The sequence below is a fragment of the Muntiacus reevesi genome, chromosome 3 (assembly GCF_963930625.1).
Source record: "Muntiacus reevesi chromosome 3, mMunRee1.1, whole genome shotgun sequence".
In the NCBI taxonomy this organism is placed as follows: Eukaryota; Metazoa; Chordata; class Mammalia; order Artiodactyla; family Cervidae; genus Muntiacus; species Muntiacus reevesi.
Window position 1 is genome coordinate 217,229,050 of NC_089251.1, and position 72,089 is coordinate 217,301,138.

Consider the following 72,089-nt stretch of genomic DNA (forward strand, 5'->3'; position numbering starts at 1 on the left):
TTTACTCATTACTAAAAAGTCATCTTAAATTCAATTATTAGGCTTGTCCCACCATGGTCTGTCTCCTCCTGCTAAAGTTGCATGGAAATCAATAAACTATATCTGTCTCATAAATTCTAATTAATAGTAAATAAGAGGCCTTTGTCTAGAGTTGAGCCGTAAAACATATTTAGGAGTGAATAAATTCCAAAATAACGTTTCAGTCTGTTTTCTTCCATTCCTTGTCAATATGAATAGTTGCTAAGAGAGGGTGTGGTGCTGGGAAACCAGATTTTTCACATAGTTGTTTTCAAAAGATGTAGTATACCCAGGACCTACCACGGCCCTCCAGCAGTGGAGCAAACACGTGTCTGGCCGCTTCCACTCAGTAAGTGATGACAATGTGCCAACCCACGGGCCTGGCTGAGGCTTTCTTAGAATTGAATCGTTGTCTGATTCCTCCTCAGCCCCACTACTCACCGCTTAAGGGCCCAGTACTTTCACTGGTGTTAGATGTGCACTGTGATCCGAAGGCCCCACCTGTCTGCTGCCGCTCTGTTCTCTTTATCCTTGTAGGTGCTTCCTTTTGCAAATCTAGTTACTGTTTTGTGTCTAGTCATCTCTCATCTGCTACACAAGACTCAAACTGACCAATTAAAGACAGACTTAAATACAATAATTTAGAGAAATGCTAGGTGGTAACAGATGCAGTACATCCTAAATGAAAATGCTCCTGTGGTCTGCAGTCCTCAAAGGAAATTCCAAAAGGTTCTGGATCTTGGGGTGGAGCTTTAACAAATACTGACATTTGGTAAAAGAAAGCAGAAGGAAGAGGAAAGAACAAGTAGGAAAAAAGAGTGTCGAGGTAGTACCAGCAACAGGAAAAAAAAAAAAAAAGCGGAAAATAATAAGGAAAACAAAACAAAACAACAACAACAACAAAAATAGAGACAGAGAGAGATGTCAGGTGCCCAGGACCCTGAGTGCCAGGTGGAACAAACTATAAAGTTTGAAAGTTTTATCAGATTGAGGGGCTCTCAAGTTAGAAAAACAGATTTCTTGTAGTAGGTGAAAGAATAATTGTGGAGTTTACGACATACAACTATTGAAAGTAAAAATCAAGTGATGATTTAGATAGTATGTGAAGAATTATCTTTTACCTTTAATTGTTTATTTTATTTTAGTTTATATGTCATAGGTGTTAATATTACACCTAGAGATAAGACTAAAATAGAGTTTTTAAAACAGAAATCAACTAAAGGCAACATATATTAGTAGCATCATAACAATTTAAAGGTGGGAAGCACATTTATCGAGATTGGGAAATATTTCTAAAATCCAGAAGAAACAAAAATTGCTTCTTAGGCTGATAACCAGCAGAGAAACACTGAAACTTAAAATTTTTTGCCTCAGATTTGTATAGCAGGATTGCAGTGTGAAGTGTGCAAAGCAAAGCTGAGAGTCTAAAAATGGTAGTGGAATTAGTGGGAAACAAATGAGACAATCTATATAAGAATAACTTTTTTAAAAAAGTAAAGGGGAATGAGCTATGCCACAGTAATCTAATTTGTAATCAGTCCAGTTTAGTCACTCAGTCATGTCCAAATCTTTGCAATCCCATGGACTGTAGCATGCCAGGCTTCCCCGTCCACCACCAACTCCCAGAGTTTGCTCAAACTAATATCCATCGAGTCGGTGATACCATCCAACCATCTCATCCTCTGTCAACCCCATCTCCTCCTCCCCCCAATCTTTCCCAACATCAGGGTCTTTTCCAATGAGTCAGTTCTTTGCATCAGGTGGCCAAAATATTGGAGCTTCAATTTCAGCATCTGTCCTTTCAATGGCTGTCCAAGGGACCCTGAAGAGTCTTCTCCAACACCACAGTTAAAAAACTTCAATTCCTTGGCACTCAGCTTTCTTTATATTCCAACTCTCACATCCATACATGGCTACTGGGAAAACCATAGCTACATGACCTTTATCAGTAAAGAAATGTCTCTGCTTTTTAATAAGCTATCTAGGTTTGTCATAGCTTGTCTTCCAAGGAGCAAGTGTCTTTTAATTTTGTGGCTGCAGTCACCATCAACAGTAATTTTTGAGCCCAAGAAAATAAAGTCTATATCTGTTTCCATTTTCTCCCATCTCTTTGCCATGAAGTGATGGGACTGGATGCCATGATCTTAGGTTTTCGAATGTTGAGTTTTAAGCCATCTTTTTCACAGATTTGTAATACAGCAGCTATAACACAGACAGAATAGCATAGCAAAGGATACAAGACCATTTGAGAGAGACAAAGTGAGTTCCCTTCAGCATGTATATATATATATATATATATAAAGCTATTGAAACCAATAAATTTACATAATTAGTTCCCTATAATTATAGTCCCTTCACATTCCAGGCAAAAATTCAATAAAAATAGAGCAACATGGAGAAATAATCTGGTAAAATACTGACCTATTAAAAACATTTTAAATATTTATTTCTTAAAATGGGCTTCCCAGGTGGCACAGTGGTAAAGAATCCACCTGGCAATGCAGGAGATGGAGATGCAGGTTGGATCCCTGAGTCAGGAAGATGTCCTGGAATAGAAAACAACAACTCACTCTACTATTCTAACTTGGAAAATTCACTGTACAGAGGAGCCCAATGGTCCATGGGGTTGCAAAGTGTCAGACATGCCTGAGCACAGCACAGAAAACAGAAAATTTCTTAAAATACTATAAACATCTAGGTAGCCAAAAAAAGAAAAACAGTTAAAAGAAAAAGAACATTAAAAGGATGATTTCATTTTTCCTTGCCCCAAAACAGTGAAACTCACATCTATGGAGCTACCAGTTTGGAGAGGCAGAAAACATTGGTGACTGGGAGACCCAACTCGCTCATTTAGTTATGTGATACTTGTCAAGACATCTGAGCTCTCTAAGCCTCAATTTCTCACCTATAAAAAGTCATGATATTAAAGTTCCCCCATTTTGTAGAATATCTAGAATGAAGCTGCTAAAAATATGGTGTGTCTTATAATTCTGTGCCATTATAAAGCTAAATCTGCTTATCAGAACTATGATAGAAAAGTAAAAGAAGAGAAATGGATCTCTCCCCATTCTCCATTCTACACCTCCTTCTTCTATTTTCTCTTTCAGAACCTATAATAAGGATATGATTCAAGTTCCTTTTAATAGAGAATGAGGGATTTATTTTCAAACTCCATACAAAAAGAGATAATGTAATTATTATTCCTATGAATTAATCACTATATGCATTAATACTGAAACTCAACAAATTCCAGGTCTGTCAGCAAACTTAAATAAACTGATCATTAAAAGAAGAGCTAACAGACTCTGCTAACTACGTAGGCAAAAGGCATACCTGTAAGTTTAAATCTAGCCAGCAATTTACTCAGTTTGAATAGTGACTGGGTATTGTTATAATCTTTTAATTTGTCTATGTTTAAAAAATAAAATAAAAATAACATTTCAAAATAATTGCTTATAATTCCTTAGAATCAATGTGTTTTCTAAGTGGACTTTAGTGTTAAATTATTTATCTTATTTTCAAATTCTGAAAATATTTTAAAATATAATTCTTTCCCCATGTGATATGCCCAAAAATTTCCTCCAATTTTTAAACTGACATTTTTTGTAGATAGAGATTGATATTAAAGAGTTTTTACTTCCTAACAATTCACTTGGAATTTTATCAAATAAATGATTGTCAGGTAATGATACCTTCCATTGGATCTGAATAAAGTGAGTATTTTATGTTTATTAAGGAAGGCATGGATTACTTCTGCTGAAATAAAAAAATTAAACATATCTTCAATGATTTGAATTGTAGTTTTTGAGAATGAAGGCATTTCTTGTGCATTTTAATGAAAACTTCAGTAAGAGATGCTCAGACAGCAATGAGAATGTAATCTTGATGAATATTCATAGCACTTGGTATAACTTTGGATAAAAAAATAAATATTAACTATATGTTTCCCAGAAATATCATCCTTCTTGCATGTTAGTTTTGAACAACCATATCTTTTTCCATTTATTTTCTTTCCCTCTCTTTTTGAATCTAAAAATATCTACTTAACTTTAGGTAACTAGTATTTTTAAGAGAAGAAAACTAAAATCTTAAAGAAGTAATGAATGACATTATTAGGTGTTGTTATAATCTTCTAATTTGTCTATGCTTATAAGATAAAATTTTTGAGTTTGCTCATATAGAAATGCAATGGATGCCTCATTCTTCGACAAGCAAAGATGTGTGCCTTCTCACACTCACGACACTTATCTACTTGAAGTATTGAAGGATGAACTGAGTAAGGGACAAATGGGAGTGAGGTGCAAGAAGTCAGATATGTGAATTCAAGAACTCACTTCTGTATGGTAAAGTTTAAATAATGAGTATTGCTAAGACAACATGTCATCGTGTCTGGAAAAAGTTTGTTGTTGCCCCTTAAAAGCCCTGCAAAAACAACACTGCATTTTTCTTATTTCTAAACATTTTCCCCATAATTATTCCCTTGTATTACTTAACTCACTAACTTGTACACCAAATTAATATTAATTTCACATTATTAGGAAAACAATTAAATAAAAATGTAAAACCTAAAATAATACATTTAATTCTAGGTGGGCTTTTTCTTTGCTTTGCGCATTTGGTTAAGTACAGCAAAGCATTTTGCTGTGTTTAGTTGCTCAGTCATGTCTCTCTTTGCAACCCCATGGACTGTAGCTCACCAGGCTCCTCTGTCCACTGGATTCTCCAGGTAAGAAACTGGAGTGGGTTGCCATGCCCTCCTCCAGGGGATCTTCCCAACCCAGGGATTGAAGTCAGGTCTCCTGCATTACAGGCAGATTCTTTACCATCTGAGCCACCAGGCAAGCCTTAAGTAAAGCAAATAATTTTAGAATAAACCAAAAGATTCAAACCCCACTATGAAAAAAATTGCTAAGTAAATCAAATAGTTATCACTGTGTCTCAAGACAACAAAATAACAACAAAAAAAAACATGTTAACTAAATTAGGATCAGTTCACATTATTTATAGACAATAGGATTTTTGTTAATTTGTTATTGTACAGAAAATTAAGTATCTCTGAAACATGAGAGTTGGCATACACACCTAAAAATGAAATGAGTTTTCATTAGAAACAAATGATGTATTTACAGAAGAAAACATGTTCATTAAACAGATATGGCACATGCTTCTAAAGAAATACCCTGAGATAGAATTATAAGTTAATTTATAGTTTTGTTATAATACATAATGAAACATGGCTTTATTGTATCCATCACTTAGAATTTTAAAGGTAAGAACTGCTTCTGAAAACAGTGATGTGGAAATCATCTGGGATTGGAGACATCAGTTTCAAGAAAGGGGCTTTAGGAGAAATACTTTCAAATGACAGGTGATGAATGGATGTTCTGGATGAACAGAACATGAAATCTTGAAATGCATTTCCTAAGACCAGTAGGGATACATAAATAGTACTTTTAAAAAGTATCACTATTAGAACAATTAAACTATTGCTTATCTATATATGAGCCTATAGCCAAGACACATTTTCTTTCAATTTGGTCAATATGTCTTACTATTGAAAAAATACATTTATTATGAGTGGTTTATTTTAAGTTTCTCTGGATGTATCCATCCCATGGAGAAATACTCTGAAAGTACAGCCTATCCTCAGAGACTTAAGCTTTTTAAGTTGTGTGTGTGTGTGTGTGTGTGTGTGTGTGTGTGTGTGTGTGTGTGTGTGTTTTAACTCTGTGGTCTGATGAGCCTATTCACTTGGAAATATTTAAATGATACAAATTCACTAACTCTATAGGTTGACAATTTCATGGAAGGAAGTTCAGTTTTTTAATGTACTAGGGGAATTCAGTGGAAAATTTTGGTGGTAACATTTTCATTTTACACTCTGTTGAGGGTGACTGGGAGTTCTTGTCTGTATACAAATTATTAGATTGTTCTTCATGAATAAGCCTTTTGAGTGTGTGAAAAACACTTGAATGAGAATAAGATTGGTAACAGCGTAGAAAGAAATATGTGTTATCAATCATTCTAAAATATATACTTCACCATAATGCTGTCTGAGAACAGACTCACGAATGTTAATTCATTTTCTCTCCCTATTCATATAATTACATTTTTATTGAGTGAATTCAAATTCAACACATTGATCTGAAATGAATACCAATTGCCCACAGGTCCAAATGTATTTAAAACTCAACTAAAGTAACGCTACCAAACTATGGAAAAAGTGGGCCACCTCCACCCGTCCATGGCAGGGATCACACTGGTTAACAAACTCCACTGCTACAGATGACTATCAGAGTCCAAAGTTGTATCTTTTAATTATCTGCTTCTGGACGGGAGTTTTACTTTGTGGAAACTCAAGAAATGCATATTCCTTTTCACATCTCATAATGACAACATCACAAGGAACTCCAGGAATCATTTCGTATAAGAATCACAGACAGGATGCTAACAAAACAAAAAAGTCACAGCTGGGAAGTCTTCTGAATCTTTCAGATAGTTCTTGCATCATCAGTTCAATTCAGTTCAGTTGCTCAGTCGTGTCTGACTCTTTGTGACCCCATGAATCGCCGCATGCCAGACCTCCCTGTCCATCACCAACTCCCAGAGTTTACTCAAACTCATGTCCACCGAGTCAGTGATGCCATCCAGCCATCTCATCCTGTCATGCCCTTCTCCTCTTGCCCCCAATCCCTCCCAGCATCAGGGTCTTTTCCAATGAGCAAACTCTTTGCATATTGGAGTTTCAGCTTCAACATCAGTCCTTCCAATGAACACTCAGGACTGATCTCCTTTAGGATGGACTGGTTGGATCTCCTTGCAGTCCCAGGGACTCTCAAGAGTCTTCTCCAAAACCACAGTTCAAAAGCATCAATTCTTTGGTGCTCAGCTTTCTTCACAGTCCAGTTCTCACATCCATACATGACCACTGGAAAATCCATAGCCTTGACTAGATGGACCTTTGTGGGCAAAGTAATGTCTCTGCTTTTTAATACGCTATATATCTTGTATCATAACCTCTTCTAAATCCCCAAATAACATGCAGGCTTGATCATTAGTTTGGATTACACATACTACTCATTTCTTCACTTATTCATTCAAAATGCAATTATTGATTACCTGTCATATATGAATTTCAGTGTCTGTCACATGTAAGACCCTCTGGTACGTGTGGAAGCAAGACAACAATGAATTAAGGGCACAGTGAATCAAACATCAGTGATCAATGTATGGTAATATACTTGTCAGCTGAAACTCATATCACTTTCATATTAATCTTCAGGTTGCACAGATCTGATTATTTCATCCCCCTGTTCAAAGACTTCCAGTGGTCAGTGCTATAATCTTGCCACAAGCAATTACTGAGAGAACAAAATACCTTACCATTAGTATTCTCTAAATTAAACAACTTACTTGGTTCATTGGTTCTGGAGTCCTACAGGACTGATTTAAAATATCATTTCGACTATTATATAGCCAGTGGTTCTTGGGAGAGCTACTTTATTTCATCTTATAAATTTGGATGATACCTAACTCATAAGATTGTTGCAAGAACCAAATAAGAAAACATACAAAGCACTTGACATATAATTGCTAGCACAGTGCTTATGCACTGTATATCTTAAAGCTAGAAACAGTATTTACTATGGGTAAATGTGTAGCTGTAAGTGTGTATTGAACCCACACAACTGGGGCTCACACTTTGCCTCTGCCACTTACTAGATACGTGAAGTTGCATAAATTTCCTAGAATCTTTGAATCTCATTTTTAAAGTGGGAAAATTATGGTACTTACATGGAAGGAATTTTGAGACTATTAAGTGAAACATAACAAAAATCAAAATGTTGTCTGGCACAGTAGCACCCAAGAAATGCTATTTAAAATATTTATATTGTCCATTATTCTAATCACCATTATTATAATTACTGTTTTTTATTATACTCAATGTACATTATGCAGTCATGCCTTCATGACTTTTTTTTCATATAGTTCTTTTCACAAGAATACACTGACCTTTTCTCTGTCTTATTCATACCTCAAGATTTTGAGCCTCAGTATGTCAGCCCCTCCGCTGGATATGAGTTATTTCTCCTACATCCTAAAGCACTTTATTCAGAAGACCTTTCTTATGACATGTTTCAGTTCTTATTCTGTTCCATAGATATTTTCAGTATTGCTTATGGGATATTTCAGACACAGAAAGCTATAAAGAATAACAAAATGAACACCTGCATTCCCATTGCCCAACAAAACAAATATCGCTTCTGTCCATCAAGACACACCACATCAGAAAACACTGGAAAAGACAAGTCACAGACTGGGAAGAGATACTCACAACACATCTGATCATCTGAAGCTGTTATATACCCCTACCTGACTAAGGCTGCCATATGCAATGCAGGATACCCTGTTAAATTTGAATTTCAGATAACATAATATTGATTGTACGTCTATACCAAATACTGCATCCTTCCCTTCCGCAGAGGTTACCTCTCTCATAAATGTCATTCATTTACATCTCTGAATTTTTTTATGCTTTCACTATGTGTACTTTATCACCACGTAATATTTTTACATGTCTTAGATGATAAATGATAACATACCATATCTGTCTATTTTCTGCATCTGAGAGTTGGCGAATAAACAACAAATTGAAACCTCAGGCTCCCCCCTCCTATGTCACCTCACTTGGCTGCGTTCCCTCATGAACTACCTCTCCTGTTGAGTAATCTTGTCTTACAGCCCTATACTTCCTGGCGGCCCCAGTAACCCCTCTGCACTTTCCATCCTAGAGCTGGTTGACTCCTTGCTGACACTAGTCCTGGGATATTGCTATCCTTTGCTGATTCACCTTAAGGCTGCCCAAAACTTTGTTAGTAGTTCCTTTAGGACATTTTTTAAATGATCTAATTTCCAGATAGAATACCTATTTCTGGCAAGAATACCAATATAAATATAAGCCTAGGAATGATATTTTGTTTTTAGAATATCCCTCAACTGGGCTTCCCTGCTAGCACAGCTGGTAAAGCATCTGCCGGCAAAGTAAGAGACACCTGTTCAATTCCTGGGTTGGAAAGTTCCCCTGGAGAAGAGATAGATTACCCACTCCAGTATTCTTGAGTTTCCCTGGTGACTCAGATGGTAAAGAATCTGCCTGCAGTGAGGGAGACCTGGGTTCAATACCTTGGTTGGAAGATCCCCGGGAGGAGGGCGTGGTAACCCACACCAGTATTCTTGCCTGGAGAGTCCCCTTAGACAGAGGAGCCTGGTGGGCGACAGTCTCTGGGATCGCAAAGAGTGGGACTCGACAGTGCAGCCCAAGGCACAGCATGACCTCAGCTAGATTTTGCCAGAATGCTCTCCACAGATGTTGCACTTTTCTACATTTCCAACAGAAGCATATATGAATTCCTACAGTCCTAGTACTGATTTTAACAGTACTTCTGCAGAATTGATACAATTGCTGTATCTTATGGTTTTAATTTATATTTCCCTGATGATTACTGAGTTACAGTAACTTTTCATGTTTTACTGGCAATTGAGTTTTCATTCATTTCCTGATCATATTTGTACCTAGTTTTCTAATGTGTAGTTGGTCTCCTTATTAATTTTTGACAGTTCTTTACACATTCTAGATTTTATTCCTATGTCAGTTATATTCATTAACAATATTTTCTCAAATTCTGTGACTTACCTTTTAACATTAATAAAATGATACATTTGGATGCCCAGAATTTTAAAATATCAATGTAGTCAAATTGATCAGTCTTACGTTTTTTGTTGTATTATAGATCCTTATGTATATGACTTATCTCCCCTGAAAGACTACAAATTTTGTGTGGGCAAAATAAGTACATAAATTTCCTGATTTAACTTTGTGTCTCTTAAAGCATTTGACTTCCTCCCTTGACACAAGGGACAGAATGCACATAAATCTGTGCTCGGGCCTGGTGGACTGGGAAGACCCAGAGGAATTGGGTGGAGAGGGAGGTGGGATGGGGGACCGGGATGGGGAATATGTGTAACTCTATGGCTGATTCATATCAATGTATGACAAAACCCACTGAAAAATTAAAAAAATAAAAAAAAATAAAAATAATTTCCAAAAAAAAAAAAAAATACTATCTAAGAGTGAGTGAAGGAAATTTGTCCTATAGCATCTCCCCAGGTCTCCGTAAGAAATTAAAACCAGAATTCTATTTAGAATAGAATGATTTCTCAAAATGAGTAAAGTTTTTTTTTTTTAGTATCACAAAATACCCTGAAGATAATGAAGACTCAAAGGAAAGAATACATTAAAAGATATAATATTTCTTCCTCTCATCTATTTTTGATGGGAAGAAAAAATATATATAATAACATTTAGTGTAGCTGAAGTGCAGATTGTTTTGTGTATATATATTTATTTTTCTTTACCTTGAAAAGTAAGTTTAGCCCTCCAGATTCAGAAAATCTGGACCAATGAGACAGCTCATGGGTCTTTGCAGATAAATCACAGTTCTAGGACACTGGCCGGGAATCCCCCTAATCTGGCTGACTATCAGAATCATTCAAATAATTTTATTAATGAGGCGTAAATCCCCAAATCACAAGCTCAGAAAATAGCTAGCATGGTTCCCTGGTGTGTGTGTGTGTGTGTGTGTGTGTGTGTGTGTGTGTGTGTGTGTGTGTGTGTGTGTGTGTGTGTGTGTGTGAAGTTCCTCAACTTATTCTCATGGACAGCCATGCCAAGAAACAGCTTTACTATGTTCAAATATTTGCCTAGTCAAGAGATCTTAGTCACAGCTGAGAGATAGTCACTGGCCTGGTAAATAATATACTCAGCTGAATGCTTTGTCTTCTCTGCACTTGACAGACAAATCCCATGTTCTCTTCCTGTGGTTCCAAAGCTATGGATCTCTGAGGACATCAAGCATGACAGCTTCCAGCTCTCACCCTTCGCAGGTTATCTGCCTCTCAATCATAACTTTGGAATTAACCATATGGTATGGATCTGCAGGAGGAGGATATACCAGTGAGAATATTTTGAAGAAAGCACTTGTGAAAGTGTGGTGTGACGGTAGTAATAACCTATTAAGATTTCAGCAATGCAAATCATTCTTCATACACAACCACAATATAACCATGATGGTAGCTTTCATTTTAACAAGTTTTCAAGAGCAGAGCAGCTTTAAATAGATTGATGACGGTGGCCTGATGATGATAGCCTGTGAACTCTGCAATTCAATACCGGACACTTTCTCCCTGAGTACGTCAATCTCAAGTCTGACTCATTGAAAAGCTTGAAAGTTTTTCCACTCATGAGGTGGAGGGTTATAGCTCCTTCAGAGAGGCCAGTCATTAATTTGACACTTCAGGGTCAAATTAGCAATTGAGCTAAGTAGCTTTTTAATTGTGGGCAGAATATCTTCTTTTAACATTCCCCGTTGGACTAAACCACTTGCACACAAGTCTAACACTGGCACGCTGACTTTGTTCGGAAGGCAGCCCTGGAGAGTCAGAGGAGGCAGCTGGGTGGCACAGTAAATGTGTCATTTGCTATTTCACATCTCTGTGACCTGGATTTAAATTTGCAGTGGCACAAAATGCAACCTCAGTTCTCTCAAAAGGCTATTAAGTCCTTTGCAGTAAGCCCTGTTGAGATTCTAAAACACTAAAGGGTTCTTTGCATCCCAACACCCACTCTTGTTTGCAAAGATGCCAAAGTAGTTTATTTCTCTTAAAGGGATTGTTCAAAGGGAAAAGGATGGGCTTGACTAATCAGCTGATATGAATACATATTGTTGTTTATATATATATATTTTAAATCTATCTACTGTGCTTCAGCCAGGATCTCAGAAAGAATATAACTGTCCTGTGGGCGATTTTTAATCAAGTCGCTTTTCAAGAACGTAAGTTTTGTGTGTTTCATCTGTAGGGTGAAATCAGAATAAAGTGAAAAGCTTGAAAATAGATGTTTCTTTCCTTAAAATCTTCATTACCTACATTCTGCTGTATATCATTGTCCTTTCCATTATATCTGGATGTCAGAATGAATCGCAGCTGTACATTTATGCATTCAGACTAGTGTAAAACCCTGCTCTTCATTAAATTAATTCTAAATGTATTTTCACTGAAATATACTGTTTTATTATTTTCTCCATACAGGGGGGGAAAAAAACTGCATCGTGATTTTTCTTGAATTGAAAATTTACTGTCTCCTTTATTCTTATTCCCTGCTTTTCCAAGAATCCATTCAAATCTGTTCAATTTACATCAACAATGGATCAATAAGTAAATTAAACAGGCTTACTCACACCTAACTTTGACAGCCAAGTCTTCAGCACAGTTTTTATAGCTCTACCTTCTTCTACTTGTTATTTTACTAGTATACCAGCCTCTCATGTTAAAATGGTAAGAAGCATTATTTACTGAAAAAGAGCTCCTGTTTACTATAGCAGACAAGGTGCTAATTGTTTCTAATAACCTCAGATAAATTTATTATTCATTAACTGTGCCATTTAGAATGGTGGATATCTTTTCTTTTTGCCTGACTAGTATGTCAAGCCAGAACAGCCCAATGTCTGAACTTTCATTCATTGATAGAATTCACTCACATACTAAAGAGATAATGAGTTATCCCAACTACACCACCATCATTTGCTGTCTGCTATGTGTAGTTAGGAGAAGGAAATGGCAACCCATTCCAGTATTCTTGCCTGAAAAATCCCATGGACTGAGTATCCTGGTAGGCTACAGTTCATGGGGTCGCAAAGAGTCGGACATGACTGAGTGACTTCACTTCACTTCACTTCATGTGTAGTTAAGTAGCAACCTGGTTATTTTCAAATTTTGTATACACTGGCACCACTCAAGGGCCTTTTAAGAAAATATGGATTGCTGTACTGCACAGAATTCTATGGAATAAAAATCTCTAAACAAGTGCTTTCTAACAGAAATGCAATGTGAAACATGTAGGTAATTTTAAATATCCTGAAAGCCATACTAAGAAAAGAAAGAAATATGAGTAAACTTAATTTTTTAAATATTTTAATTAATACAATATATTAAAATATTATCATTGCAACATAAAAGCAATGTTTAAATATTATTAATGGGAAAAGTCACTATTTTTGTATTAAATGGCCTAGTCTTTACCATGGGAGCCACCAGCAAAGCCAAGCCTACCTACAGATTACCTTAAGTAGGAATAGGTGTATGTCAAGTGCTCCATGGATACATGTGGCTAGGAAGATGTTTTGTACAATTTCATAGAAGAGAAAGACAGAACTTTAGCTGTGGGAATAAAATAATGTTAATGGGGGAGAAAACTTGTAATTTGTATATGAGAAAACTAATGGGATTCAAAGGTGCTAATTGATTTTTCTAAAGTTCTGAAGCTAATTGGTAGCAAAATTGAGTCTCTGCAAGTTCTTCTGAAACTTCCTGATCCCAAACATCAATCTAGAAACCAACTGATAATCAGATCTCAAGATAAGACACAGGTTCTCATTCCATTGTACTTGCTCTTAGCTATTCCTATTTACTTTACTTCCCAACTCAAATACATTTTAACTCTCAGAAAAATTATTTTCAAAATAATATATTATCAACAATTTGCAAAATATAGTTATTGATGTTCCTCATTATTTCTTTAGTACAGAGATTTTCTTCAAAGTTTCTTTTTTTCCCCAAACTGTTCATCTCTGGCATCTTTGACAATGCTTCCAAATGCTTCTTAAATTTTAGACACCAGAAATGTTTAATCCTTTCTCTCTTCCTATTTATTTGGTAAAATGGTAACACTGTTAGGTGAAATTATAATATTATCATTACATATCATCATTAGGGATTACAGCTTTCCATTTAATTTGTTAAATCTACGTTAATACTATGTAGATCTGGACAAAAAAAGAATCTTTAAAATAGTATATTTCTATATATTATATAAAAAGGTGAAGAATCTTGACAATAATCTAAAGACCATAGGTCACATAAAACTTATTAAGGCTCAAATTTAATTAATAGTTAAATTGTAGAGATCTTTCAACAATAAGTTGAATCAGCTCAGTTTTATATTATTAAATTTAAGCTCAAATTCGCAATTAAAAGCTGTTCATGAAGTGAAAATATGATTAACTATAAATACTAAAGCAGCATAATTTAAATTCTTAATTTAGTTACTTCATGATGTATAGCAAAATGCAGTATTTGAAATAATTATTTTAAAAAATTACTTGGAGATAACTGTGAGCCAACCAAGAGGTAATGTGGTCAAATTAAATTAATTTTTAAAACTTATAATCATGTTTTTAATGGGTCATTAGAACAAAGAATTTCTGTGAAAATATACACTCTTAGCACATTGTATTAGATCCTATTCTTTGACACTTTATGTTTTTGATATAGAGAAAATAGTCCACAGCCTTCAACTTCTTTTTTTTTCAATTTTGACTCTTACAAGAGAGACGGGACAAAAGGTTGCCTAATGGGTTCAAAAACTAAACATACATAATAGTATTTTTCCTTTTAAAAATATCTAATAAGGTGGTTTTGTTTTGTTTCAAGCAATCTTATCTCTTGTGTGTCTTACTGGCTTTTGATATCTTTAATTTACCTGGGTCAATAGCTCAATAAAATACATTTTAAATTAAAATTTAATTGTTTATTATAATAGACAGAAAACAAAATGCATGTTATCCTGTTTTTCTTGAATTTCCATTAACTTGAGAGTGACATCACCTATCCATCTATGGGGACAGTGGTGGGGAATAGTCAGGAGAAAAGAATGGGAAAAACTGGAAATTATCCAGCTCTTCTTAATTTATCTTCTTAATAATGAGATTTGAAATGGTAAGATTTCCATAAATCTGAAAATGCCAATATTTTCAAGGAACTGTAATATTTATTCTTTAAAATCACAATATTTGATGCTTTCATCTGTCTTTTAAAAGCAGTAATTTAGATCTCCCTTTAAAGTGAAAGTGAAAGTTGCTCAGTCATGTCCGACTCTTTCTGGTTTCATGGATTATACAGTCCATGGAATTCTTCAGGCCAGAATACTGGAGTGGGTAGACTATCCCTTCTCCAGGGGATCTTCCCTACCCAGGAATCGAACTGGGGTCTCCTGCATTGCAGGTGGATTCTTTACCAGCTGAGCTACCAGGGAAACTGACATCATAAACGCCCTCTCAGGAGTCAATTAAGGTGGCCAAGGTGATCACATGTTTTGTTATTTACTTGCTAGGGCTTCCTTGGTGTCTCAGATGGTAAAAAATCTGCCTGCAATGCAAGAAACCTGAGTTCCATCCCTGTGTCAAGAAGATCCCCTGGAGGAGGGAATGGCAACCCACTCCAGTATTCTTGCCTAGAGAATTCACTTTAGTCGCTGGGTCCTGTCTGACTCTTTGCGACTCCATGGACTATAGCCCACCAGGCTCATCTGTCCTCGGGATTTCCCAGGCAAAAGTACTGGAGTGGGTTGCCATGCCCTCCCTCAGGGGGTCTTCCCGACCCAGAGATCAAATCTGTATCTCTTGCATCTCTTGCTTGGTAGGTGGATTCTTTACCACTGTGCCACCTAGGAAGGTTAGCTTCCTTAGAAGAATGAAAAAAAAAAATAATTTCACTGATGCAGATTAAATTGCTCATGTACAACAACTTTTAACCTACTAAAATCACAACTCTATGTGATTCACACTAACAGTTAACTGTGTATAAAGGCACAGCTCACTTGTTAAGTAGAACATAGTTCACTCTGAAAAAATAAGAACAGCTACTTCCACATTTAACAACACTTGGCATAGATGATAACATTATGTAATAATCATATTATTCAAAATATTTGAATATTTTCATAAAAGCACTCATGGGTGTAGAAATAAGACAGAGTTTCACTTAAACATGGGTATCTTTCATTCGGAAGGTAAAAGCTGTTAATATACCCTCTCCCACCATAGTTTTATAATTAGCTAGAAAATACTTGATGTTGTCAATATAGACATATTCACATTACACTGAAGATGTTTTAGGATTAGATTGTGCATCTTCAGCCAACAATGGTGACCCTCTATTAAAGGATGTAAAGACAGTCCACAGGAAGTTACTAAGAGTGCTGTGCTGGACTTAGCTGCTCAGTCATGTCCAACTCTTTGCAAGTCCATGGACTCAGCCTGCCAGGCTCCTCTGTTCAAGCAATTCTCCAGGCAAGAATACTGGAGTGGGTTGCCAGGCCCTCCTCCAGGGGTCTCCCAACCCGGGGATCAAATCTGTATCTCCTGTGGCTCTAGCATTGCAAGTAGACTCTCTACCACTACCAGGAAGCCCTTTACTAACACAGGAAAATGTTTCTATCTAAATATATAGACTAAAGGACTGGGATAACATTTTCATATTGATTAAATGATTGGTTGCTAAATATTTTCCAAGCAGCATGCCTATACAATGTAAGTTTGGATAAATTCTTTGCTTCTATTTGAATCTTATCTTATCATGGATAATAGGGATGTGGGTAATATATTTTCTTCTTCCTACTCTTTATGAAGGTGTGAAGGACCTAAGTACATTAATTTCATATGCATATTTTAATATTTCCTGAAAACAATTAAATGACACTTTGACACTGCTATTTTGACCTACTCAGAGTAAGGTAAGATGTCAAAGTAAGAAAATGTTATTATTTTATTTTAATGCAAAGCTTTGGTCAAATTGCAGGAGGCATTATTCTAATTATTGAGACAAATTTGGTTATAATTATTGAAATATTAAGATGCTAAAACTGTTGCATATAGACAATAGGATGCGAAAGACTAGAGATCTCTTCAAGAAAATTAGAGATACCAAGGGAACATTTCATCAAAGATGGGTACAAGAAAGGAGAGAAATGGCATGGACCTAACAGAAGCAGAAGATATTAAGGAGAGGTGGCAAGACAACACAGAAGAACTGTAGAAAAAAAGATCTTCATGACCTAGGTAACCCATGATGGTGTGATCACTTACCTAGAGCCAAACATCCTGGAATGCAAAATGAAGTGGGCCTTAGGAAGCATCACTATGAACAAAGCTAGAGGAGGTGATGGAATTCCATTTGAGCTATTTCTAATCCTAAAAGATGATGCTGTGAAAGTGCTGCACTCAATATGTCAGCAAATTTTGAAAACTCAGCAGTGGTCACAGGACTGGGAAAGGTCAGTTTTCATTCCAATCCCAAAGAAAGGCAATGCCAAAGAGTGTTCAAACTACTACACATTTGCACTCATTTCACACTAGCAAAGTAATGCTTAAAATTCTCCAAGCCAGGCTTCAACAGTACGTGAATCATGAAATTCCAGATGTTCAATCTAGATTTAGAAAAGGTAGAGGAGACAGAGGTCAAATTGCCAACACCCGTTGGATCATTGGGAAAGAAAGAGAATACCAGAAAAACATCCACTTCTGCTTTATTGATTAAGGCAACGCCTTTGACGGTGTCAGTTCAGTTCAGTTGCTCAGTTGTGTCCAACTCTTTGCAACCCCATGAACTGCAGCACACCAGGTTTCCCTGTCCATCACCACTGTCATCACTACTCCCAGAGCTTACTCAGACTCATGTCTATCAAGTCGGTGATGCCACCCAACCATCTCATCCTCTGCTCTCCCCTTCGACTCCTGCCTTCAATCTGTCCCAGAATCAGGGTCTTTTCCAATGAGTTGGTTCTTTGTATCAAGTGACCAAAGTATTGGAGTTTCAGCTTCAGTATCAGTCCTTCCAATGAATATTCAAGACTGATTTCCTTTAGGATGGACTGGTTGGATTTCCCTGCAGTCCAAGGGACTCTCAAGAGTCTTCTCCAACACCACAGTTCAAAAGCACCAATTCTTTGGTGCTCAGCTTTCTTTATAGTCTATCTCTCACATCCATAATGACTACTGGAAAAACCATAACTTTGACTAGACAGATCTTTGTTGGTAAAGTAATGTTGCTGCTTTTTAATATGCTGTCTAGGTTGGTCATAACTTTTCTCCCAAGAAGCAAGCATCTTTTAATTTCATGATTGCTGTCACCATCGGCAGTAATTCCAGGGCCCCAAAATTAAAGTCTGTCACTGTTTCCATTGTTTCCTCATGTATTTGCTATGAAGTGATGGGACTGGATGCCATGATCTTAGTTTTCTGAATGTTGAGCTTTAACCCAACTTTTTCACTCTCCTCTTTTAAGACTGTGTAGATCACAACAAATTGTGGAAAATTCTTAAAGTGATGGGACTACCAGACCACCTTACCTGCCTCCTAAGAAATCTGTATGCAGGTCAAGAAGCAACAGTTAGAACTGGACATGGAACAACAGACTGCTTACAAGTTGGGAAAGGAGTCCATCGAGGCAGTATATTGTCACACTGCTTATTTAACTTATATGCAGAGTACATCATGCAAAATGCCGGGCTGGAGGAAGCACAAGTTGGAATCAAGATTGTCAGGAGAAATATCAATAGCCTCAGATATGCAGATGATACCATACTTATGGCAGAAAGCAAAAAAGAACTAAAGAGCCTCTCGATGAAAGTGAAAGAGGGGAGTGAAAAAGCTGGCTTAAAAATCAACATTCAGAAAACTAAGATCATGACAATATTTTGGCCACCTGATGCAAAAAACTGACTCCTTAGAAAAGACCCTGATGCTGGGAAAGATTGAAGGCAAGAGAGAAGGGGACGAAAGAGGATGAAATGGTTGGACGGCATCACCTACTCAGTTGCATGAGTTTGAGCATGCTCTGGGAGTTGGTGATGGACAGAAAAGCCTGTCATGCTGCAGTCCATGGTGTCACAAGCGTCAGACATGACAAAGTGACTGAACTGAAAAGTGTTTCATAGAGAAGAATGAAATATTCCATAATTAATTTGTCTAATTCCATCAAGTAGTATCTTTACAGCCCAATGGTGCTTTTAAATCAACACTTATAAACACAGTTCTTACCTATTGAGCCAACTAGTTTTCAAATTAGTATACTTATATTTATTTTATTAAGGTAAAGAGTGAAAATAGGAAAGTGGAACAAGTCTTTCATTCATCATTTCAATATATCATTCATAGATTATTTTAGCATCATAGTATATACAGCAGCAAATAAAACGTCAAAATTAATTTGTTTTCATGAAACTTACGATCTACTAGAAGAAAATAAAGAGTAGCAAAGCAACACAAAATATGTTCAGGAATGTTAAATGCTGTGACGAAAAATAAACAGGTTGAATGACCAGAAGAGGGTTGCCCCCTACATTAGAAAGAGTTGCTGTCCTCTTTGGTAAATGATTAAACTGCATTTAAACAAACACCTGGAACAAAGGGTTAAAGTGACTAGAAAAGAAAGCTGGAGAGAGAGAATTGGTGAAAAATTCAAGCAAAGAGCAGGCAGGGATCAGTCCAAATAGCACGTAGAAGATGAGTTGTAGACTTTCATTTTATTTCAAAGAGGTGAAATAGAAAATAATCAACAAAAGAATTTAATTTTATTGAGGACACATTATATCATGAGATTGTCTCTACAAGAACATCTACTCATCTACAAGCTTTCCTGCCTAATTTGTCCCTGCATGATCCAGAAATCTCTCCTAGAAGGCTGCTAGTACCCTTGTTCTACTAGTGAGATTCTGAACTAGTCTTTTAGACAAATGATTGAAGGCCTTGGAGTCTTTCTGAACCCTGCATATTTCTGCACCACGATCAGAAAACAGTACCCCAAAGACTGTCCAGTGGATGAGTCATTCTAACTCATTTCTACCCAAGTCTCTTAGATACATTCACTTTCTATGTCCTCCAGTTTTCTAGTGTAGAGAAGGGAAAAGGGAGAAATATATACTTTGTACTTCAGCCAGAGGGTAGGAAGGTATTAGCTTCCCACACTCTTGCTAACTCAGCTTCCCCAGGCAGGTCATTTCCACTTTCCTCCATAATGTCCCATGTACAATTGTTTCAACTATACCAGCTACAATAGATTTGTACTACTCTTGGAAGATGACTGACATGCCCAGTTCCCACCCCACCTTTTTTTTTTTTTATTAGTTGGAGGCTAATTACTTCACAACATTTCAGTGGGTTTTGTCATACATTGACAAGAATCAGCCATAGAGTTACTCGTATTCCCCATCCCGATCCCCCCTCCCACCTCCCTCTCCACCCGATTCCTCTGGGTCTTCCCAGCCCACCAGGCCCGAGCACTTGACTCATGCATCCAACCTGGGCTGGTGATGTGTTTCACCATAGATAATATACATGCTGTTCTTTCGAAACATCCCACCCTCACCTTCTCCCACAGAGTTCAAAAGTCTGTTCTGTACTTCTGTGTCTCTTTTTGTTTTGCATATAGGGCTATCGTTACCATCTATCTAAATTCCGTATATATGTGTTAGTATGCTGTAATGTTCTTTATCTTTCTGGCTTACTTCACTCTGTATAATGGGCTCCAGTTTCATCCATCTCATTAGAACTGATTCAAATGAATTCTCTTTAACACCATGGAATATTACCCACCCCTTTTTAACTCTTGAAACTGCCTTAAATGGGCCCCATGTTGATCCGTGTAGATTTCTTTTTTTTTTCTCATTATCTTTTTTTTTTCTCATTATTTGATTTTGGAGCTCTTCTCCCCTTACTGCTTCCCTTTTCCTCTCTATTCTGGGTGCTAATATTAGTCTATTGTACATAAAAACATATAGCTTAACTCTTTTGTGATAGACAAATTCTCGAAGTTCAAGCTGTTAGTTGTATTGGTCAACTCAGTATTTCTTAAATGCTTTATTAAAAGTGGAATATCTTGTAATGTCATAACGACAGGGATTAATGGAAGGAAATACTGAAATAATATCAACGGTAATGTAAAATTTCATCTCATTTATTTTAATCTACTGAAGTATAAAGATAATAGTATTTTAATATATATTTTTTGGCAAATATAATTTTAAAGATTATAGATAGGATAGTAAAAGAATTCATGTTTTTCAATATTTCCATGGAAAAGGAGTAAACAATCTGTAGAAGACAAAAAACCCTATAAAGTAATGTAAATAGTAAATTTATCCTTATATAATAAGGCAATGTCATCTGGGGTTTTATAGTGATTTACAACACCTCTTGCTAAAAAGAGCATGTCATTTTTTAAAATATGAACTGACTTGCTAAACATAGAAATGGTATTTATTAGAAATCTTATTTAACTTACACAATTGAGTTTACATCCCTTTAATTATGATCGTTTGTCAACAAAAATAAAGACTAAATTACACTGGGTCCCCAGCTTTCCTTGTGGTTCGATGCCTGGTCTTGGATATTACATGCCACAGAGCACCTGAGCACATATGCCACAACTACTGAACCACTGCCCCAGAGCTTCGCAGCAGCAACTACTGAGCCCACACACTGCAGCTCCTGAGGCCCGAGCGCCCAGAGTCTATGCTCTGCAGTAACAGAAGTCACTGCAATGAGAAGCCCTGCTCATTGCAACTAGAGAAAGCCTGCGTGCAGCAGCAAAGCCTGAGCGCAGCCAAAAAATAAAATTAAATTAAAAACTCTTTTAAAAAATTACACTAGGTCCCATATCCAATATTTTACATCTCCATGATTTTTTAATGTAGTAGATTTTCCTATATTATGTATTTTTTAGCAACTTTAGACTAAAAATTCAAAAGTATTAAAACAGAAGGACAAAAAAATGTATTTTACTGTCCAATTAACAAATGTAGTTTCTTATCTCGTCAGTGAATTATGAAGCATCAGACATAAATCAATGAGGAACTACTTAAACTTGATCCTTGTAATCAGAGCTACAAATTTTGGCAGCAGGCCACATAATCCAGCTCTAACTGTGTAGCATTTTTATTCCAGTAACATATTAACAAAATGTACAACTGTTTTGACTTGGTGGATGATCTAACAATATCCCTGCAAAAAGCCTTTGTCCATTTTTTACACAAATGTCTTTCCCTTGATGATAAATGTGTTTTGCAATTTTCATGATGAATCAGTGGAAGAAATTAACTGTGCCCTTCAAGTACTTTATAACTTTTAAAATCATTGCTTTAGAAATGCAGGCCTAATTCAACACAAAGGTAGATCTTTGTATATATTGTGCCTGAATTTATTTATTACTTTTGCTTGTAATCCCTAATTCTGGCTAATTGCCATTCTAGGGCCCATCAGAGTTATGGCACCTGAAAACATGTAGAATAGGATATTTACCTAAAATGTGATTTTATGACTAATTTGGATGACTCATTTATCCTGACATGTATTTCTCTTCTAGGTACAGAGTACATGTGAATAAAAAGTGAATTCCCAAAATATAGAAATATTCTAAGTGAAAAATAAATGATAGAGTCCCACAGAATTGCGATTGTATTTAAACCAGGACTCCTTTGAAGCAAATGCTTTTACCTTTTCTATTTTCTGTAAATGCTCTCCCTAGGTCACTGGATATGTGCTGTCTCACTCTCATTTGATGTTATGCTGCACAAATTCAGCCTAATTGTTCACTATATTATTTTAACATCACACTTGAACACTTTCCAAAGCTGCTTAATCTCTACTATATTATTAACCGACTTTCAAAAATAGGACCTCATTGTTTCAATCAATCTTGATTTCATACTCTTCTAGAATTATCACTGTCAGTTTACTCTTTTTAGTTCCTCTCTCTGACTCACAGGTATGGAGGCTCCATACCTTCATTTTATTCCTTCTAAAATGTGTCTAAATTATAGTCTACCATGACAATCTCAATTTAGCAACATACAAATTAATCCTAAACCTTTTCTACTTTCTGTGTTGTTCATTCAGATCCCAAGTGGGCATGAAGATCTTTTTTTTTGTTTTTTAAGTTTTTAATGAGATGATCTCTATTTCAAAATAATTGTTATTGAATCACAGTCTTCCTTGATCATGACAACTTTACCAACAGACTAAAATTAATTTATATTTTCACTAAAACAGTTTTCTAGTGACTTCTTTACCTTTGAAAATGACTTCACAACTGACACAAACCAACTCTTCTAACTATAGGGTAACATTCAGCTTCTCTTGTCTTTGAGCAACCAAAACAAGTCATCCAGGTCTGGCTACGGTGGCTCGTGTATTCCTGTCCTCTGATCTACGATAACAGCCACTCCTCCTTCCTACATCATCTCTACTTCACTCCAGGCATCTCTTCTCCATCATAACCTCTTATAGGTTTTGATTCCAGCCACGCTGTTTCACTGTTCCCTGGCCCCAGGCCATGGTCCTTTTAGCACATATCTGCTTCCCTCTTTCACTGCAGTCTTTTCCTCCTATGACAATTCTCTTTCACTCTGCCTTTTGAGATCTTATACTCATTCAAATAATTTCATTTTTACTTTTCTCAGTGCAAATGTTTATTTGATTATTCTGCAGATACTCTTTGTTGTCCTTCCTCAGGACACTGAAAGATTTCTTAAAAGTCCTTGTCTGCTATCCCTTCTATATTTACTTTTGTATACCTCTCCTCATAATCAGATTATCAACTCATTAAGGATAGTAAAGATAACTTGTTTATGTTTTCTGCCTTCACAGACCTGGTAGGATGTTTAAAGTATATGCTTGACAAAGGTAGGTTCATCTCAATCACAGATATTTCATGCATATTTTCTTTTGATATATGACCCCTTTTTCTCCTGTGTCTTTTCAAATATTAACTATGTCAAGTGCATTTGAGGTTCATCCCAAAATATCTTTCTCATGTTACTCTTCCTGGATTTATTGATCTTACTCTTAATTCAATGTACCAGTTATCTGGTACATATGTTTGTATCGTTCAGTTAAGAACCTGTTGTATATTGTTATGTTGTGTTATCCTCTATTTCATGAGTTTTAATTTCATGACCCAAGATGGTTAAATGCTAAACAACAGAAAACATTTCCATCACTATGCTTTGAAGCTGCAGAGTAAAACCTGCTTCCTTCAGACGAATTCAAGGGAAATATTTTACAAATAAATGTAAAATTTAATAACATTTACTATTACTATATGTATTACTACATATACTATTACTAGTATTTACTATTACTATTACTATTTAATATTCATTATTTTACTATCAAAAATGTATTAAGTAACCTAGATGTATCAATTTGTACATTTTGGGAAACAATATATAGGAATCAAAGATGTAGGACAACTACATTCTTATTCCTCATAGACACCATGTTACCTGTTATGAGTGAACTCTGTGATGATTATTCTGTTCTTGAGAGATTTCACAATTTCAAGTTATAAGCACAACACAATTAATCAGTAAGAAATGAAGGTTGATATTAGAGACTTTCAGGTCCATAATAAGAAAGTTATTTGTTCTAAAGAAATTTCACTAATAAATGCATCTATAGCTATAACTCCATTAATATATTGCAAGCTCAAAGTAACAAGGAGGTTGATCAAATTTCATCAAAAGTACTATAAATACTGTTCTTCATTCTGTATTTGCAAGGTCTTCTTCTTTATGATCTTTAGACTTTTCCTTGCAATTTTGTCAGTAGTATAGTTCATATCTCCACAAGGTATAAAAGAAGAGAAAGTGCCCTCACTTTAAGTCAAAGAGCCCTCAGTCACCAAAGCAATCAGCCTCTTATAATAACTGCAAATTACTCTCTCTACTTGTAGCCACAGTCTTTGTCTATTCCTAAAGATTTAGCTCCAGATTTGGATGATGTTTACAAATAAATAAAGAAAAAAGAAATCAGGAAATATAGTTAATCATATTATAATTTTTTCAGCTTACAAAACTCACTTGTGTGAGTGTGGGTGTGTGCACGTGCACTGTCATGCCCAACTCTTTGTGATCTCAAGGATTGTAGCCTGCCAGTCTCCTCTGTCCATGGAATGTTCCAGGCAAGAATACTGGAGTGGGTAGGCATTTCCTACTCCAGGGGATTTTACTGATCCAGGGATCGAACCAGAATCTCCTGTGTTTCCTACATTGGCAGGCAGCTTTTTTACTCATAAGAGACAAAAAGCATTTGTGCTAGAATCACAGAGGCTAACAGGAGATGCAAGTTCCTGAGGACCTGAACTAACACCGAAAAGCTACCAATTATGAAACGATAAGACAAAATTTAAAAAAAGAAAAAGTTCTCTCTGATACAGTTATATGAAGAATTGAATCTAGTGTCTGGGTAGACAGTGCATTATAAATAACAGTGGAGAAGGACTTTATCTTGAGTAAGGCAATTCAGAAAATTTAAAGTGCAAAATCTTATTGAACATGGAGCAATAAAAAGAAAGGGTCTAGAAGAATCCACAAGTGTCCAATAAACTTGGACATGGTACAACATCTCAAATATCAACTTTGCTGCTCTTCCTAATATTTCATACATGTGTAAATTAGGAGGATATACTCACTGGTGAATTTAAAATGAATAAAATGTCCTTGAAAATAGTATTCCCTTAAGGTTACACAGATTAAAAAAAAGTTTCTTATATTATGGAAGCTCCTTCTCTCCTTAATAAAAGAAAGCTTGTCCTGAGGACATCCTTGCCTTCATATACCCTTTGTTTTAGGCCATCTGTTCCTAGTTTGATAATGGCTTAGTTTGTTCAATATCAGGGCCTTTTCTAATGTGTAGGTGACCTGCTTTTATTTAATTTTGAATTTAACTTCTATTCATTTTATGATTGTACTCTATTTTGGTAATTTTGCACAGGCACCCAGAGGGATTTTGTCGATAGTAACATTAAAAATTAATAAGTGAATGAATTGGTATGATGATTTATATTACAAAGAGAACCCATAAGGCATCAGTAAAATATGTTTTTTGGACCTAACATCAGGTTCCCAGTAAAATTGGTATAACACACAGCCATAGTTATTATTTTAAGTATAAATTTTGACTTTTTCCCCTATTCGTTCTGTAGCCTCTCCTTCCTTCCCTTTCAAAATTCTTTCTTATATTTATTGAACCCTGTGCAGTCCTCCTTTTGGAACTGACAATCTGTCTAGTGCCATTCATTTTCCAGGCTAGAAATTGTAAATGCCAATCACTCTTCACCATCCCCCTTTACTCATCTATCACCATTGCTATTCTTTCTTTTTTAAAACTTAGATGATCATTTCTCTTTGCCTCTTCATTCACATCATCAGCATAATTGAGCCAGGTTTATTAAAATAAGAAATTATGCTGGTGGAAATATTTTCCTCCTGTTTCAGTGCCTAGACTTAATCAGTTAGTGTGGATAGTCTGATAATTGCAATTATCTAAACAAATGAGCTTGAATCAGTCTCCAAATATAAACCATTCTTGATTGAGTGTAGTTTTTATTTAGAATGCATATGATAATCATCAAGAGTCTAGTGATATGGTTGCTTTGTGAATTCTGTTTTTAAGGTTTTTTATAAAAGTATGTGTCTATCCATTCAGATTGAGGAACTAAATGTTTGGACTGTGTGACGTCTTATGTAAATGTTCTAATACTACATAGACACATTTACTGAGTAGTTCTTCTCAAATTAGCAGGAATATTTTCAAAACTGATTCTTTATACTATTTACTCACTCCCCCCTTTTAAAAGTGTAACATCTAGTACTAAACTTTTTAAGCAGTTGCTGAGAACATTATTTTTCTCTTATTTATCACTTATCTATGTGAAATGAAGTGGAAATTTCCAGATGTTATTTTCAAGTTCTGTATTCTCAGAGTTAGGCACCAATGACTAATTAAATCCACTAGCAGGTGATTGCAGGTGCAGAAATTGTACCTGCAATTAATCACACCTGTGGATATTTAGACTATGATACAAAAGCCAGGCTTTTTAGATGTTAGTTCTGAGTTTTCTATCTTGAAACAAAATGTTTCTAGATACATCTTTTTAAAATTTTCATATTTCAAAAGAATATTGCATCCTTTTACTTTCAAATTTAATATTATAGTTTATGAGAAACTTAGGTCTTAGATCTAACTTGAACCCATTAAAGTATAACATTTAGATCTGATTTTTAAAAAGTGGGTCTTTCATAAGTTTAATAAACTCTTTTCCATATTTCCATGTAGATGACACCTCACAGGCTAATAATTTAATTGAATTTGAATCAAACAAACATTTAAATGATCACTTCTATAACTTACAAATTGCAGATGTATCATTATGTTAAAGATATTTCTTATCTTTGTATTTATGTGTATTTCTTTAAACTTCATATTGTGGAGAATAAAATGGTAACCCACTCTATTCTTGTCTGGGAAATCCCATGGACAGAAGAGCCTGGCGAACTACAGTCCATGCAGTCACAAAGAGTTTCATACAACTGAGGGACTGAGCAAAGGCAAACTTCATATTGTACCTACTACATCACTACATATTGTAGTGATCTATCAATGTATGTAATTGACTTGAAAATTCCTGCAATAAACAACAAATTCATTTCTAAATATAATAGGAATCTACATACCAAAAGAACAAGCTTAATAAAATTTAATACTGTGCTTATTTAGCATCTCTTTTTTTAAGTCCTACTTAAAAGTCCTTTTTAAGTCAATATCAATGCCAAATGAAATCAAGGAAATTTTAGCCTCAAGAGGCTGTATATTTAGCTATTTTGTATTGATTTATAATTCAGTGATATGAACTCAATAACAGTAATTTTAAGAATAACAAGTAGGACTTGACTTTTGTCCAGATGTATATATAATGTATATAATAAGTATGTAAAACAAGTAAGAAATTTGCATTCTTACATATGAAGATTAGAAGAAAAATAAAGCAGTTCTTATTATGCATTTCTTCAGTTACATATATTGCATTCATTCACATTTAACCTATGATTATTAATCCCCTACAATGTTCCAGGCACTGTCATAGGTCTTGGAGATGCAAAGATGATCAAGTTATTTATGCTCCCTTCAAGGAGCTCATATTCTGTTTAGACTCTTTCTGCTATCAGAAAGTGGCAAAATTGTTGAATCATATAGTATGTAAATGTGCAAAATGATATAAAATCCCAGATTATGGAGATGATAATGCTTTTATAAAGTTTTTAGATAACTATTGTCATATAGCCTTCAGTTATTTAAACATTACAAATAAATTATATACAGATACTCTAATAAATCACTTGATATATTTGTTCTAATCATGTACATAACTTCTAAAATTTTAAGAATATCATATTGTCCTTTATAAAACTGTGTTTGTTGAGTTGGCCAAAAGTTTGTTTCAAGTTTTCCCATAACATCCTGAACAAACGTTTTGGCCAATCTAATATATGTCAGCCAAAACTTCTTACCTTGTCATTCTAATCTCTCAGAAATGTGCTCTAACTTGCATTTCCATTCTTTCTTTGTGCAGTGCTAAGTTGCTTTGGTCCTGTCCTACTCTTTGCGACCCTATGGACTATACAGCCTGGCAGGCTCCTCTGTCCATGGGATTCTGTAGGCAAGAAGACTGGAGTGGGTTGCAGTGCCTTCCTCCAGGAGATCTTCCTGACCCAGGGATTGAACCCACGTCTCCTACATCTCCTGCATTGGCAGGCAGGTTCTTTACCACTAGCGTCACCTGGGAAGCCCCCATCCCAAATGCCTTGATAGATAAATTCTCATTGAGAGACATGGATCGATTATATCGAAATGACTACTTATAAGCGGCTGCCCAGTAAACACGCAACACATATCACTGAGCAAAATCTCTGAAAGAAGCTACTCTACTCTATATTCAGGAACTTTCTTCTGAACTTTGAAAGAGCTGATTGACCAACTCTACAGCCAGAACAAGTAAATGCTATGCTCCTTTCTTAACTCACACGTTGCAGTTCTGAGACCCTCCACTAGCTGACTCCCAAAATTCTATGTCAGACTGGAGGGAGATGAGAAGGAGAGAGAGGATACTAACAGGTTAATTCCTCTCTCTGGCCCGGTATTGTTTTCAACTAGGGTTGGAGACCAAAGAACAGTCTAAGAATTTAATTCATGAGGATTTAGTGTTTCTAATGAATAATTTCAAAGACAGTAATGCATAATAAGCCTCTAACCTTTTGAGTTTTCAGAGAGCCCATCATAAATTAAATGTTACAGCTTTTGATTGCTAAGAATATGTGTATTGTAGTAAGGAGAAAGTAGGCTGAGGTCAAAGAAGGAATGTCAACACATTAAGATAATATATTTAAATATAAATATTTAAATGTGTTATGTGGAAAATATTAATATGTGTTATGTGGAAAAATACAGGAAGAATATAATTTTAAAATATTCTGCTTCAAAAACTAGCCTCCTGCATTATTTGGTGGTTCTGTGAATAAATAAATCTGAACCAACATCAATCATTTTCAAAGGAGAAAGAATGACATCTAGCCTGACAACTAGTGCTCCAATTTTACAACCAATGCAATTTGAAATGGCAGCAATATTAAGCCCTGACTATTAATGATGGCAGCTCTGCTGAGTGTTACTAGAGTGGAGATTTGATCTGTAAATACATTCAAATTACTTGCTTTCACAGTTTTCCTAGACTTCCCATAATTTGTTTTTCCCCCATATGCATACTTAGTATCAAAAGTTAAATTGCATATCCACTTTTTCATTTTACTTTGATATGATGTACCACATTTCGTCACATCTCATTACAACGTGATTCAAGCTAAAGTCTTATGACACTGTATTATGAGCTCTGCACCCACATAGGTACTGCACTTCTCCACTTATCAGGATTAAATTAGAGAAGTTTGACATATCATCTAGTCATATTTTTAATTACTAATTCAATTTAACTATTACAACTGCTATACCTGATACTGGTCACTTGATGTGAAATTTTTGACAAAAATGACATATTGTCCTCATAAAATTTAACTTTCTTTCTAAAGGAAAAACAGTTTTAAGCGTATGTCCTTTCATATTTTTGTTTGCTTACATGGATTTAGTTGGATGCTCTAAAGATTTCCTGTCTGCTTTTTGGTAACATAACCCTTACCTTTTTCTCCATGAAAAGATGACGATCATTATCTTTTAGAACTGTGCAGCCGGTCTCAATTTTCTGCAGGTCCCAACTCAGGCAAAACAACAGCACAGACCATATAAATGTATTAGAGGAAGAGAACCATAGGGTAGCATGCTCTAATTCTTTTTATTCCTTTCTCTCCTTTAAGTGTCTTAGGGACACTGCAGCTCTAATGCAGTAACACAGGTCGTTGACCCATTTTCAAAGCTTTGGAGTAGGTGGCTATTTTGTCTTTTTCTCTGCATGTACGTCAGTTGTACTTGATTCCTGAGGGACCAGGCTTTAAACTATGGTGAGTCACGATTATCCTAAGAATCTACAGAAATGAAGCCATATCTGTTCAGCCTCCCAAAGCATTAGACAATCCCTGAAGTGTTCAACTATCAAGATATTAGTTCAAGAAAGCTGTAAAGTTTCTATAGGTCAATGTTTTTAAAGGATATTTATTTTATTTTCATTGAGTCAGGATAAAATGCAGTCAATATTCCATGTAAAATCCACTCATCATTCTGTGGGATATTTATGTAGTGCTTTTAAATGCTGAAATATTTACTATATTAATTTCTGAGAAATGCTAAAAATTAAAATAGTGGCCTAAAAAAGTTAAAAGATGTTTTATAAATTTTAATTTACTTTTATTTTTAGGCACTAGAATGTCTCATTTATTACATTAGAAATAAAATATTACTTATTTTACTTTTGCTCAATAATTTTTATTTCTCCTGCATCTACTTAGGTTCAGATAAAAGAAAAATACTGAACAATATAGAGAGATATTTATTTTGCTGTCAACTTTATCACTTAAGGCAACTCTAACAAAACTTTGTAAACATTTTTGTATAGAAATATAAAACCATATATAAATTTTTGTAAGATGTTACAAGGTATCAGAAAAAAAGTCAAATGTTTGGTTGAAAGGTTTAGAAGATACTAAATTAAATAAATTTCTTTATTGTAAAGTTTTTTGTTTCCTGTTTTATAGGGAGTGTATATTAATTTTATCAATACCCTTTATTCATTTAGTCAGTCTTAAACACACTTCTGCAAATCCCAAGGAATCTGGAAGGCCAAATGAGAAGTCACCTGCAAGGAGCTTTCTGTTCTACTGGGACTCATAACCCTATGAATCTGGACAGGACAATTAAGTTAACCTTAGCAGAACCAACAATTCCCTTCAACACACAGGAGATATATATATATATATATATATATATATATACACACATAGTACATGTATTGTAAGTAAAAGAATGATTTGTATATTTTCACCACTAACTTCTGTGCTCCCACTAGATCAGATAAAGAGCAAATATTCTTGTCCAGGACTTCATTTTACAGACCCTAGGAATGAGTGGAAGAATTGAAAGTCATCAGGATGGGTTGGATTAATTTGTATTGAGAAGGGGAAATGGTTGATGATGGGAAGAATGTGTGTGTGAAAAAAAAAAAACAGGAGGTGAAATTCAAGAACCTGCGGGGATTAGTTAAGTGAAAAAGTTTTAAGGATTCATAAAATCAGAAGATAAAAGTATTGTGATGATTGTTATGTTTTGAAAATACAGACTAGGACTAACATGAGACTAGACACTTTAAAAAAAGCAAACTGTGCATTACAAATGAAATCCCCTAAGGCAACATTACTTTTCAAAACAGTTTTGAATCTTGGAATATTTTGAATTAATTGTTTTAATGTTGCATAATGTATAGATGGGGCAACCAAGAAACTTGATATTAAAAAGTTATACAAAGTTTCTGTTTTATTATTTCCTTAATACAACTAATTTAATATATTCAGAAATAATTAACTTTAAGAATTAATTTTTAATCTCTAGAGAATAATTAACTATATCTGAATATATTTAAAATCACATTTCTATCATAACAAAATTATCCAATAAGTTGTGATGTTTATGTCTCTCAAACTCTATAATTGATACTGCTAAACCATTATATTGTATTAAAAGTGGATCCTACATATTATATATTATATTTCAAAATTATTTCTTTTGTATATATCTTCTGATATTGTGTTGTTGACTGTTCTGGATGTTGGTTAAACAATCAGTATCAAATATCATTTTGAGTTCAATACCCAAAGGACAGGGCAGCCTTGTGTACTGCAGTCCATGGTATCACAAAGAGTCTGACATGACTTAGCAAGTGAACAACAGGTTTCAAAAAATAACTTTAACTGTAAAACAACACAGAAGATCAAAATGTCATCAGATCACAGAATCTTTCATAATATGAAATGCAAATGTTCCTTTTTCAATCTTAGTGTCATACAAGGATGCACTGTTTCTATTGTCTGTGGTTCCTACAGGCTAACTTAAAGTATTCATTATTCCAAAATTTTTATTGCAACATCGATCATAAACTATGTTATGTAAGAAAATTACATATGTACTATGCATTCTCCCTATTGTAATATTTATAAAATTGTGATGTATATTTTATATATGAAAAACATCATTGAATAACTTAAAACAAAATAACATTTTTAAATGGGTATTGGTATATCATTATGCTGTGTTACTTAATTCTCACCTCAGCTGAATTTTTTCAGTATTAATAAGAGAAAGTTTTACGATAATAATATGGATAGTGCTTAAATGAACTTATCTCCTTATCTCTTTCCTAAAATTACATTTCTAAAAAACACAACTTCTATGTTTAATTGGGTCATCAGGGACTGTTGCCAGTTACTAAAAATATCCAATGTGCTTTTGTTCATCAATTTTGAGCAAATTATGTTGGAATGCACAAGGAAAAACCAAGTAATTTATGAATTTCATTTGCATTAGAATAGCATTTGGGGGCAATTTCTGTACATAATTCATGGGAAATTCACATTTTTCTCAAAGTCTCAAATAAGGAAATATGGAAGAGATGAGTAATTTGAACAGTTTAACAATGTATCTAAAAATGAACTTACATTTCCTCAAATTTTATCAAATTAAAAGGAGATTAAACTGGGAGGCATTCACTTTATAGATAATTTTAAAATCTTATTGTCTTCTAATATGCTTTTAAAAGCAAAATTTTATCCAAAGTATGAAAATATATGACAGGTTAATCATAGAGTTCATAGATGCCTTCAGAACCATTGATAAAGACCACCGATATAACATACATCTCAAAACACCAGTGAGATGAAACTGCGTGAAACATAGAAATATAGAATGATTGGAACACATGTGTCTTGTGTCTGATAAAGACTCATCACTGTTTTTCATCAATGCTAGTTTGTTTGCTTCAGAATTATGCATTGGATTATGTTATCATTGTTTTAGACTTGTTTAGATTTGTACTTTAGAGTATGTGGTTTGAGAGTGAGGGATACACTCTTCACACTTGTGATTTTGTGTGTTTATTTTTCTTCTACCATTAGAGGAAACTAGGAAAATTTTTAAAAAAAGAAGAGTTATTTTTCATAAAAAGCAAATTTTCTAAATTGAAAGAGGAAACAGTCAAACCGATGGACTACACATTTTGATTCATCAAAAAGATAGAGAAAGGTCTAAGGGAGTAACATAAAGTTATAATTATTATATAAAGTAGCTACTTTTTGGTCTACTTATAACAATAAGGATAGATTATACTTCAATGAATAAAATTAGATATCAGTAATCAATCCCACCATGCTGTTTATATATCTTTTAGTTGTGCCCCAAATTGTCCATTGGTTCAAAAATTTTGATTAATCGTAGTGTCTTTCAGTTAGAAGAAAGCATAGACTTAGAAATTTGTAAGAAAAAAAATCAGACAAGAAATGAATACATTAAAATTTTCTAATAGGTTGGAATTCAATCTCTGCTTAAACAAAAACAGAGTTTAAAAAAGTTTAGTAGGAAGATGGTATTACTAAGTATTTCACCCTTACATTAATGCAAAATCTATCCATCCATTTGTGACATTTTAGCTATTTGAAATGACAAAGATAGAAAAATCACATTTTCTTGACAGACTCACAAACATGTTAAAAATAATTATTTTCCTTCTCAGATTTCTCTTATCCAGAATAAGCACTCTTGTTTCCTTTTAACTGTCTTCATATTCAATCTCCTTATCAATTCTTCTCACTATTTTGGGTATTTCATCTTTGATTAGTCAATGTTCCCCTTTAACTACATATTGAGAAAAAATTTTCATTGATATTTAAGTGACAAAGCAGATGATTCCATAACAATCATCTGACTTCCTTGGGCAAAGTCTAGCTATTCGGATAACAATGCTACAGTACAAAAACTGCCTCGTTATGGCTTTACCAAATCCCCCCAGAGAATGGATACATGTATATGTATGCCAGGGTCCCTTTGCGGTTCACCTGAAACTACCACATTAATTGGCTATAACTCAATACAAAATAAAAAAGTTTAAAGTCTGAAAAAAATAGCTTTACCAAATTGAATCAGAAAAAAAATGCATCTAAAGTGTAAGTCATGACTACCTAAGCTTAGAAAATTACATGTCCATTATCGGAAAAATATTAATTTTGACATGACTTTCCAGTTCTTGTAATTGGGTTCTATTCTGTCATCTGTGTTCTTCCTTATGACCTCACTAATATATTTTTCACAACAAGAATAACAAACAGAACCTCCTTATATCTGAGGTCATCTTGCAATATTGAAAGAATAGTCTAAATCACTGAATATCTGAAAACATTCCTTCCCTAGTATAAATGAGACAAATGAGAGTGTCATCATTTTCAGAGCTTGAGACAGAGGCTGGGTTGCTTATTCCTGAGTTATAAGCAAGTGTCCGTAAGAGGTCAGAAACTATAGCTATAACCTTGCAAACAGTATAACCGGGCATCCAGCACCTAGAATAAAGGTAAAAAGGGAAGAGCATGGAGAGTCATATTTGATAGTGGGTAAGCTTATTATGCAATTCCTCAATGTCACAAAACGTCCTAGGGATTTTTGCACAATCATATGAGTTTAAAGTTCTTACAGTTCTATTTCTGTAGAACAGTGAGAAAATCACCAATTGTAATAAAAATAGAAAGTAAAAAGGAATTATGAGCACCATCTTTCATAGAGATTCACAGTGAACTGCAATTACGCCCCTCCCTGCCTCACCTCAGCTGCTTTGTTGAAAGCCTGTCTCTGACATTCAGAACAGAAAATGGAGCAATTATTCCAAGAATAACTTATGAGGAAGAAAAAGAGAATTATGGGATCCCAAACCAAGAAAAACAAATCTGATGAGAGCATAAGAAAGACAAGTTTACAGACCAATACTATCAGCTGGAACTTTCTGGATGATTCAAACGTTCTGAGAATCAAATATGGTAGCCATTCAACACGGGTAGCTGTAGAAAACCAAGATTTCTCTAGCATGACTGAGAAATCAATTGGTTTTAATTTAAATTTAAATGCCCTCATATAACTAGAGACTACTATACTCAACACTTATCTATAAACTATGTTCATTTTTACATTTCACTTGTCTGGGACATGGTATTTATTTCAAAGTTACATCTTACTTATTATTTGCTAACAAATAGTAGGTTTCCTTCTCTCTGAAAAAGAAATACCAATTCATTCAAATGTATATAAGGTGATCATTATATCTTACATTCTCCAGTTCATTTTCTCAAATAAATGTTGAAGATATCTAGTGGCTTCTGGGTCTCAATTTGCCATTGACAGCTACATGACTATACGGAAGTCAATACTGAATCTGAGTCATACTTTCCTCATTATCAAATGAGAAGTAACAACAGGCCATTCTAGATTATAAAATATGTTTGTTATAAAATGCCATGTACCCTAGGATGGACAGGAGTTAGCAAGAGCATAATGCAAGGTCATAGTACAGAGCGACAGGTTGTGAGGCTGCTTCTTTAGCTCAGGTGGTCAGGATAGAAATCTCTGAGGATAGAACATTAGATCTGCAACCTGAATGAGAAGGCTTACATGCAGAAATCTGAAGGATGAGCAGTTAAGACAGGAATTATAGTAAACGCATAAATTTTGAGAAGAGCATGGGTCACAAAGAAGTTAAATGTAGTTAAAATACATGGAACAAGGGAGAAAAACAGGGAGGATATCAGAGTCAGTTCAGTTCAGTCACTCAGTGGTGTCCGAATTTGTGACCCCATGAATCGCAGCACGCCAGGCCTCCCTGTCCATTACCAACTCCCGGAGTTTACCCAAACCCATGTTCATCAAGTTGGTGATGCCATCCAGCCATCTCATCCCCTGTCGTCCCCTTTTCCTCCTGCCCCCAATCCCTCCCAGCTTCAGGGTCTTTTTCAATGAGTCAGCTCTTTGCATGAGGTGGCCAAAGTATTGGAGTTTCAGTTTCAACATCAGTCCTTCCAATGAACACCCAGGGTTGATCTTTAGAATGGACTGGTTGGATCTTCTTGCAGTCCAAGGGACTCTCAAGAGTCTTCTCCAACACCACAGTTCAAAAGCATCAATTCTTCGGAGCTCAGCTTTCTTCACCGTCCAAATCTCACAGCCATACATGACTACTGAAAAAACCATAGTCTTGACTAGATGGACCTTTGTTGGCAAAGTAATGTCTCTGCTTTTAAATATGGTATCTATGTTGGTCATAACTTTCCTTCTAAGGAGTAAGCGTCTTTCAGATTAAGATAGTTAAATAGGGCCAATTAATCACTCCCTCATAGTTTTGGTAAGAGTTTGCATTTTCACATTCAAAGAGACTAGTAAGGATTGCAAGCAAAGAATCCCAATAAACTGAGTTGCATTTTTCAAGTAACACTCTAGTTGCTATGTGGTGAACGACAGTAGGAAGTACAGGTATGGAAGCCTGGAAATCTTGTAAGAAAGCTGTTGCAACATTTAATAACGTCTGCCTATATTACCTAGATGGGAAACTAGTATTGGCAGTATATTATTATTTTTTGTCAAAGGGATTGCATAGATTTATTCAATGGGCTTCCTTTGTGGCTCAGTGGGTAAAGAATACACCTGCAATACAGGAGACCTGGGTTCGATCTCTGGGTTGGGAAGATCGCCTGGAGAAGGGAAAGGCTACCCACTGAGGTATTCTGGCCTGGAGAATTCCATGGACTATATAGCCCATGGGGTCACAAAGAGCTGGACACGACTGAGCAACTTTCACTTTCTTTCAGATAAGGGACTATGACAAAAAAGGTTAAGTGTCTATCGACGATTTGTACTCTTCTTTCAGGGTAAGAATTAAAGTTGGAGAGTGGTTGCCCGGTCAAAGACTGTACTTTCAAGTTTTCTTGGTATCCAAATATTGCCACATGAGTAATTCTCATGAAGAAAAGACAAACCTAAGTGATGCCTGGCTCTTCTGGATCAAGGTGATTAAGAAACAGGTGTGCGGTCCTTGGCTAAGAGGTGACTCTGCCTTGGGCCCGCCGGTGTAATAAACTGCACTCCACTATCTGCATTGTCCTTCTGAGTGAGTCTGTTTCCCGGAAAGCGTGGCTATAACATTTGGTGCATTGGCCGGGAAACTCCTCGCTTTGAGGAGACAGGTCTCATTTGAGGCCACCCCGAGGCTTTGTAGCTTGAATCTCCTAGAGGGGGGAAGGCGCCTCGCCCCTCTGGAAGGATTCTGCTTTTCAACGCCCGGAACTTTCACGTAAGCAGGTAGTGGACGGCAGCAGGGGAACTGAGCGCTCAGTTAAAGTTGCAGGTATTGTCCCTTGATCCATCACACCAGAGCAAAGAAGGCATACCACGCTGACCCAGAGGACGCCAAGTGGACCACCCAGAAGGACCCCACCGACCCACGGGAAACCAAGATCATTCTGAGGAGAAAGAAGAAAACGAGGTCCCGGACGAGCCCTCTACAGGATGGAGCTGGGTAAACGACTCCTGCTGCTCGGCCTCATCAACGCAATTCTGGTCCTGACCACTGCTCCGGCACAGGACAGCGTCTTCATCTCGTGGGCCACAACTCTGCCAACTGTTGGGTGTGTGGGGCTATGCCCCTGTCAGTAATGGACAGACTCCCCTGGTGGGTATCGCCACTCTGTTCCTCTCTCCAACCATAACCTGTCTTTGCTCTCCTGGTGTAAAATGAAGCCATCAATGGGCCAGGGACATAGGGTTACATTTAACATGAGCACCAGCCTTACAGAAGTAACAAAGGCTTATACCTCATATGTGAGAAATAAAAAGGAGAAGTGTTCTTTACAAAAGGGGGACAGGCCTCCCGGTACCTTGAGCAATACTGCTAGGTCTGGGATGAACATTTCTGGATGACTCCTGAGAAAGGACAGTTGATTACCCCTGCTACTATTTGCTGGGAACAAAAAAAAAAAGAAAGTTAGATTTGGAGACCACCCCCTAGACCCAAAAGAATTAAAATATATGGGTTATTTACCCCCTGAACAATGTAAACAAATCTTGGAAGTTACCTATCACCCCAATCAGTCTGTTCAGTGACCTGTTTCCGACTGGAAATACAATCCTGGAATGTGCTGGGTAGCCCCCAATGGGACCCAGTGGCTCTGTGGGCTTAACTTATGGCCATGGTTACCAGTTGGCTGGGTGCGGCTTTGCACATTAAGATTTGCTTTCGCCCATGGCAGAATTAAGCCTAGCCTGCACCAGCCTCCAGTAAACCTGCCTTATCTGCATGCAAAATGGACACGATCTGTGTTCCAATGGTATGACTATCTTGCTGCCTTGTTTGTACCCTCTGTAGGGACAACGGATATCATGGTTAAAGTAGAGGCCTTAACTAATTTCACTAAACAGGCCCTCTTAGACAGTACAAAAGCCATTCAAGCTTTGAATGAGAAACAAATTCAGATGAGGAAGGCAGTAATTCAAAATAGGATGGCATTAGACATACTCACAGCAGCCCAAGGAGGGACTTGCACCGTAATTAAAGTTAAATGTTGTGTGTATATCCCTGACCTGTCTGAAAATGTATCTACTGCCTTGAAGGATATGAAAAATCAAGTGAAAGCCATGTCTAATGAAAATATTCCCTTTTGGACTTCAGTTCTCTCCTGGGTAAAGGGAGACTGGTAGAAAACCATTGTAACTGTTGTTATAGTAATCTTAATCATACTGCTCTGTGGGCCCTGCTTCCTATAATGTCTTGTGAATTTTGTAACCCAGAGGTTGATAGCATTCTCTCATATGGGTGGCAGGAGGGCTAAGGTACAATATATCTCAATAAATGATGCTCGTTATGGAAACTAAGAGCATCAAGAGGGGGGAATGAAGAAGGAATTCATAGGGCCTGGACTCCATCTCAGGCCTGTCCGTGCTGATCGTGCTCGGCTGCCTCTCCAGTGGACTCTGAACTCTCTGCTTAGTGCCTGTGGGAACGACAATGGAAGGATAAGACCCCCTCCAGACAGGGGAACCTTGAAGATCATATCCAGGTTACTCATCGCCTAAGAGAAAAGAGACACTAATCACCCCTGACACTATCTATCAGAATGTAAGCACAGGCTTATCGGTTATTAACTGTTTGGAATGTAACTGCGGGCTGATTGATTATTGACTGTTTGAACACATAACACGGGAATGATGGGGTTATTGTAGTTGTATTTACCCTGCCTTTGTTTATGTAAGTCTCAAGGGAATTGAGGTGGTGGGTTTGGACACGTACACATGGGGTAGGTGGTGGGTTTGGACACGTACACATGGGGTATAAAAGATTTTCACAAATGCTGGACGGGGTCCTTGGCTAAGAGGTGACTCTGCCTTGGGCCCGCCGGTGTAATAAACTGCACTCCACTAAAAAAAAAAAAAAAAAAAGAAACAGGTGTGCCTTTACCCTCTTTCAGCCTTTTCTCTGTCTGTTTGGTAGATATCTCCCCTTCCTCAAGGAAGATCCTAGAAATCATATCTGTTTTCCTAGGTTCCTGAATGACTGCATGGAGCAGAGCCCTCTCACAACTCCAACAACTCAAGTTTGATTATTACCAGGACAAGTAAATTTGTTTTGTACTACACTCCTCAAATATTGCCTTTTTTAAAGTAGGAGCTAGTTTTTCTTAATTAATTATAAAAAAAACCTCCATAGCATTGCCTGTACCATATGTTATATATTTTTTCAGTCAATACAATTCTCCATATGTATGCAAATGGAGATGAATCTTTAAGGTCATACCTGGAAAATGACTGACTGAAAAATAAAGCCATGATTCAAATTCTTAGGGAATCTAGTTTAGAGGAAGACACTAAAGGAGATCACTTTTTTAGTTGTCAAAAAACAGAGTTTGAAATACTTATCGTATAGATTAGAGCCACAAAAACACATAATACAGGGCTTATCTACATTGTGATAAAACCAAAGCACTAGAAACAAAATGTGCCTTTGTTTCTGTTTCCTTTGAGGAGGATGTCTTTATGCAATACTTCAGGTAACTCCAGACAACATGAATGAACTCTGTCAGTGCAAATAGCACTGGCCATTTGAAATATTTACATTCTTAATTATATTTGAAGACTAAAATCATAGCTAATTTTTCTTTTTGATCCTCGAAAACAACTCTTTTTATCATTTCAAAGAAAGTATGTAGTAGGAAATATCCAAATATTATGCATTTTTAATCCAAGGGAACAAGTACTAGCACTTTAACCCCAAATTTGCATTAAATTGCTTGAACAATCATCAGAACTTGTGCTGTCTCTAACTCACTTCCCCTGGTTGTTCATATAAGAGAATCCTGTTTGCCTGAAAGTAAAGTCAATCCTAAGGGTAAGGCAGCATTAATTTCAAAACTTAGTTGGGGAAGATTTATGAACAAGGTTTATATTTAGAACAATACAGTATTTGAAAAGGAGCATCCATTTTCTATTATGCTAAACAAGCTTTACATTTTATTTGCATTTCTGCCACATTTTGCAAGATTCTATGTTCAGAGAGCCCAAGTTATGACTAATTTCATTCACATATAAGAATAAATGTAGTTGGTTTAAGAGGGGAAAAAATGAAAACACTAAGTGGTTTTCTAGAATGGGAAATGGAAAAGACAATGACATTATACAGCAGTCTAAAATAGAAAATTTTGTACATCAGAGAACTATAGGAGACATTCTGGTTGAGACAGTATTTGAGGCATGGTACAGCCCAAGTAAGTAGCAGAGGTTGAAAGAAATATAACCCCAAGCAAAAGTAAGAAAATTTAGATTTCTTGTAGGTATAACTTTGCTATTTCCCTTTCACTTTCTCTGTTACACACACACACATACCCTTTATGTTAGTTTTTGGTTGTCCAGAGTCTTCCACTGAATTTTTCTTTCTTCCTATCCAGATTTCAACTCTCTGATATTTACATCATTCTCCCATTTCACTACTCATTTTTATTGACAATACACAGTCTAATCTGATTATTCCATCAGAGCAGGTGACCATGCCTACTCCATTTCAATGGCAGATGTCATCATTGATGATAATACTCTTGTTAAGCCCCAGGCACACTCAATCTATCATTACACCATAATCTAAGTGGCATTACCTGTTGTCTGAATTAGCATGAATACTTGAGTGTCCTATGACAGTAAAAGGTTACTACAAAGAATGAATTAATAACATGTATAATCCCCTAGAGGGACTTTAAAAAAATGGTTTATTTATTTAAACAAATGAAAACTATAAAGTGTAAAACATGCTTGTTAGCATTTGCTGCCAGATCTGGAAGGAGCAAGTAGTGGGGAGAGCAACCACTAAGTATACACATCGTGACATGGCAATAAAAAGATTTGTGCATCCATTAATCTCAGCCTGATGGACTGATGTTTGGGAGGTGGACAAAGAAAGGCTTTAAAACAGAGTCCTATCTGAAAATGAGTTTTGAACTTTTACCCAGAGTTATCCAGACCAAGAGTGACATAGAAAAAAAGATGGGAGAAGGGGGAAAAAAAAAAGTATGAATTGAGAGTACCAGGAACACGGTAAAAGGTAAGGCTTAAGGGTTTTGCAGGAACAAGATTTTTTGAAAATACCAACTCAGGAAAGAAAGGTTAATTATACTATGTTGGCAAATAAACATTGTAGTGCTGGTTCAAAATAAATATATGAAAATAATATATTCAAGAAAGAAAACCTTAACAACCACCACCACAGAAAAATGGCCTTTTAATTCAATCTTTCCTGAGCCCCTGTGTCACTGTTACTTCTTTAAAAACCTGAATGCCCATTCATGTTATGCCTATTTGAGGAATTTTGCTATGGTGATATTTTATCTTAGTGCTTTTACCTAGATTTTGTTACTGATGTAAACACAAGTCTTAAAGCACAAGCTCAATAGAATGTACTGTTTCAAGCATCTCCACATTTATCTGAAGTGGTGGCCTAAAATCACTGACTTTTATTACAGATGGTACAAAAAATACTAGAATTGTTAGGGAATTGTTCCTAGACACATATTGATGCTTTACTGAGGACTAGTGCCAGATGCTCTTTGGGAAAATACTTGAAAAATAGGATTTATATGAATTATCACCTTAAAAGTGAATGAATATTTTAGTTTTGACTAATACATTAATAAAGAATCAGAACAAATATGAATCTACTCTGAGGTCTAGAATATGATTCAAATCTCAGAAAACGGAATTGGCAATGCCCGGTAGGAGATTAAGAGCCATGGTGGAGGAATAAAATGTTTTTTATTTAGTTAAAAATACCAAGACAACATATGGCTGAATGACTTCGAAACAGCTTTTCAGATTTAGACAGGTAGCAAATTAAGTTAATGGCTTGAATTTTGACAATATGAATATCGGCAAATAACCCCATTTCACTCCAAAGATGCAGAGAAGATTAAAACTTTGCAATTTTATGTCAGGACGTAACTATCAAAGATATCACAATTTCATATTCTAGTTATCAACAGTAAAGTGATTTTAACACTTTTGCCTTCAAATTACTTTATAAAGAACAATTTCAAGAAATTCTAGTGAAAATGTCAAATTCTTCTCAAAGGTGGAAGGAGACAGAGAATTTACTTTTTTTTTGTTTGTGTAATTTTTTTTAAATATTCAAGTCAGTCAGCAGTGTTAGGTATGAGAGAAATGAAACAAAAAGCAGAATTTTTCTGTTAGTAGTATTCTTTAGACTTATCTTCTTTAGGATGAGTTAGCTCAAAAAGGTAAAATTTCAATTTACAGAAGAATTTCAGGTTCTTCTATATTGACATATTTACCTATATAGCATGCTATCATTATCATTCAATTCATTAGATACTGCCAATATGTTTTAGTTGTTCAAGTTTTTACTTGAACTACAGCAAGTAGTTTGGGATTGTCTAAAATACAGAACATATGTTTTAAAAATCATAATATTTTAAGCAGCTTTCTTTTGTATTATGACTATAGTAAAAATGATAATTTCCTGTATACAGAAAATGTTTCATCTCAATGAATCCACCAAATGACTTGCAATTCTAACAAATTAAAATTGCTTCTTCTGAATAAATATGAATATAGCTTTGATATGAAGTTCCTGGAGCATTTCACAATTATGAAAATAGAAAAAAAAAACCCTCTAAGTAGATACTTCATTTTTTGTTTGTAAACGAGAAATGACTGCATAGTAGGTATAACAGGAAACAATGGATATTATGTAGACCTAAGTAAGTCAGATTTCTTCTTCCTTGAGGAAACGAAAATAAATGCCTGTATCTAAAATTTAAGCTAACCGCCGGAGGCCTTAAATTCTTAGGACAGTCTTGCATCTTTGAAAGAAAATGTTGACGGCCAATATCTGAAGATAGATAGAGAAAACAGTTGCACAACGTGAAAGCCCTTGTTTTCACTGAATAGTCACTTAAAAGCAGTTTAAATAGTGCATTTTGTTATGAATATTTTACCACAATAATTGTTAAAGTAGATGTTGGCTCCCTTACATTTATCCTCACATAAATAAGAAATAAATAAGCAATATCTAATCATACAGGAAGGAGCACTGCAAATATGGTCACCTATCATTAATATTTTCTGATTCTTTTCTAGAGAATTTATTTCAAGTCAACATCTATCAGAGGTAAGAATAGCTAACAGTATGGTCAGATGGATAATTTTTTCTTTAGGTTTTCTTCATTTTTCTAAAGTTTACAAATATCCTTATTAAATATTTCTCAGCAATTTAGTATATTAATGCTAAGTTACTTCAGTAATGTTCAACTCTGTGCAACCTATGGACTGTAGTCTGCCAGGTTACACTCCACGGGATTCTCCAAGCAAGAATACTGGAGTGGGTTGCCATTTCCTTATCCAGGGAGTATATTAATAAATCTGTTTATTTCTAGCATATATTCCAATCCTTGAAGTTTGACTATAAATGGAGACAGAAAAACTGAGTTGTTTGCTTTGCCTTGTAAGGGTTATGGATATTTATAAATAGGAATGTATACCAGTCCTTTTTAAAGCAACATAATTTTTAAATTACAAATATGTATATAAGGGTGGATTGGAAAAGTGATCTCCTTTCAAATCTACTTCTCAAAAACAGAACTGATCACTTTGGTCAAACCTGAAAACTAGCAACAGTTCTTCAATTATAGCTGATCTTCTTGAAAACACAAGTAATCTCTTTCAGTATCTGTTTCTGAGATGCATGAAAGAAAGTTGCTGCGACAGCATGGTATAATGGTTCAAAGCTCTAGCTTATCACTTACTACTTGTGACCCTGGGTAATCATTTAACCCCTCTTTTTCTCTTTTTCACTTGTAAAATCAGGATAATAGTCTTAATTAGTTCATTAGTTTTGGAGGAGATTAAATGAGTTGCAGCTCCCTTAGAACAATGTCAGACACATCATTAGCTATTATAAATGTTATTTTTCACCATTAGTCTTAGCTCCAGTGTGAGAAATTCTATTAGAGATGAATGATATTGCATCTACATTATGACTGTATTTATTAGGCTCAAAATGAATTCAGAGGACTGAATTAAAGAATTTGACCGTTAAACTGATCAAATAAACAAAAGACTGGCCAAGTTTTCACTTGGCTAATTGATATGTATGTAATTACTGAGGAGTTAAAACAAATACAAAAAATATATAAAAATATGAAAAAGAAACTTGCATCTTGCTTCTCCTAAAATTGTGTTACCTTGTTGTATCCTCAGTACAGAGAGGTAGAGAGTAATTTCTGAAAGTTCAAATTTTAAAAACACTCTCTTTTCTCCTGTTCCTCCCTACTACATTATCTCTGACAAACCTTCTGTCTCTGACTGCGGCATGTTGCAATTAGCAACAATTAATTAACCTTACCAAAAACCAGTATGAAGCTGATTTAAGCTCCTTTTTTCCTCTTTCCCCTTTTTTTCTCTGTGTCTGTAAAGCTTATGGTTTGAGAAGTTCAGGCAACAGGGATTTCTTTTTCTTTAACTATGCCTACCATAAATACAAAGGATGTTTGACATGAATTTATTTTTCTCTATAATTACATAAAGCTTTGGAAAAAATAAGACTTATTTCCCTGTTTTCTGAATTGAATGCCTTATTTATATATTATATGACTATTATTTAACTGTTAGTGTGTGATTAGCACTACCATTATTTTCAGGCAAAGTAAATATAACACCTTTCTTTTAGAAAATGTATCACTCTTCCAATCTTAATAAACAGAAAAATGTGACTTGCATGTAAACCCATGATTTCACTGTTAATCAAATGTATATGTTATATAACTGGTCTATGCATAGGAATTACTATTATTTTTCATTCCTTAACTTTTTTATTGCTTTGCTGATCATCTGCCCCAGAGTGAGTCATTTAAATATCACTGATCAATTATTTTGATATCTAAAACAAGCTTAAGGGTTTAAAATCAATATCACATTCTGGAAATCAAGTTACCCTGTCCCTGAAATTTAACTATACAAAATAAAGACCTAATAAAAATATTTGCTCTTCCAAACTCTAGTGTTATAAAGGAAGATAGATTTTCAAATGTAACAAGAATTAATAAAAATAAAAACACACTAGAATATTTTTAACTAAGATGTGTTGCTCTGTTTGTTAATGCATTATGGTTCCTTGTGTGTTTCACTGATTCTCTTTATTAAACCACTGAGGACCCTCGTTGTAGAATAGATTAGAGCAATAATTGGCAACTTATATTTAGCAGAGACGTCTGGTTCATAAAATGTTAAAATCTCTACATTATTAAAAATGAGTTCTATTTAATTTATGAGTCATATTTATTAAACATCCTTAAGTGCATTATTCTGTGTTGATACTCAAGTTTGTCAAAATGACTGAAGTAGTTCTTTAAATGTATGTAACTGGCTTTGGGTTAATGTTCCCATCTTCCCATAGATCTCATGTGCCCTGAAAAAACTCACTTTATGTCTTGATATAAGAGTTCCTTATCTTCAAAACTGCCATCACTTATCTCCCAGGGAGACTCTGCTGATCTTTTGTAGAGTGTTTGAGGGTGTCTGCAATGTACTTTGCTGTTCCTCAATTGGTGTTCACTGGTTACAGTTGCCCACTGTCCCTTGACAATGAAATCATATATAATTTCACCCAGCTATATTGAGACGTATCTTCTTAAAATCATGCAACCATCAAAAGGCTCTTAAGTACTGAGGCTCTCCTCATTTCCCTCTGGTTTGCTTTCCTACTTCAGGGCATTGTTTCATATCCTTATTCATATAACAGGTTTAGAATTTTCCAGCATTAGTAACGGCATACTGCATGCATATTTCTATTAAAATTCTTACAGGAATTTGTATAAAATCAAAGTGATAAGAATTTTACCCATCAGCAGTCATTATGTTTTAATACCAATGTTAACCAATTTTCTTCAAAATGATATTTTCATAATGATTTACAAACATTGTCTGTCTGCTGCATTATATCTAAGCATCTTGCAACATCCCCCTTCTTTCTAAACATCCTTCTGAACATTCTCTACATTAGTTTAAAAAATTACCTAGCTCTTTCATTTTATATCAGTTTTGTTCCCATCAGCTATGTAACAACTAATTTACAAATGGTAGTGATTTGCATCATATGTATTAGTTTAATACCTTTTTTATTATAAAGCCAATAACTTTACTCATATTCTTACTTTAATGAGCTCCATGTTTTTTCTCCTTTCTTGACTTCAAAAGTTTTAGTCATGAAATAATTCAGTATTCAAAAAGAAGAAAGTCAAGAGTCACTATTCACAATAAAACAAAACTAAATCAAACACTGAAATCACTAAGGTGCAGACTTCTGAGAAAAATTTGTTTGATGCATAGATATGGTCCAGTTTCTGTATTTCACATTCTTTTAAATTATTTGATCTCCATCCAGTAATCACATTACTTTTAACAGATACAGTTCAGTAATAATCAAATTATAGATCAGAAAGCATTTTATATTTTTAGATTTATGAATGGAATTAAATCTATTGATTAGATGCTTACAATTTCCTTTATACACTGAAATCCTATCATTCTCTAAAAACTGTGACTATTTCATTTCTCCAACCACCAAAGATTTCAATTTCAACATATTCTCAATTTTTATCCTAAAATAAAGATGTCAAACATTCTTTTATCCACTGAAGTGAAGCAAATTTACCCAACTACACTTCAGCAATAAAAAAGATGCATAAACTTTGTAATCATGTAAATTAAATACATAATCTACTTGTAAAGAAGTAATTAAAGACAATAAACTGATGAGAAATTAAAGTACTATAAAAATAGTGTATATTTTATATAAACTAAGTAATACCTAAGATTTTAATATATAAAACTATCAGTCATACATGGTTATATACAGACAGTCATACAATTACCCATATTTCTATGCAATGAAGTTAATTAAGTTCCTTATGATTTTAAAATGATTAAACCAAAGCAATCAACTTCTCTCAAATTGAAGATTGAATTTCACTTGCCAGATTCCTACTTACGATCTTCATTTTTGACACACAGAAATTGACCAGTCTTCTTTTATCAGGAAAACAGCTATTTTAGAGTTTAAACTAACTAATCTGAACCTGACTTAGGGGTTTATACTTTCACACATCCTGAGCTAAGATAGCCCAAACAATGTACTACGGACTACATGTTTATGGTTAAGACCAACCAATTAGGCCAACAAATTAAAAACCAATGCCTCTGTAAATGCATACATTTCGAAAATGAAGTGCGATGTGTATGTGATGTACATATATTTTAATATTTTTAAGTAGTTTCCTGGCAATTGTCCTAAATTGGCTATCATTCTGTTAGATTCATATAACACTTTACTTTAAAAAAATCCATTTAATAGCAGCACATTAAAGAGTAAGATAAGCAGTGATTTTCTATAATGATTGTAACTATTCTTAAATCTGTCAATCAATATGATCTTTCAAAGCTCCTTTCTAATGACACTTGCTGATATAGTGGTCCTTTGGCTATTTTTCACACCAGCCCCTACTTTCTGAGCTTCCCAGGTGGTGGATGAAGGAGACATAAGAGATGTGGGTTTGATCCCTGGATCTTATCCTTCATTTTGGCATTTTAGTTCTCAGGATGAAGGTTCTGTTTCATGACATCATTATGAAGTCTACAGATTGTTTGTTCATTTGTGTTTGATTACTCTAGGGGAGTTAACCACCTTCTGTTTAACACTCAAGTTATATATGTAATCTTTTATATTGTGTTTAGAACTTTTGCTGATTTTCTGTAATACAACATTTTTCTCTAACCTTTCCCACAGTTTGGAAAACCCAAAATTTGCCAGGTGTTTTAATGAAAACTCCTAAGATCTTTTAAAATCAATTTTGCCACTCACATTTATGGCCAGCATATAGTCGTCATCATCGCCACAGAAAAAGTTAGTATCAATAACTGGCAAAACTCTTATTCTCTATGCCAATCCTTTTTTAAGATATTACAATTTCCTTAATGGAGGAAGATATATATTCTTGAAGGTCAAAAACACTTCAGTATAAGCAAGTTCAAATATTTCAACCTAATACACACACATGCATACACATGCATTTAGATATATATCCACACACATATTATGCAACTATTGTATTTAAAATAAATAATCACCCTGTTTATTGAGGTAGAGACACATGCTTAGCAGTCTGTATATGGCAGCTTTAATTGTTTATAGAAATAAACATTCTGCTCTCCTTTAGGAGCTGAGGAAACAGACCTAGGATGCTAGCATTACTCAGGTAGGAAGATTTAAATTCAGACTGAGTGCAAAGCCTCTAGCCTTCAAGTTCACCATGCTTCTCTGTACCTATGAATCACTCAACAACTTCTGTCTGTTATTTGATTTTTCATACTGCTCACCCCAAACTTTAGGGATCATTTCTAGGGAAACTAAGAAAAACTCTATTGCACATGCAATGGAAGAGTAACAATGTATATTTTTGCCATTATTTTAATAAGTTATACTGTGATCTGATGCTTTAGTTTGTTAAAGAGAAAAATATAAAAAATAAACAAACACTATGATCGCAAAATGTCTGAGATGCTCCACATTTGCATTTATAGCATTATAGTCTGGATCTTATTCATTGAAAACTGCCTGATGAGGGGAATTAATGTTGTCTGTGGAATGTTGACTTAATTGGGTTGAAGCTATTAATCTATTCTGTCACCTGCTAATGGTGCCAGAGGATTCTGGCATGATGTTTTACCTATGTCTACTTTTTCCTCCAGGTCATATTATGAAATGACTGAAGTCAATGCTCAGGGCATTATAGTTCTCAGAAAACTACCAAAGTAGTTTCAATTGCTAAGGAGAGTTTTGCTGACGATTTCCTAAACCATTCTTTCTTTCTTTCTTTTTTTTAGATTCATTTTTTTTTAATTTATTTTTTTAGTTGGAGGCTAATTACTTCACAACATTTCAGTGGGTTTTGTCATACATTGACATGAATCAGCCATAGAGTTACACGTATTCCCCATCCCGGTCCCCCATCCCACCTCCCTCTCCACCCGATTCCTCTGGGTCCTCCCAGTGCACCAGGCCCGAGCACTTGCCTCATGCAACCCACCTGGGCTGGTGATCTGTTTCACCATAGATAATATACATGCTGTTCTCTCGAAACATCCCACCCTCGCCTTCTCCCACAGAGTCCAAAAGTCTGTTCTGTACATCTGTGTCTCTTTTTCTGTTTTACATATAGGGTTATCATTACCATCTTTCTAAATTCCATATATATGTGTTAGTATGCTGTAATGTTCTTTATCTTTCTGGCTTACTTCACTCTGTATAATGGGCTCCAGTTTCATCCATCTCATTAGAACTGATTCAAATGAATTATTTTTAATGGCTGAGTAATATTCCATGGTGTATATGTACCCTCTTACACTGTTGGTGGGAATGCAAACTAGTACAGCCACTATGGAGAACAGTGTGGAGATTCCTTAAAAAACTGGAAATAGAACTACCATATGACCCAGCAATCCCACTTCTGGGCATACACACTGAGGAATCCAGATCTGAAAGAGACACATGCACCCCAATGTTCATCACAGCACTGTTTATAATAGCCAGGACATGGAAGCAACCTAGATGCCCATCAGCAGACGAATGGATAAGGAAGCTGTGGTAAACCATTCTTTAAATTTCAGCAAATACTAATGCTGAGATTGAGTTTTACTTGGCTAGCATTGCTAGATGGCTAAATTTTCCAGATGCATTAAGTATTTTTAATACTAATTTAATTTCATTTATATTTTTAATCATATTTTCTTTTAATAAATTCAAGTATTATATATATGTATGTGTATATATATATACATATATATATATGAGATGGTGAGGGAGATGGTGAGGGATAGGGAAGGCTGGTATGCTGCAGTTCATGGGATTAGAAACAGTCAGACACGACTGAGTAAACAGCTATATATACATATATATATATATATAGGTGTCCTCGCAGAAAAACAGAACTCAATAGGAATTCAAGCAGAAAGAATTTTCCTAGGGATTTGGTTATAAAGATGTTCAAAAGGCTTAAACAGTATAAAGATGAGTTGGAGGGGGATCAGGGTGGCAAGAGTAAGACAAGGATTTGTCATTTAAAGACTAGGAATCTGCTTCTGCTCTGAGCCAGTGTTTACTGCTAGAGCTATAGGAACTCCACTGGCTTGCAGCCACAAGGAATGCATGGTATTCTCTGGATAGGAATCCAGGAGCCCACGTTCCCTCCAGGGATGCACAAATCACCTTGAAACTCCTTGAGGCCAAGACTATCTCTCAAGGCTCTTCATTGTCTGCTGCTGCAGGAGGCTCCACCAGGAGTAGGAAAACAATTTTTTTTTCCTTCTCCCTTACCTTTTCCAACCTCTCAGCAGTGGCTCTAACTGGCAGTGCCCTTTGGGAAGCCAGGAAAAGTAGCCTAGAGGATGTAGTAGTTGCCAGCTTCTAAGGGAAACATGGAGCCGAGAGGGAAAAGAATGGACTCAGCACAATTTATTTTATTTTGTCTTATAATTCTATTTTATTCTTACCATTGATTCATTGAGATGATACCAGTAAAGTGCCTTTGGCAGGGTTTTGTCCATTACACAGACATACAGAAATGTCAGTACCACAGGTGAAGGTCTTTCCGAAATCAATTTAAACCTCTTGCCTTCTGGAATAAAGGAGACAGAATATAATTTAACTTTTTCTTGGTGGCTGAAGGTTAACTTTGGAAGACCAAGATTTACCCAGGGACCACTGCTTTCAATGACTTTTGAGATGCAGAGCAATGCTTCTTCCAATACTGACGACTCCACACTGCTCTAATTTTAAGGTCTATTTTCTGTTTTTCTTTTTCTTGCTAATAAGTAATCAACAATAATTTCATGTAGTTGTTAGTGTAGACCCATTTAGTAATATCCTTACTGCTCCTAATTTTTTATAATGATTTGTTGTAGGTCAGGAAAAAAGATAACAGACATTTTCTAAAATCTGGCTTTACAAAGAGCAAATCTAAATGAAACTTTGAGTGGTTGCCTGTAAGGGTTTTCCTCATGAGCAAAGTGTATGAGTGCACCTGCTCAGAAGACCATTTTTGTCTACTTTATATTTTTCTCTATTTTCCAGGGTTGCGATTATTTGGTAAGTACCCTCCAGGTAGCTGAGATGCTAATGTAATATTGGCCAGCTAGCAAAAAACAGGCTAATTTTGTGAATGGCCTGAGATGTATTCTGGATGATTCATCTCATAATAAAAATTATTGCATAATTGAGAGAAATAAATCCTTTCTCTTTATGTACAAAATCATGGCCTCTTTTGCAAATTTGCAAAGGTTTATTGTGTTTTGTGGATCATAAAATACAGCTTATAGAATCAGGGAACTACACAAATACCATTATGCCTTGTGTCTAGATCTTAAATAAAATGTATGTATATATGTATAAATGTCCATGCATGTATGTACACATGTTTAAAAGGTAAGTATAGATAAGTATGTATATGTATCATATGTTTTGTGTGTTGGAAGAATAGGGAGCATAGGACACTAAGCAGAGCGATAGTTGGAAGAAAATACTTTAATGGCCATAAATCTAATGATATCATCAAGAAAACCTTGACATGTCCACTATTGCCCTATAGTAGGACATTATGACCTATAAATTTAATTATCTGCAGATAAAAGTAAAATATCACTTTTATCTCTTGCTTCTATAATTCTTTCAAATTTATGTTTTGGATCTTCTTACATTTACTCTCTTATTCTAGTACTTAAAATAATTGGCCCCATGCATAATGACTGAGATTGAGATGGCATTTCAAAGTTGCCTTTAGCATGCTCTTACCTCTGAGTGATATGGAGCTGAAGGGCATTATTGTACACAGACAGCAATGAGGCAGTCACGTGGGCCAGAATAACATAGCTAATTAGTGGCAGACTTGGGACAAAACCTGAGTTTCTAGGAAACTGTATGTTTGACAATCCTTGGAATGTTATAACTGGGAAAAGCATGCATGCTTGGTAAGTCACTTCAGTCATGTTCATCTCTTTATTACTCTATGGGCTGTAACCTGCCAGATCCCACTGTCCATGGGATTCTTAGTTTCAAAAGGGAGGGCATGTATGTATACCTATGGTTGATTCATGTTGAACTTTGATAGCAAACAGCAAAATTCTGTAAAGAAATAGAAAAAAAAAAAAAAGAATACTGGAGTGGGTTGCCATGCCCTCCTCCATGGGATCTTCCCAACCCAGGGATCCAACTCTCATCTCTTACATCTCCTACACTGGCAGGCAGGGTCTTTACCACTAGCTCTATCTGGGAAACCTAGGAGAAGCATAGGAGATAATTATATAATAATTATATTTAATTAGTTTTCTATTGCTGCTGTAAAAAATTGCCATGAACATAGAGGCTTGAAACAACACAAATAATTTCCCTTTTAGTTCCATGAGCCAGAAGTCTCATTTGGCCAAAATCAAGGTGCCTGCAGGGGTAGTTGCTCTGGAGGGTTTAGGGGAAAATCCACTTCCTTGCCTTTTTCAACTTTTACAGGCTGTCCACTTGTTCTCTCCTGACCCCCATCTTTCATCTTCAAAGCCATGAAGAGCTAGTTGTGTCCCCACTTAATATCATTGTGACCTCATTAAATAGTCCCATCTCCCCTGACTTTGACTCTCCTGTCTTTATTCTATTTTAGGGAATGATTACTTTGGGCCCACTTAGAAAATCTAGGGTAACCTCCCTCTTGTATGTAAAGGTAGCTGATTGCAAACTGAATTCCATCTGCAATCTTAATGTCCGTTTATCTTTTAATTGATGTATTCACAGGCTTTTGGGATTAGAACACAGACGTTTTGTGGAGGTCATTATTTTACCTGCCATAGTCAGAGAAAGTAATCAGCATATAAATTCTCCCCTAACTTAGTTTTCTTGTCGTAAAATTCCTATCTGGAAGGAAGTATTAGCTTTATTTTTGTAGGAGAGGAAATCATATCCTATGGGCTCTGAGCTTTTATTGGAGGAAATTTTTAGAATTTATAAATATAGAACCTTGAAATGTTTGAAGCTCTTATTCTGTAGAAAATAATTGAAATTAAGAAGAAGCTACTATTTTATTTGGGGATCCATAAAACATGTTTAAAGCATGGGTTTTTAAATGCATTCAATTTTCTGGAAAAGAGGAAAGAAAAAGGATACTAATGGTTTCAGATCCATTAAGAAGTTACAAATGAGTATTACTTTAAAACAGCTTTACTGCCAATCTCTAAAATCTAAATGTAGATACATGATACTGTCATGAATAAATGAGTCAACACTGGTACTTGTTTGTGGTCAGTTTATGTAGTAATTCCATACATAAACTGTCTTTCTAGGCATCCCCTAATATCACTTAACCTCTCCAAATCTATTTTCACATCAGTAAAATAAGTTAATATTGTTTACCAAAATCATAAAGCTAATATATGGGAGAACATAATTAAAATAGAGTCTGTATTTCAAAACATCTCTGTGGTTCATTATGTTTACCTTTCAACTTTTACATGAATTCATTTAACCATTTGAAAACCTACTTCACAGTAATTCTATTATTATTCCTATTTTACATTAAATAAACTGAAGTACATATAGGTTAAGCAACTAGTCCAAGATGACCCAAATATTAAGTGAGAAAATTAGAACTGGAGCTAAATTTGGTTTGGCTCCAAAAGCCAGACATTTAACCACATAACTTGTCTCTGGTAGATGCATCGGCCTAAACACGATTTGATATCTTCGTTGGGCATTAGGGTTGTTGTCTACTTGTTAGCACTTCTGTTCTTTAACATAAAAGCAAAATGCAAAGTAGAAAGTATTTACTGAGGATCAGAGTGTCAAACAGAGAGTTCTACACAGTGCAGGGGGAAGGCCCCACACTGCTTTGCTTCACAGTCTATGCTCATTAATTGTTTGTCAGTTGATTAGTGAGCAGGATACTCAGTGAACTGACTGCAAAAACATCCTTGCAAATTCAAAGGAAAGTAAGGATACATTGCCATGCACATTAAAAAAGACAAAAATGGTGAAGTAAGGTCCATTTTTGCCCCTTGAATTACAACAAAGTTCACTGGACACCTTTTGCTATGTTCACCGGTGCAGATGTATTAAACCTTGACATTTGAGGAACACTTCTAAAATATACATTGGTTTCATTAATACAGATGCATTCATAAGCATGTTATGTATGCTACCGTTTAAATTTCATACCAATGTTGGATGAAAGGGTATAAATGCATTATAAACATACTCTCAAATTAAGAGTGTGAGCCCAATGTTATTGAGTTCTGACAGCTTAATATGTTGAGAATAGTGGGGTACATTTTCAAAGCCACATGCTCTAATTTAACCATGCAGCTTCATGTTTATTTTAATAGCAGTTGCAGAGTGAAATCACCACAAAACACCCTGAGCACTTACCCAACTGTGTCTACCAAAGGAAAGGGAACATTAATTGAACTAAAATTATACTTAACCTTAGCCAAAAGGATGTTCTCCAGCTTTGCTTAATTTCTATGTTCTTATGCTTTAGTAAAATACCACAAATAAGAACCAACATAAAAAACCTTTTAAAATTAATTATATACTGCATGTGTCATGACTTAAAATGTAGCATATCTTAGGACATTAAGTAACAAATGTTGATCTATCAACATGTCAATATTTTTCTTTAACAATCAGAATCTTTATTCATCATAACCATATTAATTATATTATCAAAAATCCAGTGGCATAAAATTGGGAGAATTTTACCTCAACACATGGCCTCTATTCTCAAAATTATTAACATCATATCACAGACAAAATATGTTAATCTCACATTGGGTTTTAAAAATGGATAGGACCACATCTCTAAATTAATGATTCATAAAATCATTTGCAGCTATTAGCCTATAAGGATAAGTGCTGGTAGCTCTTTCTATTTCACTACTTGGTGTGATATCATCAATTCAAAGTCTATCTCATATGGGATAATTTATATATATCACATAATTCATTGAGACTTGTCAGGCTTTTAAAATTTTCATTACCATGTACAATTATAAGTGTCACAATATGAAATAATATTCAGGCAGTGATTCTCTGAAAATTACTTTAATTATCTGAGCCCAATCATGAGTCCTATAAGCCATGAGTTGTAGAGCTTATAAGGCTAGCAAGAGCTCTGTTTTGCCTTATATCCTTGGCAAAATCTAGCTCTTTCAAAGGATGTGCACACATTTTAATGTTTGGACCAAGTAGAAAAAAAGAGAGATGCCGTGGGCAGCAGGGAATAGATGTTCTACCAGCCACTCTTTGTCAGGAAGCAGTGCAATCTCTCTGTCTGAATTTTATCTTGCCACTTAGAGAAATGAACATGTCTTTGTACTTTTGTTCACTCTAAGTGATGTGAACATGCTTAAAGATTTCAATTCACAAGTCCTTACAACACCTTTCTTTTGAAAGAAAGTGATAAACATCTTTTAGTTAATAAAAATTCAGGTATCAAAGGCAATTCATGTATGTTTATGATAATAAAATACAAATAAGCTTCATCACTCTCTGTACAGACATCTAATTGGTCATTGAAGGTCACTAGGCCTTGAACATTGGGCAGTATGAATCAATGTGATTCTTTAAAAATTTACTGAAAACTTACCTTATGCAAATTTCTCTAGAAAGTGTTAATATAAATTGTTTAATACAAATGCATAAAAGTGGTCAATATACCTTCTAATCCTGTAATCCTAGAAGCCAGAAAGAATATAAATGAGTGATACACACACTTATGCAAAAGTCGTATTATTTAAAAGAAAAAAACTTGAAAAAATAAAAAAAGCTAAGCAGCAATGTGATTCAGCTGCTAAGTCATGTCCGACTCTTTGCGATCACATGGACTGCAGCACACCAGGCTTCCCTGCCCTTCACTGTCTCCTGAATTTATTCAGACTCATGTCCATTGAGTTGGTTATGCCATCCAACCATCTCATCCTCTGCTTCCCCCTATCCTTTTGTTTCCATCTTTCCCAGCATCAGAATCTTTACCAATGAGTCCGTTCTTCACATTATGGTACACTGCAAAAGAACAAGCTGACTGGTAATGAGCATAAGTAGACAATCCCAGTCAGACCTCTAAATAAAAATAATAACTTGGGCAACAATTTCTGGGTCTCAGTTTGCTAGTATTCTGAACATATCAGTATTAATCATATTTTAAAGGTAACACTCTGACTTACTGGGCGACCCAGGTGGTGCAAGTGGTAAAGAGGTGCCTGCCAATGCAAGGGACAGAAGAGATGTGGATTCAGTCCCTGGGGCAGAAAGATCCCCTGGAGGAGGAGATGACAACCTACTCCAGTATCCTTGCCTGAAGAATCCCATGGACAAAGGAGCCTGGTGGGCTACAGTCCATGGGGTCCCAGAGTCAGACACAGACATGACATGACTGAGCAAGCAACAGAACGGGAGCGCAAGCATCATAACTTACTACTTTATGACTTCTGGCAAGTTGCTCAGTTCATCAAACTGAGCTTCTCACATATGGGGGGAAATAGAGACAGTAATAATTGTCTCCATATCATTAGATTACTGTAAGAACTGAGTTATTTTTTACAAAGACCTGATGCCTAGAGATCTGCATGTAGCAATTATGTTTATTATTGTCATAGCTATCTGTGTGCTCCAAGAAACACTAATTTTGTTGAAGGTGTTTGGCATATAAATAAATAACTGAAGTAAATAAATAAATTTATTTATTTTTCAGATTTATTGAAGTATAATTAACAAATACAATTGTAAGATATTTAAAGTATAAATTGTGATGATTTGCTATACGCATGCATAAGGAAAGTTTTGCCCCCATCTAGTTCCATAACCTCCCATATTTATCTTGTTTGTTTGTTTGTTTTGGTGAGAACATTTAAGTGTTACTCTCAACATAAATTTATTTCTATAGCCAAATAAAATAAACAGTTCTACATTGAAAAAGTTTTGAACATGACATGTTAATAGTCAATTATTTTTTCCTTCATAATGTACAACAGCTTGTAATAAGATGCACTGTACATCTCCAAGAGGGAAATACTACCCTACATTATTGAGTTGAAATCCTTATTTCAGAGAACAACTGTTAGGAAGAATTTTCTGCCAAAGCCATTCTGGAAAATATTTAAAATGATGATCTCTGAGCTAACTGGGGTTTATAATACCGATACCTCAGTTTACATGAAACACCTTTCAGAATCTTGCTTCCTTTCCTCCATTCTAGAGTAAGTATCAATGAAATAGGAGCCGTGTGCTCAGGGCAGTTGTAGGGAAGAAGTAGCCTCCAGCTTTAATTTCCCTGTTTCACTTTCCTAGCTGGCATTTATGATTTGGGTGTGCAGGTTTTTCAGGTTTGAATCTTCCTTTTCCAGAACTTAGACTCCTTGCTGAGATATTGAGACTTAAAACCCTTGTGGCTTTTGAGTGTTCAAGCTGAGGTCTGGAGTTGAGTTTATAGATCACATTACCAGGCAGACTTTTCAGCAACCGTGGCTCTGATCAATTATTGTCCTAATCAATAGTCATTATTTTCCCCTTGCCTTTTCTTAATTTCTTAAAATATATCCTAATGAAACAGATACTTAGAATTACTTAGAGTTGATTATTTAATACTTCTAATACACAGCTGCAAGAATACAAATTACTTGCTTAAAGTCTTTGCTACAGAAGGAACCCTGTGAGTGCTTCAAACAGACAATTTCTTAAGTTGGTTCAATCTTTTTCCCAAATAGTAATTTGAATTTGTAGCTTTATATTTACTTCACAAAATAAGTAATAAGTAGACAATGCAATACAACCCCTCTCATGTGTAGATTTTATTTTCCTTTCTCATTTCATTATTTTATGCATACAATTAGCTTTCTAATTCTGGTCAGGAATAATTGTTCATACATACAAGGCACTGTGTTCAGTGTATAACTATCCTATGATTAAGTATTGACATCTATCTGCTTAAAAATGAGGAAACTGAAGCTATTAAAGTTGACCAAATTGATTAGAGGTAACTGTGTCTGAGGCTATCGGTGCTTAAATTCAAGTCTTTCCAATAATACTATGTGACAGCTATTAATATAGCTGTTTATAGACAAATGATTAAAATATAAAAAGTATGTTACTTGTCCACATTCTCTTAGATAACAAGTGCTGGGGTGAAGTTTTGAACTTCTGGTAAAACCGAAGCAAGCATGGGAACTAAGAGAAAGGATTAATCAGACAGTTGTATGATTTTAATTCTAGAGTGATCTAGGATACAAAAGGGTCGTTGTTATGAGAAATATGACAAGGCTGATGCAGAGAAGAAAAGGCTGACATAATGATGGAAGAAAATATATATATTTTTTCTATACATATACTATATATTTAGTGCAGACTGCTAGATTCAAGGATTTTCAATTAGCTGTAAAAACATGATGCTGTAATAGAAATTAGCACAATTTTGTTTTCAAATAATATGAAAAGTTCACAGAGAATACCTACTCATGGAAAATTGACTAGTTAACAGTTTTATAACATTCATAACACTCAGGGCATTTTCCAGGAGGAGAAAATTGGGTTATTAAATAGCAGACAGTTTTCTTTGAAGCCTTATGGATTGTGTTTTATTAAAGGTTGATACCTTCAAGTTACTCTGATTTTACTGGCAGTATACAAAGTATATGCATGAGGCATGAGGTACCCTGGTTTTCAAATGAACTGCTCCCTTGATATTATAATATTTAATGCATGCCAAGATACTCTGGGAAAAAGGTCACTAATAATTATTTTATTCATGGACCACTGAGAGAAAGAAAACTGTAAAAAAAATGTGAATCCTAGGATTGTTGATTAAGTTATGATTGTGATGTTATAATTCATTTTTAAAGGAATTTATTAAAAATAATTTATACAACAGGCAAACCCATTTTAATATGTGAAGCCTAATTTTATTTCTAAAGTTTTTCACCTTTCTTAGTCTGATGTTGGCACTTACTTGACAAAAATACATCCCAAATTCAAGTCACTAAAGCAGAAAAGACAGTCAGATTTGGATCTATCTTCTACTATTTTTTCCCTTTCTTTTCCTCTCATGAAATGAATGACATATTTATAGTACTACAATAGATAAGGGTTTGCTTGAATAAGTGAATAGATAAATACAAACAGAACAAATGCCTAAAAATATCAATGATGAAATTATCTTCTGAAAATTGGGCAGAAATTTTCATTGTAAAGAAAAAAAAATGAATGAGAACATCAGTCAAGAATAAATTCCATTGATAGGGAAAAAAAATCATATATTTAATCCTTGCATTTCACAAATTTCCAGTGGCATATAAAGCAAGACTACTTGCATTTTTGTTATGTCATTGGTAATCCAAAAAGGTTTTTCAATTAACATTAATATTTACACTAATTACAAATATGTAATAGAAAGGTTAATCAAAGCATTCTGGAAAACAACATCCAACCATTCAATCTTCGAAACAAAATGCGTAACTAGTAGTTTGCCATGCTTCTGGCAAGCTAACTAAAGACTGGCTTCTTGTATGTTAGGTTGTTATGAAGCTAACAGCATACTAAAAATCTCACCTATACAAATTAAGTGCATGCATATGCAATTCACATGCATTACTTCGCATTTTGGTGCTTTTAGAAGTTTATGTGGAGTTGATGCACCATCTCCTTTGATTCATTCACAGCTTGGATTATTGATTATCCATTCTAAAACTAAAATGAGCTGGAAGGCTGGAAAGGTTGGAGAACCTGGTAGCCAACTGCCATCAATGCACAGTGATTTGGCAGAAAGTTAAAATTCTTAGCTAAATTACAGTTTCCATGATTGTTTGAAACTTTTTTAGAGGTTTTTTTTTTTTTTTTTTTTTTTTTTCTTATTTAAAACTTAGAAGGACTAGGACCTTTGTTGTATACTGGTATACTTTCCAAGAAAAACTACTAGTCTTCCTATAGTGTGGATGGCTGATGTTTTTGATTGGGTTTTAAAGTTGGAAACATGGCACTCTAGACTAAATTTTTAATGTGTTTTCGTAATTCAAATGGAGGTAAGAGATCACTTTACAGATTGCTCCCAAACTTTGTTTTAAAATATATTTACAAAAATATTCAGAACTGGAATCTAAAATTGAATTTTCTGTATATTTTTCCATTAATTAACTCATCTTTGTTAAGAAAAAAAAGAGAGAGAGGGAGAGAAAATGAGCTAGACTATGTCTACAAAAAGCACATTTGCCTCCAGATTAGACTTTTCTACCTCTAATAAAAATTGTAATATCTTGAATCAAAAAAGCAAGCCCTAAATAATTTAGATCAGATCTTTTAAACTCAGATGATTTTAAATTTAGGAGAAAAGTTATGGAATTTTCTTTCCTTTGGGTTTTAAAGCATCTAAAGAGTTCTCTGTTCATTTTATAATTAAAAGCAAAACGTTATAACTCCCTCTTGTAGAAAAATTTCTCTTCCTAGAAATCAAATCTCAGGAATATAACTTTCAAGGATATTGTACCTTTTGTTATAATTCAGGGTCAAAGTTCTAGATGTGTCCAATTGATAAAATAACAAGGATTCTATGCTAATGAGCATTTTTGTAGATAGATTGATCTGGGTAGCAGAAAGTCTTACTTATCTAGCAATTAATGTGTGCCAAGCAAAAGTAGAAACAGGAACATTCAGCTACAGAATACAAACTTGTCCAAAGTGTACTTTACCTATCAAAACCTGACACCAACCAGAAGAATAATATACAATTTATTTTCTGTACCTCTGACAGCTGACAACTTAAATTTGGCATGGTTACTTTCATGGAAGAAAGAGTCCTAGGTAGGGCCAGATCAAAATAAAATTGTCTTTAATTAACTCCTACTCTCTCTTTTCACAGTCCATCCTGAAAACCAATGTTGGCACCCTACTCTTCAATAAACAGATGGTAGAATTTTGTTGTGACTCAGAATAATGTAGTAGCTTCACTATCAAATGGACAAGGGCATGATTCCCACCGTAATCATTTATTGGCTCTGCAAATGTAAGCTGTTTAACCTCACTAAGCTTGGTTTCCTCATTAAATCTACCAGGATTATGATCCCTACATCAGTGGGTTGTGAGGAGAATGAAATAAAATAAGGTTTGTATAATCCAGTGCTGTCTAAACACTAGTATAGTTTACCCACAGTTCACTAGACCGTTTTCCTTAAGGGCCAGTTGGTAGGACTTTGGCTCTCTTCCATTCTTGACTCCCTATGTGTGTGCTCAGTCGCTCAGTCCTGTCCGAATCTTTGCAACCCCATGGACTGTAGGCCCCCAGGCTCCTCTTTCCATGCAATTTTCCAGGCAAGAAACTGGAGTGAGTTGCTATGTCCTCTTCCAAGGGATCTTCTCAACCCAGGGATCGAAACCATGTCTCTGTGTCTCCTGCACCTGCAGGTGGATTCTTTACCACTGGAGCTGCTGGGAAGCCCTGAGTCCCTATGAGAAATTCTAAAAGGAAACGAAGAGAGTACTTTATACATGACTGGGGCCTTAACGCCACTGCTAACAGTTCTTATTAGACTACGCAGGTGGTAGCATAGGACTTGAGTTCCTATTTCACTACTGAACTAAGATTCTTTGTTTTCTGCAGCTTATATTCATGCGTTCCCTCACCAGCTTCTATGGAAATATAACTCAGTTCCTGGACAGAGAGCTCTCAGTAGTGACAACCAGAATTGTTGATGAGGGGGCCCTTGTGACACAGTCTGTCAGCTTTGCTCATAGTCTGGACCTCTTTCCAGGGAACAGGATTATATGAGTATATATGCAGGTTCATATCAGATACTCCCCTGAGTTCTCTGAGTCAAGGAGCAGAGTCTAGCCCATTCTGCGAGAGGCCATGTTTGGACACAATGACCTTTTTTTAACATTATTTCAGGGGGCTTGTGATTCTCCCTGGCATCTGGCTTCCATTACATCCAACCCAAAACTCCCATTATTAAAAGATTTGAATTGCTTTCAATGAACCCCTGTTCAAAAGAAAAATCAGAATTTGTGGCTGGATACCTGGTTTGGAACAAGTATGTGACTATTACTGTGAGAATGCATTTTTTCCACGGTGCTCTGAAGGGCAGGGAGGAGGGAATGTCTACCTGAATCTCAGTTTTCACCCAACACAGAGACCTCTGCATACATTATACATGTAAAGTTCCTGGTATAGAGTAGGCATTTAACTTAGTAGTTGATATATTTTTATTTTCTTGTCCTCCGTGCTTTCTTTATCCACTGCTAAAGAGACCACCTCAGGGATAAACACTAATCATCATGAAGATGCAATCATGTTGCTCTCTGCTTCATGCATTGTGCTATCTTAATTATGACTACTTTCTTTTGACAATAAGGTTAAAAATATTAAGCACATTCAACTGAGAACATATTTGTTCCTCCTTCTACAGAGCATTTAACAATTACTTGATTGAGGATCTGAGCTGTAGGTAGCTATAATTTTGCAGACTTGTTATATTATTTCTGGCTTATTTAAGTGTTGACTCATTTTGTACTGTCTGAGAGCCGAAAAGAAATCGTTGGGGAAAGGCTAAAAATATCTTTGAGTTTTCTTTCTATTGCTTCAATTTGCTTTTTCTGATGTATGTTAAAAATCATATTCTACGCATTAAGGAATCTAGAAACCTTTCAAAAGGAGGAATAACTCTTCCTCTTTTCTCCTAGTGCTTTGTGTCATTTGATAATATACACGAGTAGGTTTAATACTCAATCATTTCCCAAATCTAATTTGACTGTCGAATGGGGTTTAATTTACATGATGATATAATTTCTCACACCAGAAAGCATAGTAACCCTTTTTCTTCTGAGGTTAATGGTGATCTAGCCTAAAGCCTCAAAGATAATTACAAGGAATATGCTCCAGGTGACAAAGTAGTTTTGACAATCCCAGACTATTGATAGCTTTTTAATTATATTTCTCTCCACCATAGGAGACTATATGCATTCTGCTTAATAGTTTAAAGCCCTGCTGTTGCATTTTGAAAATTAATTTCTATTGTAATCTATACTTTTAAACTATTGATACTCCAGATATGTGAAACTTCACCCTACTGTTCTACAATCCCTGAAATGAAATTAAATGAAATTCTGGGTTACAATTTGTGTGTGTGTGTGTGTGTGTTCATGAAATTGAAAAGACTATCAACTAGAAAACATATAAATATTTATTGATTCTCTTGTCTTCTTACTCACTTGATATTTTCTGACATATAGCAATTTTTTTTTTTAATTTAAAGTATTTTTGTTTTGTTTTTAAGTGAGAGATCATCACTAGAAAAGTGTATAACACAAGAAAAGGTGAACAATTTAAGTTTCAAAAGTAGTTAGAGTTAATGGAAACAACAGCAAAAAGAAGAAGAAAATATACTTTATGCAGAATCACTTATTCTTCTACATGTACCTGGATATTTTGCTAAAACAAATATATTTTTATAAAGTTCAGTTCAGTTCAATCACTCAGTCGTGTCTGACTCTTTGTGACCCCATGGAATGCAGCACACCAGGCTTCCCTGTCCATCACCAACTCCCAGAGATTACTCAAACTCATGTCCATTGAGTCGGTGATGCCATCCAATGATCTCACCCTCTGTCGTCCCCTTCTCCTCCTGCCTTCAGTCTTTCCCAGCATCAGGGTCTTTTCAAATGAGTCAGTTCTTCACATCAGGTGGCCAAAGTATTGAAGTTTCAGCTTTAACATCAGTCCCTCCAATTAATATTCAGGACTGATTTCCTTTAGGATGGACTGGTTGGATCTCCTTGCAGTCCAAGGAACTCTCAAGAGTCTTCTCCAACACCACAGTTCAAAAGCATCAATTTTTTGGTGCTCAGCTTTCTTCACAGTCCAACTCTTATATCCATACATGACCACTGGAAAAACCATACGTGTGACTAGACAGACATTTGTTGGCAAAGTAATGTCTCTGCTTTTTAATTTGCTGTCTAGGTTGGTCATAATTTTTCTTCCAAGGAGCAAGAGTCTTTTAATTCCAGGGATGCAGTCACTATCTATAGTGATTTTGGAGCTCCCGAAAATAAAGTCTGTCACTGTTTCCACTGTTTCTCCATCTATTTGCCATGAAGTGATGTGACCAGATGCCATGATCTTAGTTTTCTGAGTATTGAGTTTCAAGTCAACTTTTTCACTCTCCTCTTTCACCTTCATCAAGAGGCTCCTTAGTTCTTCACTTTCTGCCATAAGGGTGGTGTCATCTGCATATCTGAGGTTATTGATATTTCTCCCTGCAATCTTGATTCCAGCTTGTGCTTCCTCCAGCCCAGCGTTTCTCCGGATATACTCTGCATGTAAGCTAAATAAGCAGGGTGACAATACACAGCCTTGACATACTCCTTTCCCTTTTTGAGACCTGTTGTTGTTCCATAACCAGTTCTAGTGGTTGCTTCCTGACCTGCATATAGGTTTCTCAAGAGGCAGGTCAGGTGGTCTGGTATTCCCATCTCTTTAAGAATTTTCCAGAGTTTATAAAGTAGCAGAAAACTATTTTTAAAAGCCAATATATTTATTATTTTATCTTTAAGGCTAAATCAATCAAAATTTTAAACTATTTTCTAATTAGGTATTTAGTTTCATGACATGAATTTAGTTTCAACATTTAACTGATTTACAATATTTTATTAGTTTCACGTATATAACAGAGTATTTCAATATTTTAGTTGATTATTCTCCATTTAAAATTATTACATTATAACAGCTATATTTCCCTGTTGTGTAAATGTATCTTTGCTGCTTATTATTTTTATACATAGTAGTTTGTTCCATTTTTAAGTTGATGTTATTCACATAAACAGTCACATGAAAGCTGAAAATTTTAGTCACATATCCTTTTGTTTGACTATATTAAATCAAATCCATTTGTACTCTGCATCCTCATTTTGTCAAGATTATATTCTTCACTTCATAAAAGCTATTCTTAGCACCTGATCCTTCACTCAGAGCCAAATTATGATTTGATTGGTCAGATACATATAATTTGTGGTTTATATAAAAAAATGGAATTGCAACCTACTGTCTGTCAGACTATGATAATAACAATCATAGTACATAAAGCTAAGCGATATTTATGATTACCTGCTGCAGCACAAAAAAAGAAAACTGATGCCCAAGACACAAGTAGTATGCCCAAGACCATAGTTATTTAGTAACAAAATGTAGTGAAATCTGATCACCTGGATCAATTATCATTCCACCACACCACTCATATTAATAAGGCTATTATTTGTTTAACTTTCTTTTGTGGCTCATAAACTTTACAATCCACTTTTAGAAATTAAATGATTTAAATAGAATCTTTAGATTTTACAAAGACAGATAAAGCAGTAGAGTTTTTATAATGTTAAATCCCAAATGTTATCTTCTCTAGGCTCCAAACTCTTATCAGCAAATGGAGCAAAGTTTGAATAGGGTTTTATGATAGCACTTCTATAGAGAGGGAGGGATTAGAAAGAAGTGCAGAGGTTGAAAAACACAGGGCAGATGTAAATAGAAGAAAATGAAATTAATGCCTAATAGGTGTCTTTTTATTAGGTACCTACTATGTGCCAATCACTGTGTTTGTGCTGAGGATAAGGATACAAAGGCTTTGGGTACTAAAATAACTTGCTCAGTTCATTTAATTTGTGTGTTTGAAAACAGAATTCAAAACCAGTTACTCTGTTTTGCTCAAATAGATAAAACTGGGAATAAGACTGGAAAGTGGAAAAGGGGATGGAAAGGACATAGTTTGCAGGTCCTTAAAAGTAGCAATGGTAAACCACTAAAGATTTACAAGCAAAACAAAACGAAAACAAACAAAAAGAGCTCTTCTCATAGGAGAATTATGGTGGAATATAGTGCCTAATCTAAAAAAATATCAATTTACTGATTGCAAAAGGAACTCTAATAGAATTTTACAATAGATTAGTCAAGAGAGTAATGGGACTATGTTTTGATCAGTATGAAGTTTGAAGGCTTTTAGCATACACAGATGGATAAAAAATCATAGAAAATTTCTCTGACATGCAATATCACACTCCTCAAATAAATCCTTAATAAAACATATGGCTTGAAAGTGGAGAAAAAAAAGAAAAGAAAAATGAAAGTGAAGGAAAAACTTTGTGAGAATTTTTGAAGAAAGACTTGGGGTCTGACTGAGAAGAAAGAATCAGTACAAACAAGTATTCTCACAAATGAGTACTTGTCATGTGAATGGGTGGTTAGAGAAATGTTAATTAAAATTAAACAAATAAAAGAGATTAGACGATATATTAGGTTAGAGGAAATTGAAAGAAAAGATGATGGATTATGTTTCTATTTTTGAAGGCTTTAGTCTGGAATTCTAATTATCACACATGTTTTTAAAAATGAACTATTGAATTGTGAATAGAGATAAGGAAAATTAGGGTTGAAAATATGTTTTAAAGTCAATTTCAAGAGTTAGAGTTGAAACTCTGAAAATAAATCATCACTGAGGGAAGAAGCATGTCAAGTTAGAAATTGTTATGAGAAACTCTAAATGTCCAATTTTATGTGAAAAGAAAGAATAGGGGGAAAAAAAGAGAGAGAGAGAGAGAGAGAGAAATCACCAAGAAGCAGTAAAAGCAGGTTAGAGCTGTGTCACAAAAACCTTTTAAAGATGTTGATGGCTGACTATCAAACATTGGAAGCACATCCAGTACAAGGAAAACTGACAGTTAATTGGAAATGGCTACTGTGTGGTCATGGTTACCATTGTGAGCCTGGAAAGGGGTGATGACACCAACTAAGGGCTGCAGAGAAGATAGGTGGTGAAGAATTAGAAAGGGCAAGAAACAGGCTGGCAGTTCCCAGAGCCTGCATGAGAGCCTTAATTAATTTGAGAAAGACATTTTCACTGATCGAAATGGGGGAGGGGAATGAAAACAAATCATAAGATTCTATAAATATTTATTTCCTATGTTGGGAGTTTAAGTCATTTTCTTAACACAATTATAGTAATGAGAGATAATTATGTTTAATCATTTTCTTATGGTAAAGCAAACTGTTAGCAACTGTAAATTGATTCTAAATTTTATTTCATAGATGTAATTCTTTTCTTTGGAGAAGACTCTTGAGAGTCTCTTGGATTGCAAGGAAGTCAAACCAGTCCATCCTAAAGGAAATCAGTCCTGAATATTCACTGGAAGGACTGATGCTAAAGCTGAAGCTCCAATACTTTGGCCATCTGATGCAAAGAACTGACTCACTAGAAAACACCCTGTTGCCAGGAAAGATTGAAGGCAGGAGGAGAAAGGGACGCCATAGAATGAGATGGTTGGATGTCATCATCGACTCGATGGACATGAGTTTGAGCAACCTCCAGGAGTTGATGATGGAAAGAAAAAGCCTGGTGTGCTGCAGTCCATGGGGTTTCAAAGAGTCAGACATGATTGAGCGACTGAACTGAATTGAACTGAACTGGTCAACAGGATTCTAAAGTTACATGGACTCAAGGAGAATACCTTTAAGGAAGAATAATTGTGGATGTGAATATAAGAAGACACCTAGATGAGGTGACTGGGCTACTCTAGAGGTTTATAAAATGGGGGTGGGGTGAAGGGTCGAGAAAAATACTGAATATTCAAAATGGGAGAATTAGTTAATAGATTTTTTTAAAGGTAAGGAGGAATGATATAAATACAAAAGACAGAAATATTAGCTTCAGAAAGATTTATACTTAACCCTTTGAGGCAGGAGTTTGATGAAATTAATGCCATAATTTAGTGTATGTCCTTGTCTTTCCACAAGGTATTTTCCTTTTTCCTTAATATCCATGCAGAAACAAAACATGGATTGTGAAAAAAACTTAAAGTGAGAAATAAGCCTTTTGTTATGAATATGTATGTGTAATGAATGTAATAAAAGATGTAGTAGTAATGCATTATTCTCTCCCAGTGATACATATTGTCTCCCAGATTTAGCTGATTTTAAATCTGGTAATTCATAGCTATGATTGTCATTGCTCAGTCTTTCAAGTTCCCACACCTTGCAACAGCCTTCACATGATAGGTACTAAATAAATATTGTGTTGAATTATAGACAAATATTTGCAAATTGTTCAGGGTGGAGCAACAACTCTATGTGTGCTCATTTATTTCTTACATGTCATAATTTTGGAGTTTTTATAATTATCTTATTTTACCTTCAAGGCATGAACAATGATAGCAAGGTCTTGTATTTCAATGGTCTGTCATTTGTAGTCTAAATAATTACTTGCTATGCAAAAATTTTTCCCTAACTTGGTGTGAAAACTTTAAGGCCCTTTATGTGGCTGGAATGAGTTATCAACTAGTATTTACGAATTTTACAACAAATTGTCATGTTTTTCTGATTAAATGTGCCTATAATAATATTATCTTGATCATTCTTCTTAAGTTACAGTTGATGTTTAAATTATGTTGTCTCCTTTTCTGGGAATGACCATGCTGTTTTCTAAATAAATATCACCTTTCAGGTGGAAATGAATACCCAAGAGTCAGCCATATCAGGATATAGACACTTAGACTCAACTGAATAACTTATGGTGGCAATGTGAATTGCAGTCAATCTATTTTCAGTAGCATTCTTTACAGAATACAAAGTTATTCAAAATAACAAAAATAATTTATTGTAGTAGAATTTCCTGTAGTTCTTTGCATTTTATAACTTTTATATTGTATATTTAAATTCTGTATTTTTATCTTTAGACTGATTTTCCAAAAAAAAAAAAAAAAAATCCAGTCCACATTTAATGCAGCCTTCTGGATTTGTTTAATTTCATCTAATTTAATATGAAAAAACACACCAATAATGATACAAAATACTTTCTTTTTTAAGTTGCAAAGTCTGCATGAATTAGACTATTATCCATTTCAAAAACGTGTCCATGTCCATACAGATTAATTCAAATACAGAGTTGAATAATAGCTGAATTAGTATTTATATTTGGAGTTTTCAATATCACAATAAATGCCTGAATTCTTCACATCACATCACTCTCTAGATAGATATGTCTTATACATGTGTACTAGTTGTCTGCAAAGATCTGGAATTTAATTAAAAGACACAGTAAAATTCAAACTAAGTTATAGTTTTAAATTACATATTCCTGGGAATATTACAGCCTTCATATTGCTGGCTTTTCAGTGTTTCATAGAAAAGCTTTATTAAAAAGGCTTTAAAGTGAGATTAATTTAAGTTTAAATTGTCACTTACAGAATTTTTCCAGCTAGCCTGAAGCAAAATTACATCCAAATCAAAATTAGAAGAAAAAAAATTATCACTTCCAAACCTTTTAACTGGTACTAACCCTTATTTCATTTTTAATTTCTACAATCCACAGAGAAATTAACCATATTGTATAGACTATCAGTTAGTCTAAATTATTGAAGAGGAATGCAAGTGTATGACCATATGTGTAAGCACACATGTTAATGCAATAATTTAGGGATGGAAGGAAAAATAAGGTAAAATTGCTAATTATAATTCAAGATTACCTTGGGGTGTTCTTTGACTACTCATTTTCAATTATCCCACAAATCCAATCTGTTAGAAAATTGCATTGCCTTATCGTCAATTTCTATCCAGAAAGTGAGTACTTCTTATCACTTCCAATGTTACTACTCAACAAGTTACCATTGTCAATTCCCTGCTTGCTACAATACACTCCAACTAGACTGCGGTTTCTAACCTTCCCAGCTGCAATCTACTCTCAACAGTGTTCAGAGTTATGCTTTAGAAACATAAGTCTCCAATAGCTTCCATTTTCTAGAGTAAAAGCAATCCTTGGTTTTATCAACACAGCCCTATAACATTTGACCCAAGATGGCTCCCTGACTCCAACTTTCTCCCTTCCTGAACACTCTGCTGCAGTCAAACCCCCATCTCAGGACTCTCCCTGGCTGCTCTTCTTTCCCCAAGCACTCCTCTCCAAATAGCTACAGCTCTTCAAATTCTTGCTCAAATATCACCTTTCCATTGAAGCATTCCTTGAACATTGGATTTAAAATTGGAATCCTGTCCCCCAACTGCCAAAGTCTCTAATCCCTCCTTTATTTTTCCCCTAGTCATTATCTCTTTCTAAAACATATAAGTTTGTGCATATGTGTGTGTGTGCGCGTGCATGTGCACACACACATTCAATCATGTCTGATTCTTTGGAAACCCAAGGACTATAGCCTGCCAGGTTCCTCTTTCCAAGGAGTTTTCCAGGCAAGAATACTAGAGTGGTTTGTCATTTACTACTCCAAGGGATCTTCCCAACCCAGGGAAGGAATCTGTGTCCCCTACATGGGCAGGCAGATTCTTTACCACTTTGCCACCTACCCCATAATTTATTATACAGTATGTTTGCTGTCTCACCATCTAAAAATATAATCACCAAGAAAGCAAATATTTTTGTTCTGCTTACTGAAGTATACCCAGCACAGAGAAAAGTGTTTTGCATTTGGCTATCAAGGAACAAGGTAGGCACAATTAGAAGGCCATGGTGGTTGCCAGGAGAAAACGTGCATAATCAGTTCAAGAAACATGTCAGAAATCAGGAGACATTTGACATGGACCTTAAAGGATAATGGGAAAGTACAGAAATGGGAGACCAGAAGCATGCTTAGAAATGTCTAGTTCCCTCAGACCTTAGAGCACACAAAATTAACAGGATGATGACAGAAACATATTGGGAACATATGGTGTAGGGACCTGAATGACAAGGATAAGGAGTCCATATACCATATGTATTTTGTTTTATTTTTCCCTGTAATAATCTATAAGATAACATACTAATATCCACAGGCTACTAAGTTGGTAAAACTATTCAGAATGAACTGTGATTACAAAAGGATTTTCCATCTAATTCTACCATATCCTGAATCATTATGTATTTTCTGCTTTCTGTCTCTTTGCTGGCTCAACTTCTATTTTGTGCTTCTAAAATGATGTTCTGTGAGTAGTTCAGCTAATTAGAAACTATTTGAGCCTGAGCATGAAATAGAGTAACTAAAAAATAATAGATGAAATAAAAAGCCTTCCCAGTATATGAATTCTTTGTTTACGGTGTAGGTTTAATTAGAATTGCATTAGAATCAAGATTAAGGATGGTCATATATCTTCTAATTAATTTCAAAATTATTTTTTTGTTTCTCTTTTCTTTTTTAAAATTTTTTTATTGTAGTGGTTTTTGCCATACATTGACATGAAT